The sequence below is a fragment of the Piliocolobus tephrosceles genome, chromosome 3, assembly GCF_002776525.5.
Source record: "Piliocolobus tephrosceles isolate RC106 chromosome 3, ASM277652v3, whole genome shotgun sequence".
In the NCBI taxonomy this organism is placed as follows: domain Eukaryota; kingdom Metazoa; phylum Chordata; class Mammalia; order Primates; family Cercopithecidae; genus Piliocolobus; species Piliocolobus tephrosceles.
This window is the reverse complement of record NC_045436.1, coordinates 54,738,815-54,810,903: the sequence shown is the minus strand read 5'-3', so window position 1 is coordinate 54,810,903 and position 72,089 is coordinate 54,738,815.

Sequence of the window (72,089 nt, the reverse complement as noted above, 5' to 3'; positions counted from 1 at the left end):
ATTGCTTTCCCCCAAAATCCTAAGTCGGAATCCTAACCACTAGTACCTTACGATCTGAACTTACTTGAAAATATTAGGTCATTGCAGATATAATTAGTTAAGTTTGAATGAGGTTATACTGGAGTAGGATGAGTCCCCAGTCCAATATGACTGGTGTCCTTATAAAAAGAAATACAAAGATAGAGAGACAGTCATAGAGAGGTGACAATGTGAAGAGACACAAACATCAGAAGAAGATGGCCTTCTACGATAATGGCCTGGAACAGGTTCCTTCTTCTCAGCCCTTGGAAGGAACTGAGTTTTTTCTAAGGAATATTTTACTATAAAATTAAGGAAAAAAAGAAAAAGGAACTGAACCTGCCAACAGTTCAGTTTTAAAATTATACTCTCCAGAGCTGTGTGCCAATAAATTTCTCTTTCTTATGTCATATACTTTGTGACTTTGTTACTGCAGCTCTAGCAAACTAATATAGATGTAATGCCCATCCTAGCTCTGGCATAAATTTTGAATAGTTTGAGCTGTTCTGCAGTCTAGACATTTAAAATATTCTCTTAGCTCTCCCACTACCCTGAAATAAGTTTTTATATTTTTCACTAATACTTTGATCCCCCATTTGTTTTCTTACATCTAGTCTTGCACTTTTACAAATTAATAAGGTATTCAAGTTGACCTTTTAAAAATCAACCGTTATTAAGTCATGTTCCTGATTACAGTCTTTCACTAAATGCTCACTACTTTAAGGTTAGAATCCAGAAATGAGGACTTCAGAAGACAACTTTGAAATGAACTGTTACCTACCTCTCCAGCATCATCTCTTAGCATGTTGCCCTCATTCTCTCTGGTGATTCTCATTTCCCTTCATTTCCCAAAATGTGTGAAAACCTCTCTCAAGCATGCTTAAACACTTTTACTGACAAGGAAATTTTATGCAAAAATTTTTGAGACAATGGTAGTGTTTACTGAACGCTTGTCTACTTCACTGTATCATAAATTTCATGAGACCACGGCTGCTTTATTAATTAACTTTACCCACAGAGTGTAGAAAAATTTGACATGCAGCCAGTACTCAATTCAATTACTTACTTAATTAAATGTTTGAATAAATGAACGTGGACATAGACTACTTAATATTGGGTCGCTAAATATGATGAGTAATGGCAAAAAAATGTTGCAGTATTTACCATTCCTTTAAAGAAGTTACCCATTACTAGGTACCTACATCTTCAGGCTCCTGTTCTGGTACTTCTTCCCAACCATTATTCAGTTCTCTCTAAATCACCTCAGTGCATTTGATTAGCTTTCCACTAGCTGTCTTCAAACTGCCTCATAATGTAGTGGTGAGGAGCTCAAGCTTTGATGTCAAAATGTTTGAGTCAAAATACAGGCTCTGGCATTTACTGTTTGAATTATGTATGAAAGTGTCATTGCTGGATACTATGATAATTGTATTAGTTTGGTGCAAAATTAATTGTGCTTTTGCCAACCTGATATCAACTGGTTCATAAGTCCAGTGACCTTCATTTGGATTTCTTGGTACAGTCCCTGTTTACACTGTTGTCTTAGCATGACGTTCAGCTCAGTATTAACACAACACTTCACAATTTTTATGAAATTTTACATTAATAGTTGCATTAAAATAACCAAGCTGGATGTGGAAACTTCACTTCTTTCAGTTTCCAATATAGTCTTGCCTAGTAGGATATGAGAACCATGTTAACTAGTATTTTTATCTGAAGAATGTGTGGTGATAAACTATTTATATCTCTTTCTGGATACAGACAACTAACCCCTGTCTTTCAAGAACAGTTTGCTGGGTGTTGACCAATATCAAACTGCTTATCCAGGAACCACTAGAAGTGAATCTCCTTGAGTATTCCATACGGCCGCCCCTGCTCTTCACTTGGGGTCCCAGCCAGTTGTTACTATGTATTCTTTCTCAGTGTATATGATGTGCCCTGTGCCACACCACCAAACTGTGGTGTCAGAGGAAAATGTGAGGCATTGTAAGATGAAAATTCATAGAATATATTTGGAATATAGAGGCTAAGCAGTCTGCCATCAATGGAGGAGTAACTTGAACACTCTTAATACAAATATTGGGTCATCCATTGTGTGGTGTAAATCTAATAATTTTTTTTTCCTTTAATTAACTGATAAGTGATACTTTTTTTTTCTTTTTAATTGTTGTTCATTAGATCATTTCAGAGGAATTAGCTCTAAAAACAAAGAAAAAAGAAAGATCACCGTAAATTATGGGGCTTCTCTTCTTAAGGAAGTTTATAGTGAACGTATAATTTCCATAACATGTTTTGCAGATATTTGTCATCTATTGTGAGAGTTGTGATATCATCTACCACATGAGTGATATTGAGAAGGAACAAATCTGCCAAAGATACTTCACAGTACTTCAAAAGTTAGCGGTTATCTTTTTAAGAAGACTGTGCTTGAAAATGATGGCAAAACACGCTTAGAAGAAGGATATGCATTTTCACATCAGTCTATGAAGTATAACTTGACATTTAAATTAAAATGATGTTATTCAAATTAATTTAGACTGTTTTAATTCCAAGTTTTCTTGTACAGGGGAGAAGAAATAAGGGGTAGCTCTAATGTGTTAGCTTCATTTACAGAAGAAACATTTTTATAAACAGTTAAATGATGCCAGCTTTATGTTGATGCCATCAGATCTTGCAAAAAAAAAAATAATAATAAGTTAAATTCAATCATCAGTTGATATTATTTCATTCTATTTCATTCTACCTATGTAATAAAGAGTCTGTCTCAATTTTTGATGTCTGATTGCTGCTGGCTTTTAAGTTTCAGCCCTCCCATTTCCTCTCTTGCTCCACAGGTAGGCAAAGGGATAAAAAGCCCTATTCACTACATCCCTTGACAGTAGGAGGAAGTCCAAAGCATGCAGATCTCTGGCAGTGCACTCCCTCTCACACGTCTGAGCTCCACCTCCTGACCACAGTAAAAATCAGAGTCACTCCAGCCCTCTCTTTGCTGAGACCATTTTTGTACCTGCTTGGAGCCTTTCCTATTCTCTCCAGAAAGTCTTACGTGTGCAATAAATCCTTTCATATCCTCTTGGCATGTGTGTTATCAGTCTTAGCACACAAACCAAATTTTGAGTTCAGTCTGCCAAAAGGAAATATTTTGAATGCTGTTTTAAATTTAATTAAAAGAATAATATTGAGATAGAATTTTTATTTATGCTAACAATACAAATAAAACATTTTTGAAGAATTGTTTTTGATATAAAACAATGATCTACTAAATTAGAAAGCTAAGAATTTCAGATTTTATAGAGAAACAGAATGAATATCATATACACATATAAAATGTATATATGTAATTTGTATATATGCATATATATACATACATATATACATATGTGTGTGTGTGTATATATATATATATAGGGAGAGAGAGAGACAGAGAGAGAGAGAGAGATTTATTGCAAGGAATTGGCTTATATGATTATGGATCCTGGCAAGTTCAAAGCTGTAGAGTGGGCTAGCAGGCTCAAAACCCCGGAAAGCCAATGGTGCGGTTGCAGTCTGAAGACTGGCAAGATGAGCCTCAAAAAGTGTCAATGGTACAGATTAAATCCAAAGGCAGTCGGCTGAAGAATTTCCTCTTGTTGGGAGAGGCCAGTTTTTTGTTTTGTTTCTGTTTTCTATTCAAGCCTTCATCTAATTGGATGAGGCTGAATCGCATTATAGAGGTCAATCTGTTTTAACCAGAGTTCACCTATTTAAATATTAATATAATCCCAGTACACCCTCCAAATTATTTCACACATAAATGTAGTCATCAAAGAGTGGAAATATAATTGGCATTGTTTGTGGTGCACATATAACTTATAATTGTTCTTCCCAAAGCCAGTGTTATACTACTAATTAGCATATATATATAAATTGTGTAAATATATCTATATATGTTTGTATGTGCATACATATAATAACGAAGTGATAAAATTTGTGAAACAGTTAAAAACCTCATACTTCAGTTTGGAGTACAAAGTTTTTCTCTTTGCTTATGCTTGTAAATATTATTTTTTAAGAGTTTTAAAAATCATTTTTTGAAAATGTTGATTGCATGATTTCTGCTTTTCTTTAAAAAACTTATTTCCATAGATTTTTGTGGAACAGGTATTATTTGGTAACATGAGTAAGTTTTTAGTGGTTATATGTGAGATTTTGGTGTCCCCATCACCCAAGCACCCAAACCCAATTTGTAGTTTTTTTTATTCCTCACCCCCTTCCACTCTTTTCCCTGAGTCCCCAAAGTCTATTCTCCCTGAATCCCCAAAGTCTATTCTATCATTCTTATGCCTTTGTATCCTCATAGATTACCTCCCCCTTATGAGTGATAACATACGATGTTTGGTTTTCCATTCCTGAGTTACTTCACTTAAAATAATGGTCTCCAGTTCCATTCAGGTTGCTGTGAATGCCATTAATTTGTTCCTTTTTATTGCTGAGTAGTATTCCATTGTGTGTGTGTGTGTGTGTGTGTGTGTGTGTGTGTGTGTGTATCTCACAAATGCTTTATCCACTCATTGATGGGCATTAGGATTGGTTCCATATTTTGCAATTGCAAATTGTGCTGCTATTAACATGCATATTCAAGTATCTTTTTTTAGTGTAATGACTTCTTTTCCTCTGGGTAGATACCTAGTAGTGAGATTGCTGTATAATATGGTAGTTCTACTTTTAGTGTTTTAAGGAATCTCCACACTGTTTTCTCTAGTGGTTGTGCTAGTTTACATTACCAAGAGTAGTGCAGAAATTTTCCCTTTTCACCACATCCATGCCAACATCCGTTATTTTTGGATTTTTTGATTATGGCGATTGTTGCAGGAGTAAGTTGGTATCACATTGTGGTTTTGATTTTCATTTCCCTGATCATTAGTGATGCTGAGCCTTTTGTAAAATGTTTGTTGTCCATTTGTATATCTTCTTTTAATAATTGTCTATTCATGTTATTAGCCTACTTTTTGATGGGAATATGTGTTTTTTTCTTGTTAATTTGAGTTGTTTGTAGATTCTGGATATTAGTCTTTTATCAGATGTATAGATTGTGAAGATTTTCTCTCACTCTGTTGGTTGTCTATTTATTCTGCTGACTGTTCCTCTTGCTGTGCAGAAGCTCTTTAGTTTAAATCCCACCCATTTATCTTTGTTATTGTTGCATTTGCTTTTGAGTTCTTGGTCACAAAGTCTTTGCCTATGCCAATGTCTAGAAAGGTTTTTCTGATGTATCTTCTGGAATTTTTATAGTTTCAGGTCTTAGATTTAAGCCCTTGATTCATCTTGAATTGATTTTTGTATAAGGTGAGAGATGAGGATACAGTTTTATTCTTCTTCATGTGACTTTCCAATTATCCCAGCACTATTTGTTGAATAGGATGTCATTTCCCCACTTTATGTTTTTGTTTGCTTTGTTGAGCATCAGTTGGCTGCAAGTATTGGGTTTATTTCTGGGTTCTCTATTCTGTTTCATTAGTCTATGTGCCTGTTTTTATACCAGTACCATGCTGTTTTGGTGAATATTTCCTTATAGCATAATTTGAAGTCAGGTAATGTGACACTTCCAGATTTGTTTTGATTGGTCTTGCTTTGGCTATGTGGACTCTTTTTTTGGTTCCATATGAATTTTAGGATTTTTTTTTTTCTAGTTCTATGAAAAATGATGGTGGTATTTCGATGGAAATTGCATTGAGTTTGACATTTTCACAATATTAATTCTACCCATCCACGAATATGAAATGTGTTTCCATTTGAGTCCTTGAAAAACTTTTTCAGTCACTCAGTGTGTCTCATCATATTTGAAATAAAGAATGTATTAAATTTTATTTGCATTTGTTCAGAAAATAGTGGAATTCTTTCATTAAAATATTTTATAAATAGAATGGCCAAGTTTTAAAAAACTTAGGTTTTTGAAGACTTCAGTTAATTTCAAGTTTGTTTGTTTGTTTTTTTTTTTTTTTTTTTTTGAGATGGAGTCTCGCTCTGTCGCCCAGGCTGGAGTGCGGTGGTGCGATCTCCACTCACTGCAAGCTCCGCCTCGCGGGTTCACGCCATTCTCCTGCCTCAGCCTCCAGTGTAGCTGGGACTACAGGCGCCCGCCACCTCGCCCGGCTACTTTTTGTATTTTTAGTAGAGACGGGGTTTCACCGTGTTAGTCAGGATGATCTCGATCTCCTGACCTCGTGATCCGCCCATCTCGGCCTCCCAATTTCAAGTTTTTAACATAACATTGTCCAAAGAAAGATCTCTTCCATGTTTCCCACAACCTAAACTCAGCAATCATCATTTTGATCTATGACATCCTCCATGCTGGGTCTATCTACCACATGACAGACACTGAAAAATTAGATGACGACTACTGGAATATGGTTAGAAGTTTTAATTTTAAATCATGTAATTATAATTTGAAATGTCAAATGTTGGGATGAATCATCAAATGGAATTTCTGTTTTAACTGCATACGTAGGTATATTCTATATTGAAGTGGAACACAAAATTGTAAAGGAGAAAATTCAACACAATGAAAAATTGGCCAAATATTTACACATTTTGTCTTACAAAATATTTCTGGAAATTCATTATTCTCAATGACAGCATTACACCAGTATATATAAAAATATTTTACAGGTAAGTAATTTTAAAATGTCAACAATCTCATTAACTATAAAAAGCAACATTGATGAAGATTAAAAATTAGAAATAAGACAGTATCAAATATGTTTCTTTTCTGAGAAATAACAACCCATGAATATTAGCTAAAAATCTGATTAAAATATATAACTATGCAGCAAATAATACTTATCTGGCTCGTTAATTTCTAAATACTAGATAATTAATTTAGATGTATATTTTAAAATTATATAATTTTGAAATATATGTATATACACACATATATATGTATATACTATATATACACATATGTAAATATATGTATTTATACACATGCACATATACACATAGTTATATATGTTCATATATACATAAATGTGTATATATGTATATATGCACATATATAAAATATAGATGAACACAATAGATTTTGCTTTGTAGATGGACTTATAAGAATGGTTCTAATCAAATTCATATCAAACATGAAATTTTTACTAAAACAAGTAAAAAACCCCACATATTCCCATCTTTGCCTTATTAACTCTCATGCATCATTCAAGCCTCACTTCAAAGAGCTCACAGATCTCCTTTGGGATCTCTTCCAGGATTCTGTAAGCTGATCTAAGCACTCTCCAGGCCTGTTCCCCTTCTCTTACTACAATACAGTGAAATGATGACTGCACTGTTTCTCTCTTCAATAGATTAGGAAGCATTCAAAGTCAAAGACCTAAATTTGTAACACTTTAAGTCTTGTTTTAGGCATCAAATAGGTGTTTTTTAATTGAACTAAGCACATTTGGCTGTATGTAATTTTGTTTTCTTGGAAAATGATTGATAAATGTGGACATGGAAAGATGAAAAAGTGAAAATCCTTTTGCATTCAAGCTATGCTCCTGAGGAAAGTAATTGGATTCTGGCATATGTTATTGATTAATAATGAACAATTTCATTGGCATGAGATTATCTAAAGATAGTCCATGATCACTGAACTGTTCCTCTCTCCAACAGATTAGGAAACATTCAAAGTCAAAGACTTAAATTTATAACAGTTTACTGCTATTGATGTACAAGTGTCTTCTTTGGTGCTGTATAGAGACCATCAAATGTTTATAGGATATCTATAATGGTTTCTTATGACCAACAACGGTATCTGTCCCTATCCTCCGAAGGGCCCACAGTTAATGCCTTTCTCTAGTGCTTATTCTTTTCAAAATACTGGCATACTCCCTGCTGTTGATGACACCAGCTAATCATGAGGAGCAGGAGCAATGGACATGCAACTAGAACTGCTGCATCTTCATTACAAGTTGTAGCTGAATCTTAAAAACCTAAATGCTTTTCTTTCACAAAAGGTGAATGTTTCTATAATATTATATGATCCCAACTGTCATTTCAACAAGACTAACAATTTTTTTCCAGGAATATTCAATGAAAGTGAACCTACAGTAGATCAATAATACAACCATGGAAAAAATGAGCCTGCTATAATGAAATATTTCAGCTAGTTGAAATGACAATTTAAGTTTATTAGAACATGGCCTCTAGGCATCCACATTTAAAGATGTAATATTCTTATATGTCAAAATAATTTGCAAATGAAAAAGGCTTATGATGAACTCCTAAGCATATGGGCTATCTGAAGTAATATTTCAGATATGTGCTATTGGATACAGTTTTGGGGAAAATGTATGACAGCCTTGTTCCTAGTGGAAAACAAAGTGGATGTCTTGAGAAAAGTGAACCAATAATATATTTATGAATGAATAATAGCATATTATGTGTGCACATATTAATAAGTTACACATTGGGGTATATACAACTGAAGTTTTGTGACTTGAAGAATCAAACATCCTAAATCAACGCTGTACCAAGGATTACAATTTAAAGTTTTATGCCTAACAGTGAGCTCTGACTATAGATCATTGTTTTTTGTTTTTTACAGAATTAAAATATAATATAACATTGTTAAAAGAATGTAGGATTTATTCTAAAACACAGCGTATCCTCCTGCATCTGTGAAAAGTTTGGACTAATCATCCGGCTAGATGTAATGATACATTGAGACATGCACAGGTTGAATTTTGTTTTTCCAGAAAAAAAAAATAGGATAAAATTTACAGAAAGACATTTTGGTTTTGGAGGACCAATTGAATTGATTGATAACTTTCTATGGCCTAAATAATAATCTGATAGTAGTCTTCCAAGGAGTATACTATGATATATAATTGAGTCTCAAATAATAGATGTTATTTCATTTGTAATGCATTAAAATAAATAAAAAACTGTAATGTTCTAGAGATATTTTCTCTGAATAGCAAATCATTAATTTATGTATCTGTATGTGTTCTGAATATTAAGTCCTTTAGCACCTGTACAGAACAAGGAAATAATACAAATGGGATAGAATTAAATATTTGTATTGGCAAATATTTACATGATTATACAATACGACAAAGTCTTTAATAAATCTATAGATAAATCTGAGCCATTTAAAAATATTTGTCATGGATTGAGTGCTGTCTTTTTTTTTTTTTTGAGACGAAGTCTCGCTCTGTCGCCCAGGCTGGAGTGCAGTGGCCGGATCTCAGCTCACTGCAAGCTCCGCCTCCCGGGTTCACGCCATTCTCCTGCCTCAGCTTCTCGAGTAGCTGGGACTACAGGCGCCCGCCACCTCGCCCGGCTAGTTTTTTTTTTTTTTTTTTTTTTAGTAGAGACGGGGTTTCACCGTGTTAGCCAGGATGGTCTCGATCTCCTAACCTTGTGATCCGCCCGTCTCGGCCTCCCAAAGTGCTGGGATTACAAGCTTGAGCCACCTCGCCCGGCCGAGTGCTTTCTTTTATATAATATGTTATCTCTTAATTTTAGCTGCCATACTAAGTTTAAATTATTATCTTATTTATAGATGCAAACACTTGAATATTGAATTGGCAACTTAAACATAAATTTGTGTGATATGAAATTCATACTGTTAACCACTGTATCATACCATCCTATAGGAGGTTTTCTTCCTTTATGGAAAATGTCATTAGAACATGCAGCTAAATAATGGTGAATTCTGGTGTGGAATTATTAGTATTTATGTTTAAGAATGGAATTTGAAGTAGTTTCAATTTATTTCTTCATTCTTAGATCAAATTAAGTCAAAATTTGTGACTTTGATAAATTGAATCTCATATCACTGCATGTTTTATATGGGATAAATATTCAAAAAGGTAATGAAACTTTTAATTTTCAAGTAATATTCATGTGTATAAGTGGCACCTGAAAATTTTTGGACGTATTTTGATTATGGGAATTGTATTAGCTCATTTTCACACTGCTATAAATAACTCTCTGAGACTGGATAATTTATCAACAAAAGAGATTTCATTGACTCATAGTTCTGTATGACTCAGGAGGCCTCAGGAAACTTACAATCATGGTACAAGGTGAAGGGGAAGCAAGCAACTTCTTACATGGTGATGGGAAAGAGAGAATGACAGGGAAACTGCCACAGACTTTTAAACCATCATATCTCTTGAGAATGAACTCATGATCATGAGAGCAGCATGGAGAAAACTGCCATCATTATCCAATCACCTCCCACCACATCTCTACCTCAACACATGAGGATTACAATTCGAGATGAGATTTCGCTGGGGGTCACACAGCAACACCATATCTAGGGTATGAATATTTTATACCACGTAAAATAACTTTTTATACTGACTTTCCTGAACTGGTGAATTATTTCCTTTAAATAGTACAACATAAATTGCCATTTTGCTAGTTTTGTGAGAGGCTCTAGCTGCCAACGTCAAAATATAAGGGACCTAAAGAGGTGCCTCAATTAAAAAGGCCATTTATAAATTAAAGAAAATCTGTAAATAAAGAAACGCTATTGTGTTTTTCTACAAAGACTACTACATTGCCGGACTGGGGAAATTTGATGGCAGAAAGTGAAGAAAAACTAAAAATCAGAGAGCAAATGTGCTTTCAGATGTTATACTCAAATATGGGAAATAGCAATCAGCAAAGTAAATTATTTATGAATGAGTAGGTTTGAAAGATGCAATATACTGTGTAACATTGAAAACACTATTTTTCCTATGTTACTGTACAATGAGATACATTTTTCTTGTTTTACATTGTACAATGGGATACATTAAAAAAAAAAAAAAAAAACTATTTGAGAGGAAGTTTTGCTCTTGTTGCCCAGGTTGGAGTGCAATGGTGCGATCTTGGCTCACTGCAACCTCCACCTCTTGGGTACAAGAGATTCTCCTGGTTCAACCTCTTGAGTAGCTGGGATTACAGGATCATGCCACCATGCCCAGCTAATTTTTGTATTTTTAGTAGAGATGGGGTTTCATCATATTAGTCAGACTGGTCTCTAACTCCTGACCTCAGGTGATCAGCTTGCCTCTGCCTCCCAAAATGCTGGGATTACGAACATGAGCCACCGTGCCCAGCCAGGAGACATGTTCTTATAAAAGTCACCAAAATTACTGAGCTACAAATATCTCTAATATAAGTGAAACAAATCAAAGTGTCAAAAAGTTTACATAGTTTCATTTATTTTAAATTTCAAAGTGTGGGAAATATAACTAGAAGAAGAAACAAGACACAAATAACAATGTTTACTTCTGGGTAGTTAAAATGGGCATGACAAGGGTATTTTTCATTTTATAGTTTATTGCATTTGTGAACTATTGAAATAATTTTGATATATTTGTAGTATAATCAATTTAGGGAAAACTGTTGATAATTAAAATTTAAAATAATATGGTAAAGGTCATTGGAAATTATTGGAAGTTAACATATCAAATAAAAATTATGGAAGAGTCTTGCATCTGGCAAGGATATCATTATCCTGAACTTGAGGTCATTGCAGGATAAATTTCTGAGTAATCCATTACCTCCAGCCAAGCTGAGAATTGAAATTTTAATAAAATAAATTTGATGACTCTTAAAAATGATCTTAAATCTATACAATCCATAAAATATATTCACTTATTCAAAAATATATTAGGAATTTTAACACTACCTACTGATAGGGCAAAATTTCTAGGCACTGTAATTGCCATTATTACCTGGCATTATTCTTGGAATGTTTAGAGTGTGAACTAAAACATTACATCAACAAAACCAAAATGTCAGAAAATAAACTACTGTCTAAAATAGGGATACTTAGTACAACAGAAAGATTTTTAAAAATTATGACTGTAATTTACTTATTCCCTATTTGTATTACTACCAATATGGCTGTATCTAGTTTGGATCTATAATAATTCCTGTATCTTTACATTTATTGATATTGATAATGTATTAATCTTTATATAAGCTTGTATATGTGTGGGAAATAATTGAAAGGATACCCAAATTTCAAAGCATCTCTTTTTGTATATTTGATAGCTTATTGTAGAAATTATCATGGACTGAACTTATTTTCAGATCGAAACTTTTCAAAACAAAAATTTAAGATTATAAAAAACAGTAAGCATATAGAGAAATATGGAGAGATATATGGAGAATCATTTGTCTACCAAGGCAATCCCAGATGTTCCAGGAGAGTTGCTTTCTGTAACTATTACTTAGTTTATAGGCCAGTCTGTGCCTAGGAATTTTTCCATAATATTCTAATAAATATAGCAATAGTAATAAGCTAGATTACTTTAAAGCTAACAAAAATTAAGGTTCAATGTTCTTTCCTTGCAATATGCTTATATGGCTACCTTTTTTTTTTTCAGGAAGAGTTAGGAAAGTAAGATGATTTTAATACCAAATGTATAAGATTTTCATTTATTTCCATCGTAACTTTGCATCCCAACAGCGCTCCCTAGTGTTTGTGGCCTTGTATTGGTTACTAACATTTTGAGGTATAAATTAAGCAAAGTTTGATACATTTCTGGTATGGAGCACTTGGGAGCTATTTACATGGTTCACATGTTCACTTACGGTATCAGCCCATTGCCCACACACTTTGTCTCTCTGCGCAATAGAAAGTTAGAATCCCTATGCAAATTTTGGCTATCCCAGCCATGATGGAACTGTCCTCTTACCCTCCGGGGAAAAAAAAAAGAGAGAGAGAGAGAAAAGAAAAACAAGCTGGAGGAAAGTCTGATTCCTTTTTGTGTTTTCTTGTCACATTAAGAGACAATCAAGGTTTATACAAATAAATATTATGTGACTTCTGGATGCTTTTGAAGTACCTAATTAGTCTTTTGATTTTTAAAATTTATTTCATTCATTTATTTTGAGACGGAGTTTTGTTCTTGTTGCACAGGCTGGAGTGCAATGGTGTGGTCTAGGCTCAATGCAACCTCTGCCTCCCGGGTTCAAGTGATTCTCCTGCCTCTGCTTCCCTATAGCTGGGATTAGGGCGCCTGCCACTATGCTCAGTTCACTTTTGTATTTTTAGTAAAGACGGAGTTTTACCATGTTGGCCAGGCTGGTTTCAAACTACTGACCTCAGGTGATCCATCTGCCTCGGCCTCCTGAAGTGCTGGGATTAAAGGCGTGAGCCACCACACCTGACCTGATTTTTAAAATTTAAAAATTATTGTAATTTATTTTCTTATTCCAATTAAAAAGGGCATAGGGTCAGTCAAGTCTAGTTGGAGGCTAATATACACACAGGAATTTATGTAACCCACCAGGAATATATTCTAATCTAAAATGTCTAAACCGTTTTAGGCATGGAGTAGAGAAATGATTTACACATACTTCCCTGGGGTTTACTTCTTTATAAATGATTTATTATCCAGATCAAAGCACTAGAACCCAAGAGTAACAAAATTATTAATTATGTTCACAGATTATAGCAGTAAATATTAAGATAAAAGTGAATATTCTGTTTAAAATATACATTCCACAATGTTTTCATTTAACAAAACTGAATTCCCTAATTTTATTATATAATTTGGTTGTTTTTCAATTCAATTATTTAAGATGAAAGAATAAACTCATAATATATTTTCTTTGTGTTTAGCCCAATCTCTTAAAACAGCAATTAAAATTTCATAATTGTTCTATTTCTTCTCTTTTAAAAATGTCCTTAATAATGCTAGAAATGAACATACAAATGTAAAGTCTCCTAAGAATTAGCTTTCGCTTTTGTTATAAATTTCTGTGTCAAATAGAGTAAAAGCCTTTCCATTTTTTCCCCCTGAAAGCTGATTTAAATTTCTAGAGAAAATGCTCTCTTCCTTGTGGCTTCTCACATTGACTTGGGACTTTTCCCCAAGGCAGGGTCTTTCTCTACAGGGAAATCTCACAGAATTTTTTCTAATCAGAAACTCTGTGAGTTGAGTTTCCTCTGTGAGAGGAAAAAGGATATGGGATACTCCAGGGAAATACTAGTTCTAAGGTTTTCTTTCTTTCTTTTTTTTCTTTTAAAGAGAATCAATTCCTTCAAGGAAGTTTCAAAATGGAAGTGTTCCTATTAATAAATAAATAGCACAAAATGAAAAGGAGAATTAGTGATGATATAGGCAGTTTGATCATCAGAGACGTGAATGAGTATTCTGACTTGTATATTATCAATTTGTTTCCATCTATAAACTAGATAGTTACGGATTATACTTGCTTTGTTCTTTATACATTCAGCCTTGACCAATTTAAAATGGAAACTTCTCAATAAATTTGAATACCCTCATAAAGCTAAAGTATCCACAAAAATATATTTAATTCTTACCAGAAATATATATGCTAAGATGTATTGTAAGTGATGACTAAATTATTTTAGCCATTAAACTTTCTGCATGACGTTACATGTGAATTTTAGCTATGCTGAGAAAACAATCTTCAAAGAAGTATTCTGAAAAAATATGTATTAGTCAATATTTGTGTCATTTAAACAGCATTTTATATATTTCTTACTGAAGTATTTTGTATATTTGAATGCAGAATTATTTTTGGAAAATATATCAAGTTCCTATACATGGTTTAGAAAGGATTTTAAAGCCTGGGCACAGTGGCCATGCCTGTAATCCCAGCACTTTGGGATGCCGAGGCAGGTAGTTGCCTATGTGTGTTTTTTTAGTAATGACAAAAATCTAAAACCCTTAATATTCAATTTCCTATCATGTAATTCAATGTAATTGAATCTGTATTTTCAGTGGGCCATACTATAGGTTAATTCTTATATATGTTCATATTTAAATTTCATATATATTATGTACTTTTTGTATAGGAAATTTAAGTTCCCTTTTTTCAATTAATCAAAAGAGTAATTTATACCTTTTCTTCAGATTTGTTTAGTGTTAGTCAACTACCTATTTCCTCTTGCTATAATTCCCCAGTTAATAACAATTACTGTGTATTTCTTCACAACTTTTTCCATGTTTATGCAGTTAAACAACACATCCAATTATATAGATTTCTTTGTGCATAACCAATAAGAAAAGAAAATATCATAATATATTCATTTAAAGATATATGTATGTTTAGGATTTTGCTTCAACATCTCCAAGTAACATTACACTGTGAATACCCATGTTGTAGTAGATAGTAACTACAAGTGCAACCCATTTTATTCAATATTTGCACAACATTCTAAAACCTATTCAAATATTCTAGTAGTGCTAAATATTAAAGTGGTTTCCAACATAGCCCAAATACAAAATTATGCTAATAAACATAATTTTGCATATAACCTAGATAACAGTGTTTTGAATTTCATTGGTTTGATTCCTGAAAAAGGAAATGTTCAATTCGGGAATTGTTTTCATTTATACAGGTATTAACAGATTATATTCTCAAAAGACTGTAGGAATTCATAATTCCTACAGAAACAAAGAGTGCATTCCCCCTTCATGTCCATGAGAATCCTGATGAAGTATTTTCATTCTTTTTAATTTTACTTAGTCTAATATGAAAAGAGTATATCATTTATCAATTAATTTGCATTTTCTTTCCTTCCAGTAATGATTTATTTCTTGGTTGATCTGTGTACCATTCATAAATTGTATTCAATTTCCTACCAATCTTTAATATTTTATTGGACATTTGTAAGAATTATTGGTATAAGGCATATGATCTACTGTCTGTCATATATGCTACAAATATTTTCCCTGGCTTTTATTGTCTTAACAATCCTTAGTTAAAAATAAATTAAAGCACACATTATGCAATGTATCTTTTATCCAATTAGGACTTATGTCATGAAATACAACTATCTTTTATTGCATAGATTCTTTCTTTCTGATTTTGCCTTGAACATTCATTCTATATTAAAAAAACTTAAATTATGTGTTATAGTTTTATCATTCCACACTTGTGGTGATTTTTTTTTACCAGCTATTATTTTATCAATAAATTTAAATGCCATGTTTCCTTCATTAAGTTACAGTACATATTTGATATATATGTGATTTTTCAAACTCCTTATAGACTTACATAAAAGTCTAATGTCTATATTTATGTGCGTATATATTTCTGTGCTAGTACTCTACAAACTACATAGGGCCTATTGCTAAAGTACGAGATATGTATTTTTTAATTTCTACTGCTGACCATATCATTTGTAATTTTAGTAGCCATAAGCTACTGATTTTGTGGACTTTTTCTTGTTTCAAGTAGTCTTACCAAATTCTATTGTATATTATAGCACTGGTTATGTAAAATATGTTACATATAAATAAATATAAACATGTGATATTTAAAAATAAATACACAAATATTTCAAATACTAATATATATATACATCTAGTACCATGCCTTGTCTAGGTGTTCAATCATATAGTATACAGTATAAATAAGTTTTGCTATTTTATTTCAAAGTTTATAAGAATATTCATTTGTCTTCTTATTACAAAATTGAAAGATAATAGTGACAGAGGCCTTTCCTGCTTTCTTTCCTGATTTTAAAAGCATGAATTAATAGCATTACACTTTACAAAACATAAATATAAATTAATACTGTTTTTCCTAAAAAAACTGAATTTGTCTCATAATCATAGCCTTTATGTCCTTCCATTTTGATGATCCACAAGTGATGCTATAGATTGCTTAAATCACTGTTTTAAATCTTTGGATATTTGCTATGTTAAATTATTTTTATATATTCACAGAAGTTTTTTTTTTTTTTTTTTTTTTTTTTGAGACGGAGTCTCGCTCTGTCACCCAGGCTGGAGTGCAGTGGCCAGATCTCAGTTCACTGCAAGCTCCGCCTCCCAGGTTTATGCCATTCTCCTGCCTCAGCCTCCCGAGTAGCTGGGACTACAGGCACCCACCACCACGCCTGGCTAGTTTTTTGTATTTTTTTAGTAGAGACGGGGTTTCACCGTGTTAGCCAGGTTTGTTTCGATCTCCTGACCTCGTGATCCGCCCGTCTCGGCCTCCCAAAGTGCTGGGATTACAGGCCTGAGCCACCGCGCCGGCCTATTCACAGAAGTTTTATTGCTTTTCCCTCATTTTGTTATTTCCAGAAATCTTTGTAAAATAGTACTAGAAGTGTAATGCTATTTTTCCAAAAAAAAAAGTGATGTAACATTAACAATAGAAAGCTGATTATTACTGCTCCCCAGACAAAAGCATTATAACATTAAAATTTTGACTCTTCTCTTTTATATTTCTAAAATATTATAGGAATGGTGACTATTGCAGAAATAGTAAAAATAAAACTGAAGTCGGTGAAATACATAAGCATATCTAGTTACTGGCAAAAATATTGATAAAGTGTTTCTCTAAAAATGGTAAATGCAAAAATTAGCCAAGGAACGCATATATTTAATAGAATCAATTTAAAAGAATCAATAATAATCTCAATGGCATTTTTACTTATCACTAATAATATTAGTTTTTATCACTAACAAAACTTGTATTTAGATGAATGCCATAGTTGATAAATTTATAGTGATAACAACTGATCCTAATAACAAGAAGTCACAAAATTAAACAGAAAAACATGAAAGACAAATGACATTATCTGGGGATTTTTACTTAGAATGAATATAAGTGTGTTCTTTACAATTTTTTCATTTATTAATGAAAATTGATATAATTCTAATTAAGATGTTTTGCTTTTCTAGACATGAAATTAAGCCTTAATCAAGATGAAAATGGTGGAGATCATAATATCTGGAATATGTAGATTTTCTGTGAAGTTAGGCTTAATTTTTTTTTTTGCTAAGGTAGTTTTACACCCTTGTCAACCACTTATTTGCCTTCTAATATCTACCTATTCCTAGTTATAAACAGAATCACATTATCTTAAAACCTTCCAAGTGATAGGTCATATATCATTATGAAGCTCTCTCCTTTTGGGGAAAACATATTTAGAAAAGTAAGCACATTACCAGTTATGTTACATTTTGTAAACTGCTTTTAGAAGTTGCTAGTTAAGGTTGGGCGAAGTGGCTCATGTCTGTAATCCCAGCACTTTAGGAGGCCAAGACAGGTGTATCACGAGGTCAGGAGTTCGAGACCAGCCTGGTCAACAGGGTGAAACCCCATCTCTACTAAAAATACAAAAATTAGCCAGTAATCCCAGCTACATAGGAGGCTGAAGCAGGAGAATTGCTTGAACCCAGGAGGCGGAGGTTGCAGTGAGCCAAGATGGTGACACGGCACTCCAGCCTGGATGACAGGGCAGACTCTGTCTTGGAAAAAATAAAAGTTGCTAGTTACTTTTCAAAAGATGTATCACTTTAAAGACTTCATATATATATATATGTATGTGTGTGTGTATATATATATGTGTGTGTGTATATATGTATATAATATATCTATCTAGCCATCCAACTATCACCTGTCTATCTAGAGAGACAGAGAATATGGTGTTAAAAGGAAAATTTATAACAAATTAAATTTAGCAGCAATTTTTAAAATCTGACTTTTATTCTAAGTTCAGGGGTACATGTACCAGTTTTTTACATAGGTAAACTTGTGTCGTGGAGGCTTGTTGTACGTATTATTTCATCACCCATGTATTAAGCTGAGTACCTATTAGTTATTTATACGGATCCTCTCTTTCTTCCCATCCTGAACCCTCCAATAGGCCCCAGTGTGTGTTGTTCCTCTCTATGTGTCCATGTGTTCCCATCATTTAGCTCTCACTTAGAAGTGAGAAGATGTGATTTTCTGTTCCTTTAGTTTAGAAGTGAGAAGATGTGATTTTCTGTTCTGTTAGCTTGCTAAAGATAATGGCCTCCAGCTCCATCCATGTCCCTGCAAAAGACAGGATTCCATTAATCTTTATGGCTGCATAGTATTCAATGGTGCATAGGTACCACATTTTCCTTGTTCAGTCTACCACTGATGGGCACTTAGGTTGATTCCATGTCTTCCCTATTGTGATTAGCACTGCAATGAACCTGTGTGTGTACATGTCTTTATAACAGAACTATTCATATTCCTTTGGGTATAACCAACACCAAATAATAGGATTGCTGGGTCAAATGGTATTTCGATTTTTAAGGTCTTTGAGGAATTGTCACACCGTCTTCCACAATGTTTGAAGCTAATTTACACTCCTACCTACAGCGTATAAGTATTCCTTTCTCTTCACAACTTCACCAGCATCTGTTTCTTGACTTTTTAATAATCGCCATTCTGACTGGCATGACATGGTATTTCACTGTGGTTTGATTTGAATTTCTCTAATAATCAGTGATGTGGAGCTTTTGTCATATGTTTCTTGGCTGTGTGAATGTCTTCTTTTGAGAGGTGTCCGTTCATGTCCTTTGACTGCTTTTAAATGGGGTTGCATTTTTTTCTCATAAATTTGTTTGAGTTGCTTATAAATGCTGGATATTAGACCTTTGTCAAATGCATAGTTTGGAAATTTTTTTTCCCGTTATGTATTGTCTGTTCACTCTGCTGATAGCTTCCTTTGCAGTGTAGAAGCTCTTTAGTATAATTAGATCCCATTTGTCAATTCTGCTTTTGTTGCAATTGCTTTCAGCATCTTTGTCATAAATCTTTGTCCATTCCTATATTGAGAATGGTATTGTCCAGGCTCTCTTCTTATAGTTTTGGGTTTTACATATAAGTCTTTAATCTATATTGAGTTGATTTTTGTATATGGTGTAAGGAAGGGGTCCAGCTTCAATCTTCTGCATGTGGTGAACCAGTTATCTCAGCACCAGTAATTGAATAGAAAATCCCTTTTCCATTGCTTGTTTTGTGAAATTATTCTGGGTTCTCTACTCTATTCCATTGGTCTACCTATCTGTTTTTGTACCACTACCTTGCTGTTTTGGTTACTGTAGCCTCATAGCATAGTTTGAAGTCAGGTAGCATGCTGCCTCCAGCTTCATTATTTTTGCTCAGGATTGCCTTGGCTATTCATGCCCTTTTTTGGTTATAAATGAATTTATTTATTTATTTCTCATTCTGTGAAGAATGTCAATGGTAGTTTAATAGGAATAGCATCAAATCTATAAACTGCTTTTGGCAGTCTGGCCATTTTAACAACATTGATTCTTCCTATCCGTGAGCATGGACTGTTTTTCCATTTGTTTGTGACATGTATGATTTCTTTGAGTGGTGTTTAGTCATTCTCCTGTAGAGATCCTTCACCTCCCTCAATAGCTGTATTCCTGGTTATTGTATTCGTTTTTGTGGCAATTGTGAATGAGATAGTGTTTCTGATGTGGTTGGTAGGCTATTTATTACTAAGTCAGTTTTAGAGCATTTTATTGCTCTTGGCTTGACTGTTGTTTGTGTGTAGGAATGTTAGTGATTTTTGAACACTGACTTTTGTATCCCAAAATTTTGTTCAAGTTGTTTATCTGCTGAAGGAGCTTCTGGGCTGAGACTATGGGGTTTTCTATATATAGGATTATGTCATCTGCCATAAGGAATAATTTGACTTTCTCTTATCCTATTTGGGTGCCCTTTATTTCTTTATTTTGCCCCATTGCCCTGGCCAGAACTTCCAATACTATGTTGAATAGGAGTAATGAGAGAGGGCATCCTTATCTTGTGCTGGTTTTCAAGGGGAATGCTTCCAGCTTTTACCTATTCAGTATAATTTTGGCTGGGTGTTTGTCATAGTTTGCTTGTATCATTTTGATGTTTGTTCCTTAAATACTAGTTTATTGAATATTTTTTTCTTTTTCTTTTTTTTTTTTTTTTTGGATGAAATCTCACTCTGTTGCCCAGGCTGGAGTACAGTGGCACGATCTGGGCTCACTGCAAGCTCCACCTCCCAGATTCACACCATTCTCCTGACTCAGTCTCCCCAGCAGCTGGGACTACAGGTGCATGTTGCCTTGCCTGGCTAATTTTTTGTATTTTTAGTAGAGACTGGATTTCACCGTGTTAGCCAGGATGGTCTCGATCTCCTGACCTTGTGATCCACCCGCCTCCCGCCTCAGTCTCCCGAAGTGCTGGGATTATAGGAGTGAAACACCGCACCCGCACCCGGCCATTTATTGAATGTTTCTAACATGGAGTGCTGAATTTTATCGAAAACCTTTTTTGCATCTATTGAGATGATCATGTAGTTTGGGGCTTTGGTTTTGTTTAACATGATGAATCACATTTATTGATTTGGGTATGTTAAACCACAATGGCATCCCAGGGATAAAGCCTACTTGATCATGGTGGATAATCTTTTAGATGTGCTGCTGGATTCGGTTTGCCAGTATTTTGTTGAGGATTTTTGCATGGTTTGCAAGAGCAAACAAATCCCAGAGCTAATAGGAGACAGGAAATAACCAAAAGCAGAGCTGAACTGAGTGAGACTGAGCGCAAAAAGCCATTCAAAAGATCCAAGAACTGTATTTTGTTGTAAAATACACACACACACACACACACACACACACACACACATATATATATATATAATATAGACCACTATTTAGAATAATAAAGAAGAAAAGAGAGAAGATTCAAATAAACACAATCAAAACGACAACAGGGATGTTACCACTGACCCCACAGAAATACAACCAACCATCAGAGAATATTATGAACACCTATGCACCTAAACTAGAAAATCTAAAATAAATGGATAAATTTCTGGACACATACAATAAATACACCCTCCCAAGACAGAACCAGGAGGAAATTCAGTCTCTGAACAGACCAATAACACACTCTAAACCTGAGTTAGTAATAAATAGCCTACCAACTGAAAAAAAAAAAAAAAAAAAAAAAAGCTCAAGACCAGATGGATTCACAGCTAAATTCTACCAGATGTACCACCAAGAAGAACTGGTACCATTCCTGCTAAAACTATTCCAAAAAATTCAGGAGGAGGGACTTCTCCCTAACTCATTTTATGAGGCTAGTTACTTTTAGTAAGGGAAGAATAAATATTCTCTGAGAAACATCTTCAGAAGTATACCAAAACAGTTAGATTCGTTCTTGTGTTTTGTTTGTTTTATTTTGTTTTGAGACTAGGTTTAGCTCTGTCACCCAGGCTGGAGTGCAGTGGTGCAATCGTGACTCACTGCAGCCTTGAACTCCTAGGCTCAGCCTTCCTAGTAGCTGAGCCTTCTTCAGCCTTCCTAGTAGCTGAGAGTACAGAAGCATGCCACTATGCCCTTTCAACGTTTTCAGAGATTTGACATTGCTAACATTGGTCATGTTACCTAGAATTTGTCCATGTACCTATGACATATTCCACAGCTTGGTTTTCAAACTTCATATCTTAAAACTACTCTGTGCATGCAAGCTTTCCCAGTATTATTCCCTTTATAACACCTTTGCTCCAGAAATAACAGATTTCACTGCCTCTTAAATAGGGCCTGCTTCTCCCTACCTCTATACCATTTCTTTCACCTAAGTGCTCTTTACTTTCACCTCCTCCTTAAAAAATGTTTCCCTTTTTTTCAGGTTTAGCTCAAGCTGCATCTTCTCCAAGAAAATGAACTAAACAAACTAACATAAAATATTTTCCTATAATATGTTATTTGTGTTTATGGCTTATTGGCTCTTAATATATTTTAGCACCTTGATAGCTTCAGCTGTATCTCAGATGTCTTTATATTCATTAATTTATCTAAAATAATGTCTTATAGAATAAGCTGAATGGGGAGGAAATGATTGCATGCATAAATGATGCTAACTCAACTGATGGCAATGACATGCAGAGGAAAGTGCCATCAGCAGAGAAAGGAAAGTTTTCTTCCTATTATAGAGCCGGGCTGCAGAGTTCATTATTGCCCATTCTGAAGGGTAGATGTATATTTGCTGTATTTAATTTTAGCACTTGCTTTTCTCCTGTTTTCACTGGATACTCAGAGAAGTGGATCATAGGTTTATTTATAGTAATGGCTATGCCATCCCTAGGCAGAATGTTTTATGATTTTTCAAAGTGCTTTTTACATATATTACAATTTTGGATCCTCATAACAATCTTGTGAATTAGGGACAGCAGCAGTTTCTGGTCCATTTTTATCAGGCATTATAAGAAACAACTTTAGTCACAAGTTCAATATAGCCATTCGTTCAAATAGACTACATATTGAAAAGACTCCTTTATCTTTTCATTTTAAAAGATGCTTTCTGTGGCTTCAATTACAAACCAAAATATGCTTTTTAAAAACCTTGCATAAATATGCACTAACTTAGAATTCTCTATTCATTTTGTTTAGCACAAGAGTAGCAAAAGGTCTAGACAAATTAGAGATCCAAGAAGTATAAATGCAGGGAATAAATAATGTCGGCATTGATATATGAAGGGGAGAGCAAATAAATGTCGTTGTGCAGCTTGACTGAACAACTTCAAACTATATGTGTAAGGTCAGGGAATTATTGTTTAGAATGTACTTGAGAATCAAAAACATAATAAAACTGATTCTTCATCTTCTGGATTCTTGGCTAATGAATTTTAAATCTGCAGATGTAGATCTCAGATATTCCTGTGCATGTTAGCTCTAACTCCTAAAGAAACACAAGATGAGCAGGTATATTGATACTTTAAAATGGTGCTTCTTTTATCTTTCCAGAATACTGTTTAGAACATAGTAATTGCATAAGGTCCCAAATATGTGTTAACATGGATGGGCAATTCTTTATTGAAACAGAGCATAGACCCCGTTCAAATGGAAATATGTGAAGGCGTATTTCTTTCTTCTAAAGCAACAGCAAACATGCTGATGTGTTTTATTGGGGCCTAAAGGGTAATGTGTTAAGAAAGGATAAATGTAGATAAATTCATGATGCACAATTGCAACTTTCTGCAGATTGTGTGATTTTACTTAGAATGTTAATGGTTAAAAAGGAAACCTTGCTTTATTTTTTCTATTTTCTTTATCCCAAGGCATTTTACAGTGGTATCATATCACCCTCTCTGCTGAGATCTCCCAAAACTTACTAGATATGATAACTGTTGTATGCCTTTAATTTAAGTTCATATTATTTCCCCTGGGAAATTTTAGAAATGCTGGGGGAGAATGTTTGGAAATGGATTTTTAAAAATCTGGTAGAAGGAAACCCATAGAAGGAAAAAACAAATGACTTCTTATATCTTTGCCTTTTTTGATTCTTAAAATTCAATAATAACCTTGTTTATATTCACTCTCAGAACCCAATAATAGGAAACTTTTTGACCTTACATTAGCTAGAGTTGAAATTTTAAAAATCTCTCCTTCAAACTTTGTTTTCACTTTTCTATTTTATTGAAACATTCAGGAGCACGGTTTCTTACTCAAGAGTAGGAGGTTCAAAATTTCTCTCTTATTTTTTGTTTCTTCAGAAATAAGTGAATTAATGAACATTAATCATAAATTCTGTGTAAGAGATTTGTGTATAAACAACTGTCATTTTTAAATGACTGTATATCAATTTAAAAATATTTTAAATAAATTTGAATTTTACTCTTCAAAATATGAGAAATATTCTATCACCTTCCAATGAATTATTTTCTTTTTTTATTCTTATGGTAAGCCAACATATGTCATGAATGATCTTTAAGATTTTTACACCACTTGTTAAAGGCATTATCTAGTATAATGCCTAATGAGGTTTTCTATATAATGGAGGTAGTGTTTCTTCGATTATTATTATTATTATTATTATTATTATTATTATTACTATTATTGAGATAGAGTCTCGCTCTATTGCCAGGCTGGAGTGCAGTGGCGCAATCTCGGCTCACTACAACCTCCCCCTACAAGTTCATGTGATTCTCCTGCCTCAGCCTCCTGAGTAGCTGGGACTACAGGCACGCACCACCACGCCCAGCTAATTTTTGTATTTTTAGTAGAGATGGGGCTTCACCATGTTGGCCAGGATTGTCTCCATCTCTTGACCTCGTGATCTGCCTACCTTGGCCTCTCAAAGTGCTGGGACTATAGGAGTGAGCCACCGCGCCGGGCCCAATGCTTATTATTTATCATGCTTTCCACTCACCAATTTATACAAATTTGCATGTATAAATTTTCATGACCACTGTATGATGTAGGTTCTCTTATTATTCTCAAGTTAGAATTAAGAAAACCAACAGATAGAGGTTTAAAACCTTGCTTCAGAACCAGAATTTAACTTCAAACAGCCTTGTTCAAAGACCCTAATCTCAACCACTGCCGTGTTGCTGATGCTGGGTAATACTACATGTTATAAACTACATTTTTACACTATTTATGTACATGTCTTAAATGTAAATATTGAACTTTGTGTCAAAGGTTTAAATATTAAGATATGTAGCTAGACATAACAGTAGTTTTTATTGTTTTAGGGATTTTTTCTCATTTTTTCCCTTCAATTTCAATAAGGCAAGAGGTTTAGCTTGTATTCTTTCAATACTTTATGTTTCTTCCATCTGCTTGCCTTTTCCTTTTTTTTTTTTTTTCATATCTCAGAAAAACTGTAAATTGAAAGGTTGGGCTAGGAGTCTGGATGTTAGGGAGTGTGATCAGATTTGGGAGTAATCATACCATCCTCCTTATGTGCACGCACTCTTAATTTATGCTCTAGATGAGGTTATTCCAATATTCTTGATCCTGTATTCAAGTGAAGGTGTTATATAATTTCAGAGGTAGAAAAGTAACTACTTCTTATAGAGAATGGAATTCTGAGCAGTTCTTCAGAAAGAACAGATTCCATTTTTTTTTTTCTAAGCAGTAGAATGTTGAGACAGAGCTTTACAAAATTCTGTGATATCCTTAGTGGAATCCCTTTGAATATCCTCATAAGAAACCTAGATCACATACCCATTCCACCTTCCGCTTAAGTTTTTGCTCATAGTACTTCTATTCCTAGCACATGGCACCAAAGAGGAGCTCTGGAACCTCTGCATACACTAGATATGGGATTAAGCTAGTTTATTCTCATTTAGACTTGTTCTCTAGATGTTGAAATTCATTTAGGAGCCATTACCTCTGTGTGCTTTCTGTCAAAAGAGACTAGAGTGCTTTCTTTCAACCATCTTGCCAGGCTACTTTTCCCTGCCAATATGGCATACTTTTGGTGTCTAATAATGCATGACAAAAAGAAAGTGATGGCTTTACTATTCTTTTTAGAATCTAACACAGCGCTTAACATACAACGGGTGCTCACTAACTTTGGTACGTGAAATAAATATCGTGAAGAATGATAAACAATTTTTGGAAAAGATTAAGATTTTGTTTTTGTAGTTATTGTTGCTGTTGTTGTTGGGATCAAGGTCTCACTTTGTCACTCAGGTTGGAGTGCAGTGGCATGATGGCATGACCATGGCTCACAGCAGCCTCAGTCTTCTGGGCTCAAGCAAACCTCCCACCTCAGTCTCATCTGTAACTGAGACTACAGGTTCATGCCAGCAAAAAATTAAGATATATGGCAAAATGAAAATTACTTTACCTTTTGTCTCTTGGAAGACACAGTTATCATGTTTCCTCAAGAAAACTGTTGTTCTACAGATGATTTTAAAAGTACACTTGAATCCTTTAAAAAGTACTGTAGAGAAACTTTAGTGTGCACAACTGCCTGCATTTAGAAAAAAGTCATTGATGTATTGGAGTATATGCAGATTAGCCTACATGATTTTCATCTGAAAAGAATAAACATTGAGTAATATAATAACTCTACATCTTTGATAAATATTGAAATAAAACTGTTATTAAACTCTCTAAGGCATTTGTAGTTTTACCAGAAGGGTGTGGCATCTTGATTATATGTGTCAGGGTCCTCAGACTTCAACAATCTATATCTAACAAAAATTGAAAAGCCATTTTCTTGGAATGGATTTTTTAAGAAAAGTTTGGAAATTACTGTACCTCACGCCATAAAGCATACATAAATACTGAAATGTCTAAGTAAATATTAAAATGTTAAATATTAAAATTAAAAGAAAGCTCAGACTGTTCTGTCATGAGTGAGTAGTACCTCTGCATTAAGGAATGTTGATAAACTTTATCAGGAGATATTTCAGGGGCCTCTGTTTACTGAATCAGATCTGGATTCTCTTGTATGAATGTCAAATCTATCTTGTCCAGCACTGCTTGTATTAGATTGCCACCTTTTTACTTGAGGGACTTGTATCTATTTAACTTGCTTCCTCCTGTCTGCACAATGTTGGCTGATAACATTATGGCTGAGTTTCATGAATTTTGGTTCATGCTACAATCTTCTATCTCCATGATATCATAGCCTTAACATTTGATTTTGTCTTGATTTCAAAAACTCTCTGGAATATTTATTCTCATGGGCTTCAGTAGTAATATTATAAGCCTGTTTGGTTAAAAAAATAAAAAAAGGATACTTTCTGCCTTAAATACAAACTAGAAATGGATTTACCATTATTAACCTTTTTTTCAATCTAATGATTTAATAAGAATAAGCTTCCTTGCAAAGAGTAGCTCAGAACTATGGTAATGGTGGCACCATAATGTTGCTTTGTATCCAATATTATATAAATGACACTGGCTTCCCCTCATTTGACATTTTTACATGACATCAAGATTACATGAAATATAAAAATGTCATTAAATTGTGTATTTTCATAAGTAATGTTGTCACAAGATCCTTGCAGTGCTGCTAATCCAGATGGAAACATCTGTGGCCAGTGGCACCTTTGCCTGTGTTTTGCTCAGGTCTGCTGAGCTCATTTCACCCACTCGACCTGGCAGGTAGCACTTGGCTCACACTACCAGCTTGGTAGTGTGGGATCTGGCCACTGTGCACAGCCAGGCATGTCATTTAGGGCAGGGTGGGCACCTCCAGGTACCAGCATGGGTGCCAGCTCCCTGTGAGACTGTAGCTGGACCAGGTGTACCACAAGCAGCTTCCATGACAGGCACAAGGGAACACGGTAGCAGCCAGAAGCTTTGAGATGTCAGGAGCTGCAGAGCCCGCAAAAGGGTGTAAGAGCCCTGGCTTGGGGTGCTTCTAGGTCTGGGCTTAGGAGAGCCACAGTTTTTCTCTCCTCTCTTCTCTCCTTCTTGTTGCCTGCAACATGGTAAGCAACGGATATGTCTCAGCTCAGTTTGTGTTATGGTTCTTTCAGCCCTGCCATTCAGTGGTCCTGATTTCTTGTCCTCTATCCAGGAAGAATGAGGTATGCAGACAAGTGGAGGGTCAGCATGGTGAAGTGGTGCTTTATTAAGTGACAGAATAGCTCAGAAGAGACCCACAGTGGGTAGCTCCTCTCCAAAGGCAGGTTGTCCCCATGAGTGTTTAGCTCTCAGCAGAGAGGAGATCCATCGTAGGTATCTCCTCTTTGCAGGCAGGTTGTCCCATCATCTGAGTCTGGGGTTTTTGTGGGTTTCAGAGGGGAGGAAGTGTGTGCTGATTGGTCCATGGCTGGCCATGGGGGTGCCCAGAAAAGGCACCATTAAGTTGGCACTCCAGTCAGAAGAAATGGCAGCCCAGCCCCCAGAACTCGGGCCCTCTCTGGCCTGAAGGTGGAGCTTCACTGGGGACACATTCCTTTCTGCTCACAAGCCTGTCTGCCTTCTGCCACCATCAATCTGCTATCCACCTGCATTCACGGTGCCCAGGGCACCTAGGCTGTTAATGCTATGGAGAGCCTGCAGTCCTGCACCGAGCTGCCCTTGGTCCCTCTTCAGCCTCCCACCCATGCTCATTGGCTCCCAAAGTCTGGAGGGGGCTAAGGCAGGAGGAGGCTGGTGTGTCAGTGCTGCCCCGAGCGTGTGCACACCCACCTGGGTTGTGACAGTTCCTGGGCTCTACCACAACTTTGCTCTGAAATTGGAGCAGGCACTGGGAGCCGGGAGAGGCCAGGCAGTGGGAGCAGGCACTTCCAAACCTGCTGGTACAAGGGGTTTTCCAGGGCCCCAAGAGTGCAGAGATGCCCAATCTGCCACTGCAACTGGGCAGCCACAGCTGCGCCCAGGAGAGCGGGGCTCCCACCTTTCCAACTTGGAAGCGAATGTGACTTCTGCCTGTTTCTGGCTCCTGTAGGCTGCTTGGAGCGTGCAGCCCTAGCCATGCCTCCCAAACTGCAGCTGGCATCATAGCAGCGGCTTCTCCAAATGGGCTGCCACTGCCATAAATATTAACAACACAGATACGTGGAAATATAGAAAAAAATGCCTCTCCTTCCTTTCTCTTTTTTATGTTCAAAATATCAGCAAGAACATATAACAAATTTTTATTGTGATGCCAGCATATGTTTTACAAATAGTACCATTATGTTTGGAATAATGGACAATACTAGGGGATGGTTGATTGATTTATTGATTGATTGATTTATTGCCACCAAAATCACCATTTGTTAACTAGCTTAAACAGGAATCAAAGTATATTATTACGAGTTGGTCTTTATGTCAATCACTGAATTGATAAAGTTGTCTGACAAAATTATTTGACCATGTCAAATAGTAGTTTTACTGTTACTTTATTATATGAGAGTAGTAAATAGCATTTTAAGATTGCAAAAGAAAATAACCATTATGTGTGTTGTGTTTTTAAATTTTCATCATAGACCACTCTACTGTATGGATTGTAAAGAAAAGTAATGATGCCAGGAAACAAATTCTGTATAATTATCATGTTGCTGAGAAACAGGTTCTTACCCGGAGTTTATCTTTAAAATATATAATATTTATTATCTGAAGCAATTTGAAATGTTTGCTTTATTCATACCACTCTCTAAAATATTTCATTACAAATATCCTTAAAATGTTTTCAATATATATTAACAAACATTTATTACTTTGCTATGTGTTAAATGTAACTGAAAGAAAAATGGAGTAAAACCTATTCTTGAGTTTTATTTTATGTGAAATCAGCAACATTTCTCCCATTTTTAGCTCTTTTCATCAGTTGATCAATGTGTCGAAAGTGCATTTCCTCCGTACGCATTTAAGAATGATTGGAAGTACTGAATATCATAGTGTGAATACCTTTCACTCTTAGGTATGATGAAAAATTGATTTTTACTTGTCCTAAACATTCCAAAAGTTGTTAATACTTTATAAAACAAAAGTTGAAAAGATAATTAAGAAATTCTGTTAGAATTTCTAAAACCAAATGCATTAAAAACCGTCATTGTGTAATATTGAGGTTAGCAAATTACAATCCATAAACATTTTATTCTTAAGTAACAAGCCAAATTTAACTCAAAATTGCACACAGATTTTGGGCAATACTTTTAATGAATATGTTTTCTTTTTTACATTTCTTCAGTAGTGTTTTCTGTATAAGCTTTTATAATAAACTGTAATCAAAAAGGTGTTAGAGGATATTACCTCCATTAGCTCAGTTGCTTTATATATCAGGCATTTCTGAGCTTCTGATATACCCAATAGGAAATCATATCTTGGTAGATTTATAGTTTCCAAACTGTTTGGTATAGGATTTATTCAAATATGAGATGTAATACTATATCAACCTGTAGTGAATGCTTATAATTTTATGTTGCCTCGGCATCCATTTTTAAATATGTTTCACTTCCTCATACCAGACGCAGGACTGAGCCACCCTTGGCACAAGTTCCAATGCTATACCCTCCAGAATGGAGGTGGTGGCCAGAGACAAAGCTTAACGGTATCTCTCCCACCTAGCAAACTGGACTCCCCACTTTCTCACAGGAGTTGTATTTAAAATGACCAATCAGACATTGCCTATGAACTCAGAGTGGTCACTTCTCACAGTGTGGCCTTCTGGAATCTCACTCCTGACAGTGAGATACCCCTGAGGAGACTCATACGAGGGCATCCTGGCTGGTGCTCTTTGGTCCGAGGTCTAAGCCTCTCAGCTGCTAAGATGAAGTTTTACTCAAAACAACCTCACAAGGGTAACAATGTTTATGAAAAGGATATGTGAACAGAAAAAACCTGACTGTAAATGTCACCAAGACTTGATCAACAGGTTTTCTGTTCCCTTTTGTGGTCCAGTTTTCACTGATTATGACATCCCATATGAAATGTAAGAGAGAGATTCACAGAGATGATATTTCTTATCTAAAGTCCAGAGAGATTGGATTGCTTACCTAAAGTTATCAACTCAGTAGCAAGGTCAGTTTTTATTAGTAGCATACACATTTGAATATTATTATTGTTTTTGAGTCACAGAGCTAGGATTTTAACAGTAGCTCATGCAAAAGCAAAATTTAGTTAGGGAGGGTACTTGAGAAGCAGGTATATCTCTCAAGGGGGCCTCAATGTGGATAACGGTCTGTACAAGAAAAGGGAAAGAATTGTCCTGTTTCATCAAAGAGTGAAGACAATAGGAAAAGAGGGCAGGAATTAAGGAAAGTTTGGGGAGTCTGAAGACAGACAGTTGTATAAAGATTTCAGCCATCTTACTGCACCTTCCCAGTGTAGGATGTGTGTGTGTGTATGTGTGTGTGTATGAATGTGTGTGTTAACCTGTGAAGAGGCTGAGCTGGGCACCTAGAACGACATGGGCAAAACCTAAGGAAGCAAAGACAATGCTCTAGTAATTACATGAATTCCTATAGGTATAAGAGGCCTCCCTGCTCAGTAAAACAGAAAAAAATTCAGACTGAAGTCAGTGGGAATAGAGAAGTCAGTGGGAATAGTCAATTTTTCATTTGTAAGCCAGTTTTGCTATAATTTAAAGCAATAATTCAGCTGCTTCTCATATGTTTTCTTATCTATTAAACATAACCACCAGAAAATAGCCTCCTCGAATTTGCTTGAAAGAAGTTGATCACCCTTTTTCTTCTTCAGTGATTCCCAACAATGAGTTACTATCTTGTAAGACGAATTTTTAACATTTAGGGAGCTGGTTTGGATTGATAGGTTAGCACCAATGGCATTCAAAAGAATGGGGCCATGGAAGCTAGAGGTATTTCTTTTTTTTTTTGCTTTACCCATGAACATGAACCAGGCTTTTATTGTCAACGCTTCCAGCATTGAATCATTCCAAGATGAAAGATTATTTTCTAAAGACTGTTGGTCATTGTTGTATACCTCATTTCTAAAAAGTTTATTTCCACTCAGACAATCAATACCATTTCCCCTTGGAGTATGGAGTATGAAAAGAAAATTAAAAATAAAAAACATAATTACAAATATTCTTTGAGACATAACGTCTTAGACATTATATTACATTATTATTCCTTGTTTTCTAGATTCTTGTGAAATATGCTTCTTCACTATTTGTTAAAAGTTGTAAGATGAAAACCTGACTTTTTTTTTTTTTCAGCCTTGGCACTGGATTTTTAGTTTTATTTTTATTTTTTTATTTCATTTCATTTTATTTTATTTTATTTTATTTTTTATTTATTTATTTTTTATTATACTTTAAGTTCTAGGGTACATGTGCATAACGTGCAGGTTTGTTACATATGTATACTTGTGCCATGTTGGTGTGCTGCACCCATCAACTCGTCAGCACCCATCAATTCATCATTTATATCAGGTATAACTCCCAATGCAATCCCTCCCCTCTCGCCCCTCCTCATGATAGGCCCCGGTGTGTGATGTTCCCCTTCCCGAGTCCAAGTGATCTCATTGTTCAGTTCCCACCTATGAGTGAGAACATGCTGTCTTTGGTTTTCTGTTCTTGTGATAGTTTGCTAAGAATGATGGTTTCCAGCTGCATCCATGTCCCTACAAAGGACGCAAACTCAAAAGCAATGGCAGCAAAAGCCAAAATTGACAAATGGGATCTAATTAAACTAAAGAGCTTCTGCACGGCAAAAGAAACTACCATCAGAGTGAACAGGCAACCTACAGAATGGGAGAAAATGTTTGCAATCTACTCATCTGACAAAGGGCTAATATCCAGAATCTACAAAGAACTCAAACAAATATACAAGAAAAAAACAAACAACCCCATCAAAAAGTGGGGAAAGGATATGAACAGACATTTCTCAAAAGAAGACATTCATACAGCCAACAGACACATGAAAAAATGCTCATCATCACTGGCCATCAGAGAAATGCAAATCAAAACCACAATGAGATACCATCTCACACCACTTAGAATGGCAATCATTAAAAAGTCAGGAAACAACAGGTGTTGGAGAGGATGTGGAGAAATAGGAACACTTTTACACTGTTGGTGGGATTGTAAACTAGTTCAACCATTATGGAAAACAGTATGGCGATTCCTCAAGGATCTAGAACTAGATGTACCATATGACCCAGCCATCCCACTACTGGGTATATACCCAAAGGATTATAAATCATGCTGCTACAAAGACACATGCACACGTATGTTTATTGCGGCACTATTCACAATAGCAAAGACTTGGAATCAACCCAAATGTCCATTTGTGACAGACCGGATTAAGAAAATGTAGCACATATACACCATGGAATACTATGCTAGAGGTATTTCAATGTGTAGGACAGTGTAACAAAAATAAATGATTAACACACGGTCTATGTTAATTTCTATGTCATCTAATATTTCTGTAGTTAAAAACTTGTTATAATTATCTGAAATAATCATGTATATCCATTTTACAGACACAGTATTGTTGCATACTTTCAAAGTACTCCAAATTCGCCAGAAATACGCTTACATAAATTGAGGAAATAATTTAATTTTTTTGATTTAGTTGTAATAAAGAATAGTTCGCCATTATGAAGAATTAGATCTCCAATAGTGCATTAGGATTCTCCAAAGAATAGACTAATTATGTGTGTGTGTGTGTGTGTGTGTGTGTGTGTGTGTGTGTGTGTGTGTAGAGAGAGAGAGAGCGAGAGAGAGAGAGAGAGAGATCTATTACATGGAATTTACTCTAGTGACTATGGAAGCTGGCAAAGGTAGTCCAGCAGACTGGAAATCCAGAAGAGCTGATTTTCACGTTTGAATCTGAAGGTCGTCTGCTGTAGACACAGGAAGAACCAATGTTACATATGAAGTCTGAAGCCAATCTGCTGAAGAGTTCTCTCTTGCTCAGAGTCGGCTGGCTTTCTGTTGTATTCAGAGCTTCAACTGATTGGATGAGGCCCACCCACATTAAGGAGCGCAATTTGCTTTACTAAAAAAAAAAGTCCATCAATTTAGATATTAGTCTTATCCAAAAACATCCTCACAGAAACACAGAGATAATGTTTGATGAAATATCTGAACACTCTGTGACCGATTCATGTGACACATAAGATTAACCGTCACAAATGGCAGCACTGCTCGTTACTATAAAAAGTTCCTATTTATCAAAACATGCCAAATAGAAAGGGAAAGTATTGGCAGGTTGATTTATGTATTTTTAAGATACAAACATTTTCCCATATGTGTGTGCGAGCAACTTGTTGTTTTATTACAGTTGTGTTCAAGATTTTACATGCTGAGTTACACATTATTTTACTATACATTAATTTTTCTTTTTCACTAAGTCACTGTATTGGTTTTTAAAAAATACACATACATGTATATACATATATATATATGTGTATATATATATGTATATATATAAAATAGATTATTTGTTAATTAACTTTTGGCACAGTACAAAATATTTATTATACAAAGAGGGCATTGAGTCCGTGAGAATGAGGAATCATTGAGATATTGTTATAAAGGACTGAAAAAACTTTAATATTCATCCAGATAGTCTTTTTTCAATTTGTTAGGTTAAGCACCCCAAGGTAATAACTCCTTATGAAACCTCACAAACATTTATTTAAAACAAGCCCTCAGAATAAGTCAAACATTTCTTCACATTCATATTTTCAATCATTTTGAACTGACTAGTCAGCTATTCTGTTATTAGTTGTTTTTTTTTTCTATGGCCAAATTCTTCTAGCAAAATGTAATTCTGTCATAAGTCTACAAACTTTACAGTCTTTGGTTATGGTTTTCAGCTTTTGGGGAAAATATCTCCTTCCTGTTTATAACACTGCTCATAAGAATATTATAAGGTATCACTTGAGATAATAAGCATGTGACAGAGATTGTCTCTTCTTGGACAAACTTTTACAATATGATTATTTGATTCTTTACATGTAGGTAGAATCATGTGGTTAGTACTTGCCACAGAAAATGCAAAAGTGTGGTACATCAGTTTTGGGCTCCAGTATTTAGGAGATGATAGGCTTTCTCCATTTTCTTCTCTTCCCACAAATGAAAACCTTAGAGGTAACATATTAAAAAATGGTTACATATCATAAGGTGGAAGGAACATGTGTCCCTGAATGAATATATGAGGTAGAAGCTCATTCCTTGCTGTCTCTCCTGTCAACCCCATTATACTATAACATGGGTGAACCATAACATTTGTGATGTTAAGCCACTGATATTTTAAGATAGTTGTTATGGCAATTAGCATACCCTGACTAATTATATATCTGTAAGTATTTCATACTGCCTGGCGTCAAGTGACTGTGTAATAAGTTGTGGCTGTTATCAACACTTTATATAGCAGATGATACCATACGTCTTCTGTTTCAAATACGCCTGTAGATGAAAGCATATTTCTTATTAGAAATGCTACCTTATTTGATATTTATAAAACAATTTCATTTCAAGTACATGTAATTTTATGCAATAGAATCTTGGTATCCTAATTGCTCATTTTAACATTGACAATTTTCCTGATATAAATGTTCCTGGCATTTTCTGTTTTTTTGTTTACTTTGAGTTTAAAAGAAACATGTATGTCTCTTTTAATGATGTTTAGCTTAATCTATTTCAGTATCTATTATGCTATATTCCGCAGTTTAGACTGGCATAATTTGTTTGTATGGAGTCTTAGTGGGAGAATAGATTATTCACTTCTTTTATGAATGTATTCCTAGTGAGTTATAAGTTTCAAAAAGTGGCCCATTTATTGACATTTTTAAGATAGTGGAGCAAACATTGTGATACAGTAATAACATCTTTCATAGAATTTTTGCACGAAATTGGCTCTGTAGCTATATTTCTTCTTAAATTAATATTATACTATAATTTTTAAAAGAGTATAATTTCAATCCATAAAGAAACTGAAGATTTTTTTATGGAATTTTTATAATTTTTTTCTTTTTCTTTTTCTTTTTTTTTTTTTTGAGATGGAGTCTTGTTCTGTCACCCAGGCTGGAGTGCAGTGGTGTGATCTTGGCTCACTGCAACCTCTGCCTCCCCAGTTCAAGCAATTCTCCCAAGTTGCTGGGACCACAGGCTCATGACACCACACCCGGTTAATTTTTTGTATTTTTAGTAGAGATGGGGTTTTGCCATGTGAGCCAGGATGGTCTCCATCTCCTGACCTCATGATCCACCTGCCTTGGCCTCCCAAAGTGCTGAGATTACAGGTGTGAGCCACTGTGCCGGGCCTGGAGCTTTTATAATTTTAACTCCGTAAAGATTTTATCAAAAATATAAAATATATGTATTTTTTGTTAGAACAGGTAAGCTTTTTAAGAATATTCCATATTTTTTCTCTATTACCTATAAAAAAAAAAAAAAAAAGCTTTTGCAGTTGCTTTCATACAGTTTTGCCAAGAATGTGAAATGTCTCTAAAATTTGTGCTTTGTGATGACAACAGAATAAGCCATTTGTTTATGGGTTTTCTAAAGTTGAAAAAAATCCATCTTGTTTAAAATTTATTAATAGTTACGTCACTCTGTTTATGCTGAGAATTTGTATTTGAATGTCTGAAGTTCAAAAGAAGAATGCCTATGAAATCGATGTTAATATAAGAACCCAGAAGTAATAGTATCTTAACTTAGAATAGCATAGGTCTATAATAAATAATTAATAATAAATTACAAGATACTAGTTCCAGAAGATTCTAGGATTATTTTTATAATATACATAACAAAAAATGTATTTGAATGGAAAATACATAATTTGCATGTTAAATATATGTTAACTATAAACATAACGTCTTAAAATGTGGAAATAGTTACTTGAAATTAAGATATTTAAACTATTTTTGGATAACTTCATTTTCTATAATGAAAATTAAGGCTGTGCTCCTTTGTAGCATGATATCTTTGTTTCATCATTGTCAAATAACATTTATAAGGTATAAAATACTATCTTCAATGTAAAGATAATTAGTAAACAGATTTTATATATGTTTATTTATAATCCAATAATGTTTATATTTACTTTTTATAGTTTATTCATGTATTTATTTTTATTTCACTCAACACTTCTGGAATCTACCAGCTGCATAGCTCTATGACTTAGATTAGATGCTTAGTGTTTGAAAACATCAGCTTGCTTAATAAGGGAATGTTAACCCTTTCTTCAAGACTAAAAGAAGTATAAATTAAATCTCTTGAAGTTATGCACACCTCACAGACATGCTGTTTAACTTATTGTAGATGTTCTTAGTTAGGCCCCTGGATATCAAAAAAGAGAGCTAAGTGAAAAGATTGTGTCAGGAAATAATTTGGCTATTTGAAGAATAGCATTATTACTGCAGTCAGTAGTACTAGTATACCTTGAGTACTTAAAAAAAGCTTTGTCTTGACTAATACTTTAAATCTATGAATAATACATGGAGGTCATGAAGTAAAAATGTCTTATATGAGAATTTGTAAAGCACGTTGTTCAGGTATAGGAATATTTCTATGCACTCAAAAATAAAATGACTAGATATAAAATATCAGGTTTAAAAGCAAGAAAATCCCAATTAAATCTGAATTTCAGATTTTGTTTTAGTATTAAGTATACCCAAATATTGCGTGAGGCACACTTATACTAAATAAAATAATGTTCTTTTTTTTATCTGAAATTCAAATTTTTAGGACTCCTATAACTTTATTTACTAAACTGGAAAATGGCCATATATAACACTTTAAAATAATTACTGTTGATATTTTTTACTTTGAAAAAAACTCATTTAACTTATTAAGTAAACAGAAAGATAAATAATAAAATGATAAATTGAACTAATTAATATTTTAAAAAAGAAAATGTGTATATAGATAAAAAAATTTATTACACTATATAAGAGAGAAAAAAATTATTTCCCTCTATCCCTCCTGGGTTTTTCTGCTGGGGCCATGTAAATTACAGTGTGGAAAGACAGAGTAACAGGAAAGGAGCAAATAAGTTTATTCACATGTGTGTTACACATTCATATGGAAGCACTCAGAACTAACTCAAAGGACTGATGACAATACAGCATCTTAAAGAAAGAAAAAATTCTTTGAGAAAAGGACTATGGAGTTTCTAAGTTTGCAAATTGCAGAAAGGTAAATATATGGGAGAAACTTATGGAAGATTAGGGCCAGTTAGGGAAGTTTGCTATGTAACTTCTTCTGATCTTCTTTTTGGACTGATAAGAGTCTAGGCTTTTCTCTGTGATTAAAGCTGTTTTTCTTGTAGAGAAGGGATAAAGGACACAAATTTGTGTTGTACATTTAGTCAAATAGAGGGAGTTTATCTTGTATCTGCTTATTTTCAGTTACTTTCAGCTCAATATAATCCTTATGCCAACGTGACATATTCTACAACCCTCAGCAATGTCTGATGAATTTACGAAATTATAATCACATAAACTACAAATGTTCCATCTTTGAAAATAACTTAATGGGATTAGTTATTAGTAAGTAATTACTGAATGTATTTAATTTGACTACTATTCTTGTTATCTAGCTACTCAGAGGAGCACTATAAAGACTTTAATACAAAGTAAAATATTAAAATAATAATGATGGAGTGAATAATATAATAATCTGTAACTTATGTAAATGCTGTTAAATTATTTTAATAGTAGTCACTTTAGTCAATCATAGCTAATTGCAGATAATTTTACTTAATAAAATGTATTGTTTAGAGAAATGTATTTTTTCATAAATTATTGTATTTTTAATAATTTATAACAGTTTAATATAAAAGCAAAACTATTATTTTAAAAAAAATGAGTGTGATTTACATTAGGCCTATACATATATCATTGTTGTAGCTTGAGGAAGAGTTAAAATTTGTACTTACATACGTTTTGAGAAATCATTATAATATAGAAATTCTTTATTAATCTCCTAAAAACAATGCTTACTTTAACAAAAGAGAATTTAAGAGTGCTAATAATAAGTTAATGTAAAGATTTTTAAAATGATGTAACAATGCAATTAAAATAATTGCAAGCTAAAGAAAATTACTAAAGCAAGTCTCAATCAGTTAGAGGTTTATTTTGCAAAGCTTGAGGACGTGCACATGGGAGAAAGAAACACAAATTACAGTAGTATCTGTGATCCATTCCTTTTCTAAAGAGGTTTTCGAGAACTTCAGTATTAAAAGAGGAAAAAGTAGCCGGGAAGAGAAGTAGGAAATTAAAAAAAAAAGAGAGGGTGGGTAATGATATAAACCATGACATTCTTGTGAGCCTTTGATTCACACTCACTGAATCCACGTTATATGAGAAAGGAGGTGGCAATTATGCATTCATCTCATGAGCTCACCAAATCTGCATTTGACATAAGATGAACATAGAGTAGAGGAAAAAGTTAAACATGGCTTTGTCATCTTAGGGTGGGTGAAAAGATGATTTCTAATCTGTCTTTCTACCACTGCTGTGAAGATAAGCTGTTAATTTACATTGTCAAGGTGAGGGAGGCCACCTGGGGAGATGTGTGCCTTCTATCTTGCAGCTATCTGCTTAGAAACAAAATGAAAGGCAGCTTTTAGCTTTTTTATATTACTCAGTTTCAAAGTTTAACTTTTCTCATTGGCGTACTGAGTTTGGTGTCCCAAGATTTTATTTTCCTTTCACAGATTTAACATTAACACATTTTGTTTATATATCTGAAAGAAAAAAAAAAAAAATGAGGTAACATTTACAGATTTTGATTGTGCCTAGTGATTATAAGGAGCCTCCTGTGAATATTTACCTGGTATTTTCTGATTATTTTTCCTTCTATTACTAAGTATTTCCTTTTATTTTTATTTATTTATTTATTTTTTTACTTTTGCAATATAATTAATTCATCAATAGCTTGGAATTTCAAATATTTTGGTAGGAAAGTGTAGAATTTCTCATTTTACTTCTACTGAATCTAAATTCAGGTGTAAAAACAAACAACTACATCAAAAATTATATCTTAACATTTTTAAAATAAAAAATGAAAATTATGTGTGCCTCAACTTGAAAACAAATAAAAATCACTGGAATAAAATGTCGTAGGCTGAAATTAGAAATCAAAAGTGAAGTTTACAAAGAAAAATAAGAGACTCAATTTAATTATTATTATTTTTTTCCCCGAAGAAATGGTACTTTGAGACTTCTAACTTCTCAAACATTATTCTGCATAAAGCTTCATTTAAAGATTACAGATAATGGCTTTCATACCCAAGTTCACTATGGTTTTATAATGTACTATTTAACTTATTTTAAAAATAGTTAATTCCAATAGCAGGATTTTCTTAGAGACATTATTTTGTTTTGCCTAGTACATTTTTAGCAATTTTAACATTAGGTACTTTAGTTAAATTTTAAATTTATTATGCACTTAGCTAATTAAACCCTTTCAGACTATATGTGTAAATTTATAACTTCAGGTTATCACCTTAAGTATTACAATTACCTACTTTAACATCTTCCTAAATATTTAAATACTCATTTAAAAAGTTATACATATATGCTCTGTAATCTTTAGAAATATTTCAATATTATATAAACATTTAGTAAGAAATAACTGAAAGTTTAAATCAAGTGATTCATTTTGAATTGAAATGTAACTACTTATTTTTAATTGAAACTACTAATTTTATTTTATTTTTCTCCAATAGGCTAAATTATCTTCCTCTTTTTTTAAAACTTAAATTTTAGTTTCAGGAGTACATATGCAGGTTTGTAAAATAGATAATTGTGCATCACTGGGGTTTGGAATATAGATTATTCCAGTTGTATCTTATTCCGGTTTTGATTTGCATTTCTTCAATGATTAGTGGTATTGAGCATTTTTTTATTTGCTTGTTGGCCACGTGTATATGGTCTCCTTTTGAAAAGTGACTGTTACGTCCTTTACCCACTTTTGAATGGGGTTGCTTGATTTTGCTTGTTAATTTAAAGTTCCTTACAGTTTTGTTGTTGTTGTTGTTTTGAGGCAGAGTCTCACTCTGTCGCCCAGTCTGGAGTGCAATGGCACGATCTGGGCTCACTGCAAGCTCTGCCCCCCGGGTTCATGCCATTCTTCCACCTCAGCCTCCTAAGCAGTTGGGACTACAGGTACCCGCCACCACGCCGGGCCAACTTTTGTATTTTTAGTAGAGATGCGGTTTCACCATGCTAGCCAAGATGATCTCGATCTCCTGACCTCGTGATCTGCCCGCCTTGGCCTCCCAAAGTGCTGGGATTACAGGCGCGAGCCACTGCGCCTGGCCGAGGTTCTTGATATGAAACCTTTACAGGATACACACTTTGTAAATATTTTCTCCCAGTCTGTGGGTCGTCTGTTTACTCTGTTTATAGTTCCCTTTGCTGCACAGAAGCTTTTTGTTTAATTTAATTAGGTCTTATTTATCAATATTTGTTTTTGTTGCAATTGCTTTTGGCATCTTCATAATTAATTTTTTTTTGCCAGCACCTATGTCCAGAATGATATTTCCTAGGTTATCTTACAGGGTTTTTATAGTTTCAGATTTTACATTTAAATATTTAGTTCATCTTGAGTTGATTTTTGTACACTTCATAAGGAAGCAGTCTGGTTTCAATTTTCTGCATTATTGCTAGCCAGTTATCTCAGAACCAGTTATTAAATGGGGACTCCTTTCCCCCTTGCTTTTTTTGGTTAACTTTTTGAACACCAGATGGTTGTAAGTGTGCAACATTATTTCTGGGCTCTTTATTCAGTCCTGCTGTTCAGTGTTCCTGTTTTTGTATCAGTACCATGGTGTTTTGGTTACAGTAACTGTGTGGTATAGTTTGATGTAGAGTAATATAATGCCTTCAGCCTAGTTCTTTTTGCTTAGAATTGCCTTGGATATTCAGGTTTTTCGTTTGTTTGTTTTGGTTCCACATAAATTTTAAAATAGCTTTTTCTAATTCTGTGAAGAATGTCTTTGGTAGTTTGGTAAGAATAACATAGAATCGGTAAACTGCTTTGGGCTATATGGCTACGTTAACAATATTGATTTTTCCTATCCATGAGCATGGAATGTTTTATGTTTTGTAGTTATCATTGTAGAGATCTTTCCCCTTCATGGTTTGCTGTGTTCCTAGGTATTTTATTCTTTTTGTGGCTACTGCGAATAGCATTGTGTTCTTGATTTGGCTCTCACCCTGGGTGGTGTTGGTGTATAGAAACGCCACTGACTTTCATACATTAATATTTTATCTTAAAACTTTGCTGGAGTGGTTTATCAGATTAAGTACCTTTTGGGCTGATACTATGGGGTTTTCTAGGTATAAATCATATCATCTGAAAATATAAATAGTTTGAATTTCTCTCCTCCTATATGAATACATTTTGTTTCTTTCTCTTGCCTAATTGCTCTGTCTACGACTTCCAGGACTATGTTGAATAGGAGTGGTGACAGTGAGCATCCTTGTCATCTTCTGGTTCTCAAGGGGAATGCTTCCAGCTTTCAACTATTCAGTATTACTTTGGCTGTGAGTTTGTCATAAATGGCTCTTAATATTTTGAAGTAAGTTCCTTCAATGACAATTTTTGAGGGTTTTGAACTTGAAGAAATGTTGAATTTTATCTAAAATTGTTTATACATCTATTGAAATGATCATGTGCTTTTTGTTTTTAGTTGTGTTTATGTGATGAATTATGTTATTGATTTGTGTAGGTTAAACTAAACTTGATGCCAAGAAATAAAGCCTACTTGATTGTGATAGATTAGCTTTTTGATGTGTTGCTGGATTTGGTTTGCTAATATTTTGTTGAGAATTTTTGTATCTGTGTTCATCAAGGATATTGGCCTGAAGTTTTCTTTATTTTTTTTATTTTTATTTTTATTTTTTTGAGACGGAGTCTCGCTGTGTCGCCCAGGCTGGAGTGCAGTGGAGCGATCTCGGCTCACTGCAAGCTCCGCCTCCCGGGTTCACGCCATTCTCCCGCCTCAGCCACCGAGTAGCTGGGACTACAGGCGCCCACCACCACGCAGGCTAGTTTTTTGTATTTTTAGTAGAGACGGGGTTTCACCATGTTAGCCAGGATGGTCTCCATCTCCTGACCTCATGATCCACCCGCCTCAGCCTCCCAAAGTGCTGGGATTACAGGCTTGAGCCACCGCGCCCAGCCTGAAGTTTTCTTTATTATGTGGGTCTCTACCAGGTTTTGGTACCGCTATGATGCTGGCTTCAAAGAATGAGTTAGGAAGGATGGGGAGGAGTCTCTTCTCAATATTTTGGAAAAAAATCACAAGGAATGGTGCCAGCTTTTCTTTATACATATATATATGTTTATCTGGTAAATGTTTCAGTTAATCCATCTGGTCCTGAGCTTTTTCTGTTTGGTAGACTTTTTATTCTTGATTCAATTTTGGAAATCATTATTGGTCTGTTCAGGGATTCAGTTTCTTCCTGGTTCAATCTTGGCAGGCTGTATGTTTCCAGGAATTTATCAATTTATTCTAGATTTTCTAGCTTGTGTTCATAAAAGGTGTTTGTAGCTGTCTCAGAGGGTTTTTGTAATTCTGTGCTGTTTGTGATAACCTCCTTCTTGTCATTTCTGATTGTGTTTATTTGGGTCTTCTCTTCTTTTATATATTTGTCTAGCTAACAGCCTATCTATCTAACTTAATCTTTGAAAAAACACACTCATAGATTTGATCTTCTATATGTTTTTTGTGTGTCCCAATGTCCATCAGTTCAGCTTTGATTTTGATTATTTCTTTTCTTCCACTAGCTTTGGGGTTGGTTTGTTATTGCTTGTCTAGTTCCTCTAATTGTGATGTTAGGTTGTTAATTTGAGATCTTCCTTCCTTTTCTATTTGGGCATATAGTGTTGTACATGTCTCTCTCAACACTGCTTCAACTATGTTCTGGAGATTCTGGTCTGTCATATCTTTCCAGTCATTACTTTCTCTTGATTTCTGCCTTAATTTCTTTGTTTACCCAGAAGTAATTCAGGAGCAGGGAGCTTAATGTACATGTAATTGTATGGTTTTGAGAAATTGTCTTAGTATTGATTTCTATTTTTATTCCACTGTGATCTGAGAGTGTGGTTGGTATGATTTTGGTTTCTTTGAATTTACTGAGGATTGTTTTACAGCTGATTGTGTGGTCGATTGGAGAGTACATGCCATGGGGCAATAAGAAGAATGTATATTCTGTTGTTTCAGGTAGAGAGTTCTGTAGATGTCTATTAGGTCTATATGGTCAAGTGTTGAGGTCTGATCCTAAATATCCTTGTTAGTTTTCTCCCTGAATATCTTTGTTAGTTTTCTCCCTAGGTGATCTATCTAATACTGTCAGCGGAGTATTAAAGTCTCCCATTATTATTGTGCAGTCATCTACGTCTGTTTGTACATCTCTGTGAACTTGCTTTAGGGTTCTGGGTGCTCCTGTGATGGGTGTATATATATTTAAGATAATTATGTCTTCTTGAATTGAATACTTTACCATCATGTAATGCATTTCTTTGTCTTTTAGATAATTGTTGGCTTAAAGTCTATTTTGTCTGAAATTAGAATGGCAACCCTGCTTTTTTCTGTTACCATTAGCTTGGTAGATTTTTCTCCATCCCTTTACTTTGAGCCTATGTGTGTCCTTACATTCGGTAGTTCTCTTGAGCACAGCATAAAGTTGTGTTTTGTTTCTTTATCCAACCTTCCACTCTGTGCCTTTTAATTGGGGCATTTAGCCTGTTTACATTCAACGTAATATGTATGGATTTGATTCTGTCTTCACCTTGTTAGGTGGTTATTATGCAAACTGTGGTTGCTTTATACTGTCAATGGTCTATGTAAATAAGTGTGTTTTTTGTGGTGCCTGGTAACAGTTTTTCCCCTTCCATATTTTACATTTCCTGAAAACCTCTCATAAGGCAGGTCTTGTGCTAAAGAATTCCTTTAGCACTTTCTTGTCTAAAAAAGATCTGATTTCTGCTTTATTTATGAAGTTTACCTTGGCAGGACATGAAATTCTTGGTTGAAATTTAATTTATTTATGAATGCTGAATATAGACCCCACATTTCTTCTGACTTATAGGGTTTCTGGTGAAAGGTCCACTGTTAACCTGGTGGAGTTTCCCTTGTAGATGACCTGCCCTTTTTCTCTAGCTGTCTTTAACATTTTCTCTTTCCTTTTGACCTTGTGGAACCTGATGACTATGAGTCTTCAGTATGATAATCTTGTATAGTATCTTGCAGGAGCTTATTTCCTGAATTTAAATGTTGGCCTCTCTAGCGAGGTTGGGGAAATTTTTGTGGACAATATCCTGAAATATGTTTTCCAAGTTGCTTGCTTTCTCTCTGTCTCTTTCAGGGATGTCAATGAGTGATAGAGTTGGTCTTTTTACATAATCTTATATTTCTCAGAGGTTTTGATCATTCTTTTGTAGTCTTTTTTTGTTATTTTTGTTTAAGTTTTTTCAGAGAACCAGTCTTTGAGTTCTAAGATTCTTTCCTCAGCTTGATCTATTCTGCTGTTAATGCTTACGATTGTATTCTGTAATTCTTGAAGTGATTTTTTTTTCGCTCTGTAAGATAGGTTCAATTCTTTCTTAAAATGGCTGTTTCATCTTTCTTATCCTATACCATTTCATTGTATTCTTTAGAGTCTTTGGATTGAGTTTCGACATTCTCTGGAATCTCAATGATCTTTGTTCCTGTTCGTATTCTGGATTCGATTTCTGTCATTTCAGGCTGGTTAAGAACCATCACTGGGAAATTAGGGTGACCATTTGGAAGTAAGGAGATACTCTGGCTTTTTGAGTTGCCAGAGTTTTTGTGCTAATTCTTTTTCACCTGTGTGGGTGTATGTTCTTTCAATTGTTTAAGTTGCTGTCTTTTGGATTTTTTTTTTCTCTTCTTTGATACCTTTAGGAGATGGATTGTTTTATAAGGTGGGTTCAGTCAACTGATTTCATTTCTGAAACATTTTAGGAGACCAAGTCTCAGCTTAACACCACTGGGCTTCATACTTCCATTGTGGGGAGTTGGTGTCAGGCCACCAGCTTTGTTCTTTGGACCCTTGAGGTTAGGAACCTGATGCACTGGAGGGGCCAAGGTCTTTCCAGAGTGCTGGACACAGCAATCTGATGGGTGGTACCAGCCAAAGCACTTCTTTGGGGTGGTGGCAGCAGGATCTGTTCTTATTTGTGCTAGAAGCAGTGGTGGTATAGCAAGGTGCATGTTCCTTGGCTAAGGTGGAGTAACAGTGGGAGTGGTGGTGTGGCATTCCTGCATGTGCTTGCCCTGGTGATGGTGGTGGTGGCAGCAGGGGCAGGGCACCAGTAAATATAGGACTGCTGGCTACCAAGTGCATGTTTGTACTGGCAAGGGCAGCATAGGGTGTGGTGTGAAGTGCACTCACACTGCCTGCAGTGGTGTGACTGTGTGCATGCACACATGCCTGCTAGCATGTTTGTGAGGTTCACTTGCCTACACATGCTGGTAAAGCAGTGGAATAGTGGTCATGGGCAAGTGTATGCTAGCAAAGCCGTGTCAGGGAGGCTGTGGTGTCACATGTAAGTGGGCTGGTGTGTATTAGCATGGGCTGCTCTGTGGGAGCTCCTTGGTGGTCAGGTGCAGTCTGCTGGCAAAGGAGCTGTAGTAAGGGGCCCAGGAAGACCCTACTTGGGTATCTGAGGTTGCACTGCAAGTGGGTAAGGTCAGGCTGGGGCCCCAGGAGAAGGTAGCAGACATGAAGGTGCTCAGATTGGATTGGCCCCTTCTCAAGACTGCCTTACTCTGTCTACGTCCAATAGTCTCCCTAAAGCAACAGTCTCCTAGAGGAGCATGGTTAGCCTTGGGGGTGACCCTTTGAGAAATGGCCTCCCTGAACTTTCTCCACTGCAGATGTTCTTGCATCAAATCCTCTGGGCTTTGCACCGGCTGAAGTACTGCTCCTACTACCTCTCTAAGCAGCTCTCGTTGCCAGCTCAAGTTTCCATGGAGATCATGTGGTCTCCTGCTGCTAGAATCTCAGAGATCTGTGGCAAGAGCAGGCCGCTCCTCACCAGTTCAACTCACTCCTTCCCCAGGAGAAACTGAAGGCCAGGAAAGAGTACCAGTGTGTGATAGTCTACTGCAGGATCCCCAGCTTCCTCCCCCTTTACCCTGGCTCTGTGTCTTCCTTCTGTCCACCCTCAGTGACTTCCCTCCAAAGATCTGCTCAAAGTGTGCCAGTCCTCCCAAATTCTTGGTCTCTTGATGGCAGATGTTCCTCCTGGCAGCATCTAGTCAGACACCTTGAACCTCTAAATTTTCTTAAACTTTACAAATACTGTAAGTATCAATTATTGCACAGGAGGCTGAGGCATGAGAATTGCTTGAACCTGGGAGGTGGAAGTTGCAGTGAACTGACATCATGCTACTGTACTCCAGCCGGAGTGACATAGTGAGATTTCATCTCAAATACATACATGCATATCAATTACTGCAAAAATTTCAACATTATGAGTATGATCTATGTAAACTTTTCTAAATTTACTTTTTATATACCTGTATTAGACATGGATTATTCACTAAGAGAGCAGTAGGCTTCAAAATCATCAGGGTTCCCATTTATATCAGTCAAGTTTTCAAGACCAACCGATGTTTTATTCAGAACTGTGATTGGTTACTTGTCTGTTACCATGATGGGCACAGAAAGCCTATCTTACAGTTTTCATGTCAATGACTCTTTAAAATAAATAAATAAATAAATAAATAAATAAATAAATAAATAAATAACACAAATAAATGGTTGCATAGTCCTTGTCTCTATATTATACTCAAAGTTATCTATAATTTCTTAATCAAGTTATTAAAAAAACTTGAATATATGGCTACATTTTTTTACTTAATATGTATAAATATATTCTGTCATATTAGATGTTAAGATGAAAACTAATTATTATTGTTGTTTAAGATTTTATGACTACAGGATCACAATTTCCAAAGTCGTTTAAATGAGTATACTTACTCATTTTGTTTTTGTTTTTCTTGGATTCAATCCTAGAACACTGGCATTCATTTTATTAGTTTATGATATGCTTCATAATAACAAAGAAACGACACCCTAATAGGAAATCAAAAACGCTTGAATTCTAGTTCTGTTGCTCAGTGGGAATTTAGGCAGGCTAAATGTCTTGATAAAACTGTTTCATCACCTGGAATATTAAGTTATATTTAAGTTTGATTTGACATGAGGTCTTATGTAGGAAAGGAATTTGTATACAACAAAAATGTCTTATATACATGTAAAGTTTGTTTATTTAGTTAACATTTCTTCAGTCTGAGACATATGGATCATTTATTATGTCTGATCATTAATTCCCAGATTACTAATGACATTTTAGGTTACTTTCACAAGATTGTATAATCTGAATTAACTTTAAATCATGTTTCACAATGGGAAATCTGACGTATACCTAGAGTAAACTTTATTCCAGTTAAATGAATACATATATTTTTAAAGGTTGTTTTCTAGTGTTTGCAAAATATGATCTTAGATTCTTTAACTGGATGCTATATTAATCATTCCTATTAAATCAGTTATCTATTGGTATGCTTTGTGACTTGTTATCACACTAAAGAAAGTATGTCATATTTTATGATGATGAATATTTCAGTAATAAAGATTGGTTTTCTTTGTCACTCTCATTGAAAAGACGAATAGCTCTAGCTGCTTAGACCCTGGCAAGAATTAGAAAATTCTAGCAAAATTATCTATTTAAAAAACTTGCAGATAGAAATACAAATGTCCATATCTTGAAATGAGTAACATATATAGGACTATTTTCCTCTATCAATTCTGGGATATGTACTGTCTTAGTGGCTCCCTAATCCTATAAATATTTTTCTTCTTCTACTTATTTATTCATTAATGAATCTTTTTTTTTGTCCTGATAACATATTTTCTTTCAAATATTAGTGATTTTTATTTTTCCTACTATCTTCTTAATAGTAAAATAAAAAGTAGTACACTGATGATTATGTATATGAGGGTAAACTAGGCCATCTCAAAAGTGAGGTGGAATGAAGGTGAGATTTGATTAAGCATTGCATTCATGGCTAAGCCAGGCATTTTCCACATTTTTATGTGTTCTGACCTGGAGAAATATTTGCTTTTTATTTTTCCAAGCTTTTTTTAACCATTGCTTTTAATCATGGAATAAACCAGATTGTGGATTGTCTCATATTATTCACAGATTCCCCATCAAAAGAAAAATAATTCAATAAAGAGAAGGATAATTCTGATAGTATCATGCAAACTATCTATTAGGAGGACACTGGGTCACTGTTCTTAAGCAAAAAGAAAATATACATCTTAATTTTTATTGACTTGACAAATGAAAGGCTACTCTATGGTAGGCTGTACATAGCATCAATTGAAATCCAGAAGTGCGCTCAGCATATAGTTGTAATCCACTCAATATAGTTTGAATGAATGAAGGCACACTAGAAGAAAAAGGAAAAAAATAATGGCAAAGAATGAAAAGTTTGACAAGAGTGAACACAATACTAACTGATGCATTGGGGGTATTTGTGTTGTTGAAGAGTGTATAGTTTGATGTAGGAAACTAGCTTAGAAGTAAATAATTAAATACAAATTTATCAGATTTGAAAGTATTTTGTTGCCAGTTTACATGAATTCTTGCTTTGGGCTGTTTTATTTATTGAGATTTTAATTTGGTACACATTTAATAGAAGGAATATTGAAAAATCTTATGCATTACTGTCTTCTTATCTTATTTTGACTGTGTCTCAAAATGTTTTTAGTTTTAGTTAGCAGAGTAATTTGGCTCACAAATTGTAAAATAGGAGTCTGACAGTAATTTAGAGAGGAAAATAATAGGGAAGATACTTTCTGTATGAAGAACAAATAGTATTTATGGCCAGCCTTTACATTTACTTAGAAGACAATTTACCACTACTTTTCCCTAGCATTCAGAAGATAGAATCAAATATGAATTTTATATACAGAATTTCTATTAAAATAAATGAATTTCTAGAAAGATAAATGTGATATCATGACTGGATATTTACATGCACTATATTTGATTTAAACTAAAGGCAACTAATAAATTGTGTTTAAAGTAAACTAAAATTCAAGAAAAATAACAGGTAAATATGTATATACATGTTGATATGCACTTTATATTATTTACCTTATTATATACTTAGGTATGGTAATATCATTTTTGCTGGTAAGGTCGGCAGCCAAGTCATATAAAACTGTTTTGAATTAACACCTCTAGCCTCCATTAGACTATAACTCTATAAGGGTACTAATTGATCAAGGTGCCAGAAATAGTTTACCTTGAAGTTAATGAAGTCTATGATTCTAAAATGTTTATTTTATGGGCCCCTTCTTAGGTCCAGGAACTGCCCTAGCAAGACTTTCAAATGGACATGTATTTTTAGGTTAGTAAGATACTATTAAAACTACAATCTCTTTCCACTACAGTTTCCTTTTTATCGTGCTTCCTGTCATGTTGGGTGGCATTGGAATGCCTGCAAATACATTTTTAGATTGAGCTAAGGAGAAGTTGAGTTGTGGATATGTTTAGCTAGAATTTATAGTCACTTAAATATATAGTCATTGCTAACTGTCCTGATTTAGAAATGCCTTTCAGAGATCTTCCTGCAAACCCACTGCGCTGACTCATGTAAAGTCATGACAGAATAGAGGAGACAAATAAGTCATTAGAAAGAATTGTGGTCACTTGGTACTGGAAGTAGATGGGAATGGTCAATTAAAGTGTACAATCCTGGAAACTAGTGTGTTAAAAACATTCTTCTAAACATAAGGATTAAGTTCTCAAAGACATCTGATCAACACTGAAGTTCTCTGGAAATAAATTTGATAGTGCAACATTGTATAAGTATTTGCATGTATATGTGCACTATACAGAGATGCTTTTATATAGGAATCAACATAAATGGAATTAATTAGAATTCCTTTATATTTAGGACAGAACTAAAAACCCTGAGTATGTCTGTATGTGAAGTATACAAGATTTATTCCTCTTAATATAGTGATTATTTCTTCGTGTACCTGGCACGATTTATCTTGACAAAGTCTGGTGGTTCCAAATGAAATACCATAAACAATTGCCACTGTCATAACAACAGGGGTCTAATTATGATATATCTGTAACATATGTATGAACACAGCAATATGAAACATACAAATGTCATTACATGTTTGTGTAGCTTTATTAAATATTTTGACAATTTAAATGTATATTTGAACTGCTTTTGTGTGGGCCTTAACTTTTAATTTATTTTGTATATATTTTCAAATTATTGATTATAAACAAATTTGCATAGATGGAACATAATTTTCTAACTTACAGTCAAAAATGAAAATTATGAGAATTTTTAGTCATCAAAACTTCATTTATACCACAATAAAAATTACCGCTCTATATGATTTTGATCAAAGAGTATCCAACAAAGAAAAATCTAGAAAAGAAGTACTATGAATAGTACTCACACTAGGTTAATTTATAGAAATATACTGCTATTTTTTCTGATTTTTACTCTGTCACTTACTAGGTGTGACCTTAGGTAAATTAACTAACTGTTTTGTACTGTAGGGCATTTACAGCAAGAAGGTGGCAATAATATATGTTAAGAGATCACGTAATAAAAATACTTTTACTGGAGTAAAAACACTGGACTTAAACTGACCGTTTTATGAACTTAAGTCCTATTCAATCTCTCTGGTTCTTAGTTTCTTCATACATAGAATGCATATCAAAAGCCTACATGATTACAATTTTTTTTCAAGTTTACAAGCATTTGATGGGAGCACATCCAGCCTGAATATAGTGGTAAAAAAGTAAGCGTTTTTCTCTTTACTTCATAGCAACAAGAAAGATGAGAAACAAATTTAGGAACCAGCTAAATTGCAGCCCCCAAAGAGGGTTATGGCTGCCAAAAGCAGCAGAGATAGATCATGAGGCATACAGAAAAGAGGAGAGCAAAGACAGAAAAATTTTCTACAAAAATAATTCATAGTGGAAGACCCATTATAACTTTAATTAAGGATGAGTGGCACACTATAATCTAAAAATCATAAATTCCTCATTTGTAGCAAAAAAAAAAAAAAAAAAATGTGGTTGTGTCAATCTATGGCAAAGGCTTGTCTGGACCCATTGTCAAAGAGGCAAAGGAGACAGCCTATCGCGACGCTGCATATTCTCCATTTGGCCCTTCCCCTCTTTCTCACCAACTTTGTTTCTTAGGAGGCTGATACTTTGGGTCTGCATCAACAGGACACCTGAACCTTCTATGATAAGTTTTGCCCAGTGGCAGGGAACAGTAAGGCATCTGATAGAAGGAATGGGAAGAGGTTATAGTATTTGTTATCCCACCCTGCTCCCTAACAGATCGGGTGGCAATTTCAGTATGCTAAAGCTGCAGCTTCTGCCACGAAGTCCACATCTCCAAGGCTTTGTCTTTCTGCAGACACAGAAGTGCTCTTGCTAGTCCTGGGTTGCCTCAGTTATTCTTGTCAATTCTTCTAAACTCTGCCCATACCCTTGTAAATATTTCATGTATGTCTATTTGAGTATTCCATATTTGTTTTCTTATTCAATATTCAATGATTCTATATTTTATACAGAAGTAATTTTGGGCATAGATCCTAAAAATGCCACTTAGTAATTGGAATACTTACATATTTGAAAACTACTGGGTCTTTAAAAAATAAGAATGCGACACTTGAGTGGACCCAGATAAGTCTGAGAATCCCCAATTATCCCTGAATACTCCTTGTGGAGAAGAGCAGTGCTTGTCTCACATCTAAGTTTTTCCTTGCATAAATACATTCTAATGACTTTGACTAGAGCAGTTGTCTCACAAAGGGATGACAGTTCTCTGAAGTACCTACTCATTGTCTCCCAGCCACTATTAAAATTAACATTTCTCAAATCCCAGATAGAGAACTACCAACCTGGTCCAGAATAAGGTGTCTATATATTGAAAGAGTTGCAGAATCTTATCAATTTTTGCTGGCAGGAGATGGAGTTCCATGTGGAATAGTAGATGTTAGGGATATTAGACTAACAAAGAGGAAGTAAAGGCTTGCCTTAATGATATGGGATTTAATGCATTGGCTAAAAAGTTGTGAGTGACATTAATAGTCTCTATGCTGGATAATTGATATTTGACTCAATAATGAGGGACCAATTTGTGGTCACGCATTCTTTACTCAACCATACTCCACAGAAGGGCCTGGAATCCATATCCCTCATGTTAAGAAATGCTGAAGAAACTAAGAAATGCGTTGAGTAAGGGGAAAAGGAAAGAACACCAGTACTTCTGAGAATCTCTGGGTTTTCATTCTTTCTAATAAGACATGATTACGGAAGATGTTTCAGTGGAATTGGGATCCCTGGTTTCAGTGGAAATAATGAGCATTTTCAACAGTAGAAACCAGTTGTTAGCACTTAACCTTCTGAGAAGCCCAGTAGAATAAATGGTGGATGAAATCACCATAGCCAGTCCACAGGGACAGATCAGTAATCAGAGTGATTAGACCAGCAGAGAATTGTGGAGGAAGCTAATTGATTACAGGGTCCTTGGGATTGGAACAGATGGGGAGCCTATGAAGGTACCATTTGGAATATATAATTAGAAAAATTCTTGGTCTGGTGGGAAGATTCCTAAGTAAACACGAGTGCATGCATGCTCTGTCTCTCTCTCTCCCACACACGTGCGCGTGTGCGCGCGCACACACACACACCCAATAAAGTAGGAATGGATAAATACTTTCTCAGTGTTTTTTTTGTTTTGTTTTTTTTATTTCACACAAAAAGCCAGTGTAAATGCTATCAATACATTATACATACACAGTAGGCCCTCCATGTCCACAGGTTTACTGCAGATAGATATGAAGGGTGACTGTAAGGGACTTGAGCATCTGCTGATTTTGATAACCACAGGATTCCTGAAATGAATCCCTTATGGGTACAAAGGGGTGACTCTATACATTGTACCAATATATTAAACAAGCATCAATGTAGTGTTTAATAGACTACCACAAATCTGCATATTTTAAACAACAAATATATTTTGCTCACACTTTTTCAGGCTTAGGAATTTGGGAAGGGATTTGTTGGAGCTAGTTTCACTTGAGGTCCCTCATGCAACTGCAGTCAGTGGCCAGCAGGGCTTCAGTCATCTGAAAGCTCTGCTGGGTTAGACGCTCTAGAAAGACAGTGGCATAATTGATGCTGGATATCAGGTGGAGTTCATTTGGGCTATTGATGGGGGTCCTAATAGTGCTTCTCCAGCTTGGTATTCTCAGCATAGTGGGACATTTGATTATGACACCTGGCTTTCCCCAAAGTAAGCCAGCCGAAAGATAAATGACCTTTTCTGAACTAACTTCAGAAAGTATTACAACTGAGCTACCAAACCCAGCCCAGGCTTAAGGGATATTTTTAATGGTTATGTACTGTAGGTAATGAAATGAAAGTCTCTCCTACCTATATTAAGTGAAAAGAGTGAAGTACAAATAACAGATGTAAAAGAATATCCCTTACATTTAAAGAGGGAACATATATGCATATATCTCAAAATGCAAAAATTATCTCCTGAACTGTACAGGAGAAGTTAATAACAATTGATGTCTGTGGGAAGTGGACTGGATGACAGAGACAAGTCTAGAAACATGATGGTACTCTGATACCTTTTATACGATTTGAATACTCTACCTTTTCCAAAAAAAATGAAAAAGTAAAATAAAAAAATTTTTTAAAGTGCAAATAAGTACACAAACAAAAGTATATTAGCCTGTGTTAGATGCAAAATCATGTTTGATATGCTGTGTTTCAAAAGAGCATTTCTTAAGCAAGGCATATTAAAAGTCACAGTATAGTATACATGGAGTGAAATGCACATCTATTAAGTGTGACAGCGTGATAAATATTAGCATATGTACACAACCATAGAACCGCTACTTAGATTAAGATATAGATCATTTGTCTCACCTCTGAAGTTTATGCTCCTTCCCAGGCCATTGCTTTTCCCTTTTCCTGTGCTGCTGAAGCACTCACGGTTTTAATTTATTTGACTTTATAGACTTTATCTATATAGAAAAACTATGATTTAGAAATTTGTACAAATGGACTCATACAGTATGATTTTGTATACTCAGCATAATATTCTTGAGATTAATCCACATTATGGCATATATCATTAGTTTGTTTCTTTCTATTGCTGAGTAGAATTACATTTGTATAAACATTCTCTGTTTTTAAGCCATTCTCCTGTTTGTGGTTAGAAAAATTTTGAAGTTGTTAACATTATGAGTAAAGTTGTTAAAAATATTCTTATTCAATTGTATGTGTACCTATGTTTTCAATTCTTTTGGGAAAGTACCAAAAAAGTAGAATTGGTGTATTAGATGTATACATGTTTATAACTCCATACGCAAATTCCAAATCATTTTCAAAAGAATTATATCATGCTTCTAATTACAAATAGTGTACAAAAATTCTGATGAAGAGTAATTTTGAAGTCATTATAATTTGAGAAAACTATTTGACCTTTTAACACCACATTCTCATTATTTGTGTAATAGAATTAATAATACATAAAGAATGCATGCACTTGAAGAATGAAGAATTTCACTAAACACGTTACTTTTCTCTGTTCTTTACTTCCACTGAAGTAAAAATAGTTCCCAATTTAGATATGTCTTACTTATGTATTTCTCTAGGTGAAAATGACTAAGTGACTTAAACACAGATAAATATTTGAGTCATTAAGAGTCATGTAATGAGCTTGTTGAGTATATCGAGGTCACTGGGAATCACAGATCAGTTATAAGGCACAAAGGCAGGCTGAATAATCTCAGTCAAATTGTATACTGTCCATAATTTCCAATACAAAGTTTCAGAATATAACAATTTCAGATTTCATTGAAATAATTGAATGACATTTGGACCTGCATCTGAGTTTGTAATTAGAAAATTTTCAAAGCTGTTGAAAATAAGGATTGCATATACTTAGGGATAGAAGAAAAAGCCTTGGTTCTTACTTGACATAGAGGAGCTCTATTATAATATTACTTCTAAAACTTTACAGAAATTTTTTTTAAAGATCACACTTACTTGCATGCATTCATCAAAAATTAGGTTGCACTCCGTACACAAAATGAATACAAAGAGACATGACATTATTTATTTCCAACTCCCTCTGCATTTAGGAGTAGCATTTTAAATAATAGGTATAAAATTAATCAATCTGCTGTATGAGCTATTGGAGAAAAAACACTGCTAAAATTTTGGCTTTTAAAAACCAACCTTAAATAATTGATTTTGATAAGATTTCAGCTGCTATTAAAAGTTAAAATGAAAATAAAAGAATTTTATTTTTTTTTGCCTCCCAGCTGAACATGTACTTATAAAACAGAACCAAATCTAAGTCAGGAGAAACTTTTCTTAATTAATACATTGAATTTGGATTTGATGCTTATATCCTTCAAATTTTATAATACTAATTCTGAAATCAAAAGTTTTTACCTATTATATGTTGTAATTTAGAAACAGATGTTTTCATGTCTTTATAATATTCCTATTTACTATTGAAAAAAGTTACAAACTCAGTTTTTGAAATGAGGGATATTGAAAGACAAGGTTGTAGGGACAGATCTCACTATACACCACATGCCTCCAGGAATCTCCCTTGTTTTGTAACATCCTTAACAACTGCTGACATTTTCTCTAGTTATTTAGAAAGCAAGACTTGTGGTGGGGTTTAGGAGGAAAGTATAATTGTTGAAATATTGTTGAAGCAGTAGACACAAAAACTATGCTAACATATGTTCTGGTGTATGATAATCGATTAATATGTATCTATTGGAAGAAGGAAGGAAGGAAAGAAGGAAGGAAGGAAAGAAGGAAGGAAATAAAGAAGGAAGGAAGTAAAGAAGGAAGGAAATAAGGAAGGAAGGAAATAAAGAAGGAAGGAAAGTTGGAAGGAAATAAGGAAGGAAGGAAGGAAAGAAGGAAGGAAATAAGGAAAGAAGGAAGGTAGGAAAGAAATAAAGAAGGAAGGAAGGAAATAAGGAAGGGAGGAAAAAAGGAAATAAGGAAGGAAATAAGGAAGGAAGGAATAAAGGAAATAATGAAGGAAGGAAATAAGGAAGGAAGGAAAGAAAGAAGGAAGAAAGGAAAGAAGGAAGGAAGGAATTCAGAGAAGGGAGGAAAAGAGGAAGGGAAGAAAAATGTCTTGTTATTGGATTAAAAATAGTTTTGCATTTCAACATGAAAAAATAAGTTTAAGTAAAGATTCAGGAAGTTTTTCCCTCCTTATAACTTATTGTTACCTTAAGAATCTTCTGCATTCAAAATAAATTTCTTGTGAATCAAGTTCTTTTAAAACACAGAACCAAAAATATTGGCACTATTTTTTTATAAGCTTATAAAAGCCTTTCAAGGGTGACACAAAGGTAGAGACCAAAAAGAAGAGGATCAACAAACTGTGTCCATAAATTGCTAATCTTATGCTTAAAAAATCATAAAAACTTCAGAAATAATTAAAATTATACAAAATAAATGAAGTAAATTTCAGAAAAAGTAAATTAAAATTAACATTAAACATAGAAATTATACTTAAAGAATTACAAATTAAAATGATAATGAAATATCATTTGTCTTACAGTTTTCAAGTGTAGTATTTTAGAGATTATCTATCTTATGCTATGGATAGAAATATAAATTAATACAGTCTTCCTGGAATGCAACTTGGCAATATTTATCCCCATTTTAAATGTACTTATTTGTTGATTCAAGAATGACATACTTGTGCCAAAAGTATATTTTCACTATGGGATTACAGGTAATGGCAAAAAATTGAAAATAACCCAAATGTCTACTTATAAGGCTTAATTAAACAAATATGCCAAAAACAAATAAAGGTATATTATGCTCACTGTATTGTATTTTTTTTTACTTTTGAAATTTATTTATACATGAACTAAAAATTGTATAATAAAAAGAAAACTTCAGCATTAACCTAGTTGAACTATTTTGGTCCTTTTCATAAAGGTAGTTGTGTACTGAAGGTGATATACAAACAATATGTTTCAATTAATTATCATACTTTAACAAGTGTTTCTTGAAATTTAATGACATGGATTGCATCGTCTCTCAAGAATATGCACTTTTGCACAACTTCTAGATATAGACAGATTTCTCATCTGTCCATAAATTCTGTACAGTTCTGCTCAGCTGATTTATTTTCCCTTATAATAATATTGAAAACATGCATATATTTAGATGATAATCAATGTCTAATGCAAACATATCACTTATATAATTAAAAAGAATAAAATATTCACACATTGCATATGAATTTTCCCTTTATAATTTGAAGTATTCCATCCTATGAGACTATAATCACCACATCATCCAGTTGCATTACTATGTATATATTAAAAGCAGTTTGTTTATAACATATAGGCATTTGAAACATAATGTGTATTTAATTAATTAAAATAAATACTATGTGAAAATATTTGAATATGCAACTCTAATCTTTAATGCCTAGCCCATAATTATAAAAATATGACCTTATTATATTCTGAATGGCTGTCTTTTGAGACAATTTTTTAAAAGTATGAACAAATATAACACAATTTCATAAATGAAGTTTCTAAAACTTTAATGTATTAAAATTTAGATGCTGCAAGTTTGTGTAAAATTATATGTAGAAACTGGACATAGTTTAGATTAAAAGACATAATCAAGTTGGGAGACTGAGATAGGATTATCAATATATCAATATAGAGCTTTAGATTTAGATTCATATTCCCTTGTAATTTTTTTTTTTTTTTTTTTTTTTTTTTAAAGTCTCAATCACTGAGTTTGGGAAACAAACGTGTTGAAACTTGAATAATTTGAATAGTTCAGGCAAAAGCTTTCTTCTAATTCAGTTATCCGTATAAAAGAATTGCTTTTGTACTACTGGCTTGAAAAAATAAAATTGTTAAAAATATTCTTGCTTAAACATTGACAACACCCTTACATTATGTACTGTTAATATCTACATAATGGGATAAAGCTAGTGAGGTTGAAAATGGAAGACTACATAGAAGTAGCTTATTTTAATGATGCAATTTAACCTTATAAAATATTTAGATGTTTAATTCTCAAATACAGTAAGGAGTATGGCATAAAGATGATAGCAGCTAAATTCACTGACTATTGTTCACCAAAACTGCTGTGTTGATGTGTTTCATTGCCTCCTTGTTTATTTCCCATTGAGATCACTTTGAATAATAATAAAGTGTGTATGTTAGCCTACCTCATTTCTAACTAAGAAATAAGAAGAGAATCACAGAAAAACAAATTCTTTATTTTCTCTTTCTAAATTATCTTCCCTATGGTACTTGGATAAGACATATATATAGCTCTCTATACTTCTTAAAATGACCTTTAGAAATTTCATATGAATAATCATAGTTCCCTTGCAATATCTGATTTAGTTCCAGTAGAATATTATTATTCAAACCAGCACTGCTGAGGAGTAACTAGAAATTAAGAATACATTAAGTTTCTGAAACAGTACATAATTCAGAAATCTATCCTATTAGATATAAACCTGGATAATAAATATATACATTAATTTAAGAAGACAGAAGTTCTTCAATTGGCATATTTTATCTATTATATTGTAGTGGCAAGCATTGTTTTAATTAGATAAAAGATTGCAAAGAATATGTTATCATATTTTATGCTGAGATTATTATTCTTTCTCAGAGAATTGGATATATTCAATTTCTAGCTACAGCACAATCACAGCATTCTTGTCCAATAGCCTTTTAAATGGCTTACATGTGTAGTGATGTTTATCTTCTCCTGTGGCACATACAGTACTCCTTCCAAGTAAAATGTGCAAATGTAGATCAGTCAAAAAAATTTATTTAGCCAACAAATAGTAACAGCAGCTTCATTTAGTAAGCAAGTATAAAATGATCATAATATTTTGTTTCCAGCTAAATTTGGCAGTATTTTATCTTTTGGATGAAACTAATTCAGTAATTCAATATATTACTTTAATGTATACATTAAATCTTATTTTTAATTTACTTGTTGAAAATAGCTTCTTGAATGCTTCGACTGAGAAGAGGAATGTTAATATTGAACAAAATTCTTTCATTGACCCCTTAACTGTTAAGAGTGGTTCCAGGAATGATACATCAGTCTGTTGCAGACAGACCTCTCTTGACGTGTAAACACAAGCACAGGCTTTTCTGGATGTCAAGACCCAGCTTTAATAACTAGCGCTTATTTAATCGAGACAAATGAAGCTCTCTACATGATTGGCAGCTTAAAGTCTGACAGCTCAGTCAGCTGTTATCTTTCAAATGGGAGTGAAATCGAACAGCTTAACACTGTGCAGAAAGTGGCTACAGCAGAGCATTGAGGCCATAAATATATATCTTTAAATGGTACAATGTATCTACCCAATCTCATATGAGAAACAGATTTTACATGATTTAACCAGTTTTATTCTTTAAGAAAAATGTGATTAGCTAATGTGGTTTAATATTGGGAAAACTCCAGGCATGTATGTGACCAATAAATTGAATGCAGCTTGTAACTTGCCTTTTTCCTCTTTTAGCTAATATGTTTGGTACACCTAAATAAGTAAATAAGGGAGAATGAAAGACCCCTTGTAGTCCTATTTTTACATTTCATTTCTATTTTATCTTTACATTGTGAACAATTGATACCTTTTTTTATGCCGTGGGTATTGGACATGATAATCCCGTGTTTTAAATTATGTTAGTGTGGTGATTTGCTTTTAACAACACAGCAACACAGCGGCTTTTGGACGTCCTTTAAAAACTGATTTCATTTAGGAGATGTATTTTCATCTCACCCAAAATGAATGTTTAGACGTGTGCATACTTTTAGTTACAACAACCATTTATTAAACCCCAAGCAGTATACTGTGCTTTTTATAAATACATATTTGTAAAATGATGCATATTTTTAATTTTTACAATGGTTCTTTGAAGTGTGTTATTTTCTCCTGTGCAAGTTAACTAATATACCAAAGGTCACAGAGCAAATAAGAGAATTCTACTTGACTTCAACATTCTTTTTCTTAATCATACATTTTTTCTTCCTTGTGTAATAACTTCAATGAGAAGAAATATTATATACTCTTCAGTCAATTTTTAGAAATAGCCAGATTATTTCAATTTTATGGCATACATTCACATGATATTATCATGGAAAAAAATTATCAGTAGCCTTCAAAAAAGTGAGTTTAATATGTACTAAATGAATTTCCATGCATTGGAAATCAAATTGCTCATGTAGGACTGATATTAACTACTTGATGATATAATAGGGGTACCCAAAATATCTGCTGAAAAATTTTACAATATTATTATTCATGTTCATGTATACATATGTGTGTGTTATGCTTGTTTAACCTGTTAGTCTTTAATAATCAAAGTAATTAAAATAAGTGAAAATGTCAGAAGTTAAAAGACATAATAAGTAAGCCAGTAGATTCATGTGGTTATGGTAAAATTATGGGAAGACCATTATGGATTGATCTAGGTGATACTGGATGTAAAGTTAGTTTAACCAGATTGCATAGATGATGATCAAAGTTACAAACCAAATGGTTGGCATAGTCATGGGGCTGACAGCTATGGCTTATGATAGGGAGGGCTGAAACTGCACATGTCCAGAAGTGATTCCAGGTATTGAGGTGTGCAACAGGCTGGCACTGCACATGCAGGGCAGTAATTGAGATCAGAGGACTGGGTTCCTGGTATATGAAGTAGTAGTCAGGCACAAAGCCAGTGAACTTTAATTGTCCCAGAAAAAAAGTCCATTTTGAAATTCTCTGTTTTACAGTGGAAACGAGATGTCTAGAATTTCTATTTCTTTTTCATTAAAATTGTTGATTAGGTTTTAGCTAACTTAGTTATACTTTCACTAAAGAAATTTCTTTCATCTGTCTTGAAAATGTTAACTCCATGCTTCAAAAGTTAGCTCCAAGTGTCTTACTCTTATTGCTCTTTGAAATGCACATTCTTTGAAGACTCAAACTGTTTCATTTTCTATTAGAAAGCACAGCCCTTCCTGCCTGAGCTGGCAAGAAGACAACAGCCCAGGAGGAACTAAAGTTGCATTTCCCTGTTAAACTCTAGTCCCAAGTACCAGAATCCTCTGTGATTTAGGCCTGGTTGCACATCCAAAGTTGAGAACAGTATTTTTGAACACTTCACTTCATGGAGTATGCTGGATGAATAAGGAATCCAATGTCTTCTGCAAGCATGCTTGTGTCATAGACTACACAGGCTCCATTTCCATAAAGTCCCCATGTGAGGGAAATTGCTTCCCTGATTTGGGAAGGAAACATATTTTTTCTAGCATTCCTTTCTCCCAGCACCTTCTGTTGATTGATCTTTTGTAGTTCTATCTAGAATATTAAACTCCTATTAACTTACATTTGTTTTCCAGGGAAATTAATGCCTCACTTAATGATCTTTGATTAAATTTATACAGATTAGTTATTAAATTTTTATATCATCAATAAGTCCAAACCGAAATAATTATTTCCAAACTGTCACCCTTTAAGTGTCTTCTATTACTTGGTCTCCTCTTCTGACACCAACCCCTAGTTGTACCAGATCCTGTGGTCTCTGTGGGTTCTGTCTTCTTAATGGACCCTGTATTTTGCTCTGGGCTTAGATTATTTCCGAGGCATAAGGCCAAGTGGGTAAACAGTTTCATTTGACTAAATTGGCAAATAACACTATCAAAAGGCCGATTTCGAATAACTAGAACATGAATTGGCTAATATTTACATGTACGATTTACGATTTACTGGCTTTTGATATTATGAATTTGGTGGGAATTCCTTTTTTTTTTTTTTTTTTTTTTTTTTTTTTTGAGACATAGTTTTGCTCTTGTTGCCCATCCTGGAGTGCAGTGGCGTGACCTCAGCTCACCTCAAACTCCGCCTCCCGGGTTCAAGTGATTCACCTGCCTCAGCCTCCCGAGTAGCTGGGATTACCCGCCACTACGTCTGACTAATTTTGTATTTATAGTAGAGACGGGTTTCTCCATGTTGGTCAGGCTGGTCTCCTATTCCTGACCTCAGGTGATCCACCTGCATCGGCCTCCCAAAGTGTTGGAATTACCGGCGTGAGCCATCACGACCAGCCGGTCTGAAGAAAAAAAATATTTTAATCAGAATTTAACAAAATATGATGTTTCTCCCAATTTATAAGGAAGATGTACACTTTCTCATATGAAATAATACAAATATTTAATAATTTATCAAATTTAACAAGCAATAAATCTTTCTAAAAAGTGTTGAAAAAGTAAATTTTGGGGTGAATGAAAAATAAAATTTTTGAAATGATAAATAACAGTAAATAACATTGTCATCATTGTAACAATAAATTATTATTTTTAAATATTTTAATATAAATCTAAAATGCATTTCAGGTGATGAACTTCAGCTATATTACTAGTAATTTAACTAGATTTGGGGACTGGATAATCTTTGAAGGCCAGCATAATAGTCTTTTTGGTACAGTATCAGTAATGCTGACTATCAAACTATGTACTAGGCCCTCAATAAATATATTTTAGATAAATAAATCATCTAGAGGATATATGGTTAATTGCTCTTTTAATGCATTGTCCTCAAATATTAAATATTTCACATGAAATTCTAAAAGTGATTGGACATCAAACCCTTAAAGATTAATATATTTGAGAGATGATGCTATCCATTAGTACTATGACTCCATATAACTAAAGAACATTAGTAAAAGTATACCACCACATATTTTAAATAAACTTTTAATAAATGTTTTAATTTTTTTAACTTTGAGATTTACAGAAAAATTACAAAGAGTAAAATCGGTACATTTTCTCATTATTGAAATCTTATATTAGTATGATACATTTATCACAACTAATAAAACAATATTGATACATTTGAATTCACTGAAGTCCACCCTTCATTTAGATTTCCTTAGTTTCTGCTAATGTCGTTTTCTCTTCCAGCATCCCATCCAAGATACAACATGGAATTCAATCATCAGGCCTCTCTAGGCTTTCCTTATTCCTTTTTTTAATAACCTGAAAGTTGTGAGGAATGCTGTTTATGCATTTTATAGAATGTCCCACAATTGGGATTTGTCTATTTTTTCTTTTTATGATTACACTGATGTTATGAATTTTGAAGAGGGTAAGTTATAGAGGAAAAGAACCATTTTAATTAACTCATATCAAGCATAGACACTATCCACATAAATTATCACTGTTTATGTTGACCTTGATCACCTCGCTAGAATATTGTTTGGAAGATTTCACTATTGTAAAGTTATTCTTTATTTTCTTCTCCCTTTCTATAATGTACTCTTTTAAAGAAAGTTACTACAGTTGGTTTTCAGTATTCATGGGTTCTGTATTTACAGATTCAACCAACTGTAGATCAAACATATATTTTTAGAAAACAATGCACAATAAAAATAACAATACAAGAATTAAAAAGAATGCAATTAAAAATACAGTATAAATATTCACATAGCATGTATGTATTTACATTGCATTTGTATTGTAAGTCATCTAGAGGTGATTTAAAGTATATGAGAGAATGTGGATGTGTGTAGGCTATATGCAAATACTATGACATTTTATACAAGAAACTTGACTACCCACTGATTTTGGTGTTGTCTTCAAGTCAATCTCCCAGGATACTGAGGGATGACTATATGTGCAACCCACACTAAAGGAGTTGGAAGTTACGCCTCCTTTGTGAGTTATGCCTCCTCTTTGTTAGAGCAGAGTATGTACATATTTATTTAGGACTCTGTTTCGAAAGTGATTTGTCTCTTCCACCCATTTATTTATTTAATCATTTATCTGTATCATTTTGGACTCATGGATATTTATTTGACACACTGCATTATAATCCAATTCTACCTTATTGTTGTAGTTGATCCAATTGTTACTGCTTTGGTTATTGGGAGTTCTTTCTTTTAACTTCCACATACTTTTTGGCATATCTCCATCATTTTGTGTAGGTGGGTTTTTGTTTTAGCAGTTGTTTGTTCATTTGGTACTTCCTTACTTCCTGGAACAACTAGGTACTCTGAAACCATCTTTTGTATTTCCTGTCCCAATATTAAACCCAACCATTTCTCCAAGGAGCCCTAATTATTATTATTATTATTATTATTATTATTATTATTATTATTATTATTTTTGAGACGGAGTCTCGCTCTGTCGCCTTGGGCTGGAGTGCAGTGGCCGCATCTCAGCTCACTGCAAGGTCCGCCTCCCGGGTTTATGCCATTCTCCTGCCTCAGCCTCCCGAGTAGCTGGGACTACAGGCGCCAGCCACCTCGTCCGGCTAGCTTTTTGTATTTTTTAGTAGGGACGGGTTTTCACCGTGTTATCCAGGGTGGTCTCAAACTCCTGACCTCGTGATCCGCCCGTCTCGGCCTCCCAAAGTGCTGGGATTACAGGCTTGAGCCACCGCGCCTGGCCCCTAATTATTTTAATTAAAGAATAGAATTTGAAACCAAGGTCCAGCTGCAACTTTGCATTACTTGCTTATTAGTTCCAGGAGATTTCTTGCCAATTCTTTGGTGTTTTTTATATAGACAACTATATTATTTGTGAACAAGACAGGTTTTCTTTCTTTTCATTGTGTGCACTTTTTATCTCCTTTGTGTGTTTGTGGTAAAGTCTTGCTAGGCCTTCCAATAAAATACTGAATAGAAGTAGTGAGAAAAATGACATCCTCCCAGTTTGCGTGGAAAAGTGTCTGGTTTCTCACTGTTCTCAAGTTACTCTACACTCATACTGAAAAAATTTGTCAAAACTACCATGTAAAGTTTTATTTTTATTATTTTTTTTAACCAGTTTATGAATCTAGTAGCATTTGCTCTAAGAAAATCTTGGTTCTCACTCTTTTGATTTGCCTGTCTCTCCGGATTTTGGGGTGGCAGATTGTACAGAAGCCTCAGTTCCATAACTCTGTAAATGTGCTCCAAATGTGTTGTAGCTTCAGGGGAGCAAGTGAGATGTTGTTGTGCAATAGGGGGAAATGTTTTCATTTTTATTATAAACGCTTTTGTATTATCAAACATAAAATAATGTATATCTGAACTTTAACTTGGGAAAGGCCTAAATTCAATTGTTGAGTTGTAGTACATTCTACTAAGTTTATGTTTCTTTGGCATCCATTTTAAATGTAAATTTGACTTTATCATATCAGAAACAGTGATTATTCACCCTCGGAACACGTCCAGATCTCCACCTCCTACCAATTTCACAGTAATTTGATTCAAATATCTGCCTTATGCAACTGTTTCCTGTCAACCGCTTCCCTATGGCACAGCTAGATACAACCTAGTTGACTTGCCCCCTACCCCCACCCCCATTGTATGGCTTGTGCAGATATGCCACAGTGACACCCTCTTACAGCATGCCTGCATGGAGCACCGACCTGCTTACTTTGAGCCTGACAATAAGAAGTTAATATAGAAAACCTGCTTGGGTAACACTGTGGACCCCAATAAGGGCTTTTACACTCAGGTCACTTGCCCTTGCTCTCTCTTGCTCCTCACTGTGGTTTAATTTGTGTGTTCCAGATGGCTCCCTGCTTCCATTGGATCTGTGAGGCATGCCACCCTTTTCTCTCTTGGATCTGTAAGTAATAAAGCTTTTTCTATTATTTCATGTGTTTTGTTGTCCTGCTTCCTCTGTGTCTCACTAGACCACATAGGACCACTCTGGAATGTAACTTTCCTCCCAGTAAGGGCTTTCTTAGAGTGTGACTATCTTGGTGAGAATAACTGCACACTATCAGACAAGAACCACTGGAGTGAGAGTATAAACAAGCTTCTTGTGAGAGGAACACCTGGCCACAGGTCAGGCAATTAGACATTAGGCCATCTGCCAGCATAAAGAAGTATCTTCGGAGGCACACACTATAAACATTCATGACCACCTCCACTGAAGCCCTGTAGAGGCAAGGCTAGAGTTCACAGTCACTCTCCAGAGTGACCTCAAGATCAATTTGGCAAGAAATCACAACACTAGGTAAAAGGGACATGGGAAAACATACCTATTTCCTGGCAGCAAGAACCAAAAATATTACACTGTTTTATTAAATAACCAAAAAGTTGCTTCAATGTCAAATATTATATGTTATTTTCCTTCTATGAAAAATTTACACCAAGGCATGTTTTAGCCTTTTACCTTTTATATTTCCACTTTTATTATCAATAAATAAATTCAAATATATTTATAAAAATCAATTTTATTCTTCAGCTAAACAATCTATCCATTGTGGTGGAGGCATAGATTTTATTACAGGTGCTTAAAAACATTCTGGAAGTAAAATCATGCTACATGAAAGATTAATGATTAGACCTCAGAAGTATATTTTTTAAGAGCACCTGTTACAAAGATTTATGCAGAAATGGAAGTGGTGATCCTCAATGTCTGCCACAACTCTTCGTAACAAGAATTTCCAGGAACTGTCTGTTCCCAATTATTCTAAATAGAACAATTGTAGCAAGTATACATTTTATCCTTTCGTATTTTCAGGCATTTGGGGTTTATCTCTTCTCTACATTTGGAATTTCTAGTTTTGCAAACCATTCTCGTTGCTCCTTGGAACTTAAAGTAATGTTCATAAAAAAAAAAAAAAAAAAAAAAAAAAAAGCTTGATTTTCTTATTTAGAAATCATGTTTTGAATGAAAAAGTATTAAATTGAGACGTTTGGTCTTTCCACTCAAAACCTCCTCTTTGTAAATAAAAGGTCCTCCTCTTTGTAATACAAAATGTAGGTCCAAGTTTATTTTTATTGTCATTCGTTTTTTTTTTTTTTCCTTATGAGCTTTCTTTTCAGCAAGTTTGAAAAGAGAATTGTGTCCTTTACCTCCAAACAGCATAAGCTCCCTGTAATGTTGACATCTGCATTCAGTTTCTTGCCAAGCATTCTAAGGTAACATTTGTAAAAATTTTTTCTGGAGATATGATGAACTAGTTAGATAGTACAGGATGGCTGGAGATCTTTGCCTTTCATTACATATCTTTGAAAATAATATCACTTAGTATACTTATTATTTTTCATGATAGATTTTGTGGTGAATTGTCACCCTTAATATTCGTTTTTGTTGTTGAATGTCCCTAAATGAATCGGATAGTAAGAACCAGACAGTCTGACTCCAGAAAAGCAGAAAGCTTTTATAAAAGGATTGCAAGGATTTCTATTTAATGCATGATGGCCAGATAAGAAAATATACTTAGCAAGAATAATAGCGTATAAGGTTAATAATATATTGCACTAGATATACATATTTCATACAAATAATTTTTATTTGTTAATATTAATTTGTATAATTCAGAAAAAAATGCACATCTAATGCCTGATTTATAGATTAGCTAAAAAGAAAAAAATGAAAAAAGTATTTAATGAGGGTTATTTTGTCATACAATGTAGATGTTTTCAAATTCCCAGCTTTTAAAGATCAACCATGTAGATTAATATTATTCCTTTCAGATGTTAATTTATGTTTTTCATTTGAATGAGAAGGGACTGAGAATCATTGTATTAACTAAGGTAGAAATATCAGAAAGTTTAGAAATCTGTTTCTAATTAATATGTATTGTGCTTGAGTCTTCATGTGTATTCTTTATAGCTTCATACACAACACTAATCATTGCCTCACGTAACAGTTATTTCATGCTATTAATCTACCAGTACCATAAAGATTCTTAGAAAATGTTTCTTTTAAAAAGTTGCTGGATTCCTAGAGAAAATATACTTAATGATCTGGGAAAATACATAATAAACTCAAAGAAAAACAAATGCACTGTAAGGTTGAATCAGTATGATATTGTATCATATACATCATATCAATATTTATGTGAGAGAGCTAAACTATTATATGTGGCAAAATCCATTAATAATTATTACCTCTGTGTTTTGTTACAGAAAACAGCTTGAAAATTCACTAAAGCCCTGAATTGATACTCTTTGTAATATATTAGGATTATGAAAATTAATATAATATTTTGTAACATTCTGTATAAAGTAAATAGCCTAAGTATTTTCCTATACCCTTGATCAACTGTCTCCACCTCCTTCCTGGATAAGTATATCAGCCAGTGTTTGCCAGAGAGGAAGAACCAATAGAATGTGTATATATGTAAAAAGAGATTTGTTTTTTAAAATTGGCTCACATGAGTTCGGAGGTTGGCAAGTCTGAAATCTTCAGAGTAGGCCAGCAGGTTGGAGACCCAGGAAGGAACTGATGCTACAATTCAAGTCTGATGGTCCTCAGGCTGGACACTCAGGAAGGGCCAATATTCCATTTGAAGTCCACAGGCAGGCTGCCGCAGAATTCCTTATTGCTCAAGGAAATTGGTCTTTTGTTCTACTCAGGCCCACAACTGATTGGATGAGGCCCATGCATATTATGGAGGGCAACTTGCTTTACACTAAGTCCATCAATTTAAATGTAAACTTCATCCAAAAACATGCTCACAGAAACATCTCCAATAATAGTTGATGAAATATCTGGACTCTATGGCCCAGCCAAGTTGACCTAAAAAAATTCTTTATAAGCACCTTTACATATTTTCTTTGTAAGTAGTGAACAATGAGTAAAGTAACCAGTTTATTCACTAATTGCAGAAAAAAAGAGGGGAAATAGAAACAGATATCTATTACGTCTTATTCTTTTTATTCCAATTTTCAGAACAGTTGATGCAACGTAATATAGACCCAGCTTTTCACTCATTTTACACAAGATGGCTTGTTAAGTTCTTTTAAAAACATATTAGGATGAAAAAAGGGTTAGCTAAGCTTTACTTAGGTAATAAAGAGCAATTATTGTTTAAGTTTTAAAGAAACCATTTACCTAAGTTGCTTTATCACACAAACTAAAATTCTAACTTCTCTTCCTATGTAAACTTTGTAGTTCCATGCTTGTTTAGTCTAGAAATGTTTATGCTAGAATTTTGTGGGATAATTTCTCAAACATTACTTTGGCAAGAAAGAAAAACAACTTGGGTATATATGCAGGGTCTGAATATTAATTCATTCTTACAGATTTGTAATAATATTACTCAGGGATGATGACAACTAAAGTGAAGTTGAAAATTTTAGTTGAATATACTTATGGAAAGCTGTAAATATCTAAGTCCCTCTAAACGTTTCCCTCTTCCTGCTTATATTGGACTGAGAGTTTATTAAAGACCTTGGTATTTTAATCATTTAAATACTAAAAACAAATAGCTAAATGTATCATTTGCTGAAAGTGTGCTAAAAGCTCTATTAAACATTATCAATGACATTTAATAATCATAAAGACAATGTAGGTCCTGATGTAAGATGGGGCAATCTGAATTACTAGTTCATTACTTAAATGGGGTATTTTTAAGGGATAATAAAATATCTTACTTGCATAGCTAGGAAAGAAGAGGGAAGGCATAGGAAAAGGAAGCCATCCTTTGATGGTAGTACCTAGTGAAAGAAATTTATGATGAATTGACAAATTGTGTGTTAGGTAAATGTTGGAGCGATCCTCACCTTTTTGAACTATGGTTTAGTAACAGTAGAGGGCACAGAAGGTTGGGAATGATGGTATTGAAATACACATTTATTGATTTTGCCCTGTAGCCATCCTGCATGCAGTTCCCTGAATCCATAAGTATAGGACAACATTCTCTTTTCACGTAATAGAGAAAACTAAAACTAAATGTCACTATATGGGGCTTGAACCATAAACAAATTTGGTCCCAGCAGTTGTTTCACTTTTCCTGTCCAATAGATCATTAAGCAGTTGAACAATTTCCTGTTCAACTAAGTTAGAAAATAGATGATGATTTTTTTTTTATTTTGAGTTATTAGTCTAGTCACTAGAATGTCCTTTAAGTTACTAAATAACTGGCAACTCTAAAAAGTATTGAAGGGAATAGAGAATTTATTCCATCAAGCAATATATCAACTGTGTAGAAGCCCTACTTTATCAATCACAAGATGGGCAACGTTTGGGAATTTATATAATTTAACTAAACTCCAACTTTCTTTCTGTAAAATGTAGTTTATAACACCTGATTTTAGAGTTGCTATTAAATTTAAATTAGGTAAGTGTACAAAATGTTGCTTTGTATTTAGTCTTCAGACAATTAACATTTATTGAGACCCTTTGTTCCAGGAAATGGACATTCCTCAGTAAACAAAACAGTCAAAGTGCCTGTTCTCATGGAGCCTTCCTTTTATTGAGGGAGGGGACAGATAAAAGTAATTCAATGTGTAATAAACCCACAGACAGAAAGCACAGCAGACAAAAATTAAGCAGGGTAATGAAAATGGGCACAACTGTCTTCAAAATGTTTTCGTGTGTTTGTGGGTAGTTGATTCTACTTTTATGTTGTGATAAGGCATCAAGACCCCAAGATGAGGAGAGTGAATCACATATTCAGTAATCAACAGTGGGGCCGTGTGTCCAGCCTATATGCAGAGTAAAAGGACAGAGTAGATGGCGTCAGAGAGCTATCAAGCGATCAGAGTATGCCTAGCCTTGTGGGCCACTCTCAGGAACATGGATTCATGCTGAGTACCATAGGCAGCCACTGGCAGCGCTTTTGAGTAAATACATGATTTGATATATATATATATATATTTTTAGGCGGAGTCTCGCCCTGTCGCCCAGGCTGCTGTGCAGTGGCGCTATCTCGGCTTACTGCAATCTCAGCCTCCTGGGTTCATATCATTCTCCTCCCTCAGCTTCCCAAGTAGCTGGGACCACAGGTGCCTGGGATCATAGGTGCCCGCCACCACGCCCAGCTAATTTTTTTGTATTTTTAATAGAGACGGGGTTTCACCATGTTAGCCAGGATGGTCTCGATCTCCTGTCCTCGTGATCCACCCGCCTCAGCCTCCCAAAGTGCTGGGATTACAAGCGTGAGCCACCGCGCCTGGCCATGATTTGATACACATTTAAAAATAATCCCTCTGAAAGCTCTACTGATAATAGGTTGAAGGTAAAAGTGGGCAGGAATACTTTAAGTGTTGGCTCTTATTATTGTATCCCCATCACTATTTTTAAAAACTATATTTATCACACATTTC